This window comes from Copadichromis virginalis, linkage group LG14, assembly GCF_057382275.1.
Source record: "Copadichromis virginalis isolate Kocher_CV1m ecotype Utaka linkage group LG14, C_Virginalis_male_GT1.1, whole genome shotgun sequence".
In the NCBI taxonomy this organism is placed as follows: Eukaryota; Metazoa; Chordata; class Actinopteri; order Cichliformes; family Cichlidae; genus Copadichromis; species Copadichromis virginalis.
Window position 1 is genome coordinate 71095 of NC_140631.1, and position 66826 is coordinate 137920.

A 66826-nucleotide genomic window follows, 5' to 3' on the forward strand; every position below is an offset into this window, starting at 1 on the left:
ATAAACCCTCTCACACTGAGACTGATATACGTTCTCCACCTTACCCATTGTAAATTTCCACACAGTTTTCGTTTTGCACCCTATCCGGTGCATTCTTGTTCAAAGCCTCTCATTTTACTCCACAGGATTTGATTGACAGACTGATTGCCGTGAATTCGGATGGGAAGATTCATTCTCTCTTCCACTACGAAGAGAGTCACACATTCGGCCTAAGGTGGGATTCATTTTTTTTTTCATATTACTTAACATCAGTGGGGAAGTAGACGATATCAGATTATCACCTGGTGACTGCACACACACTTCAGCCTCTGGCAATAGGAGACTGGCATGGTGACGTAATCGGCCTTAAAATGCGGCCTTTAAGGCTGCAGACCCTGAATTGGGATACAGCCTCTGAATCGCTGCATCTTGTAGCTGTGTCGTCTTAAATTGGTCATGTGATTTTGACGCGCCGGCGCGTCCGGCAACCCCAGAGGTTTAACTTAATATTTAAGTGTCTCTTGGTTTTAGACTAGTTGTTTAGTCTAATTTGATGTTTTAAACCAGAAAAGGAAGAAGAGGGCTTAGAATTACAGGTAAGAACTGCTCAGTGGTATGTGATAAACTGTAAATGTAAAGCTTACAGGTCAGTCCTCATGTTTTTAAATTAGATTTTGAGTCTATACATGGCACATTATGCTTTTGCATGTTGTGAAATGTGCTGCAAAACAAACTGAGGTAAACTAACTGGTTTACTGTGATGGATTTAAAGTGTGTGTGACTGGTGCGCAGTGGCTGTGGTGCTCACGGTCAGAGTTCAGTCACAAAGAGGGTAACAGAGATGAATTTAAAGTTAAGGTGATGGTGCTTAGATTCATTCACAGACTGAAACCTTCACACCAACTTTATCCTGTGTCTCTTAGTTTTAGACTAGTTGTTTAGTCTATTTTGATGTTTTAAACCATATCACAGGGTTTTTACTTCACCATTTACGGGGTTTTAACAAGCAAACAAAAGACAGATCGTGATGTTTGAAAATGTTTTGGAAATATTCTTTAAAGATTAGATGTAAAATACGCAGAGGATAAATTCAATTGGTTTATTAGTTTATTACATAAGTTGAAAAAAAGTTAAACAAGTAAATAAAGAAACAACATAAAAGAAAAGTAAACAAAACAAATCGGTAAATAAAGGAAAATGGTAATAAGAAGGGAAAAAAAAAGAAAAGAGAAAACCCCAACAATCCCCTCTGAGCAAGCACTAGGCGACAGTGGGGAAGAAAAACTGCCTTTAAACGGGCAGAAACTTCCGGCAGAACCAGGCTCACGAGGGGCAGTCAACTGCCGGGACTGGTTGGGGTGAAAAAAGATGAAGGAGAGAGGGAAGAAGTGTTAGGAGAGAAGGGGAGAGGAGAGGTGAAAATTAAGATGGAACAGAGGTGGAGGGAGACGAGGTGACGTCAGCAGTAGAAAAAATAGAAAAAGTAGAAAAAGCAGGAGTGTCCCTCCTCCAGAAGAAGCGGAAACGTTTTTTCTTCTTTTCCATGAGCTTTTCCACGACCACTTTTTTCTCTAGGATGAGGGTTCTCAACTGATCGGTTGTTTCTTCAACTTCCTTCTCAAGTTTCTGGCATCTTTGCTCCATTTCTTTTAATAGATTGCACTTGTCTGTATTTTGCTGTTGTTTTTCCTTGTGCATCTTTTCTAACTGCTCATTTCTTCTTGTGATTTCTTGAAGCTTACGCTGCAGGTCTTCATTTATTTTCTCTTGTTGCTGCTTTTGTGCAAGCATTTCAGCGTTTTCACACTTCAAGTTGTCTGAGTCCTGGAGAATACGTTTTTTTTCTTCTTCCTGTTGCTCTTTCTCTTGAAGAAGCTCTTTTTTTTTGCACTCTGTTTCATCCAGCCTGACTTTCAGCACTTCGTATTTTTTCTTTATGCCTTTGAGTTGGTCCTGCATTTGTGTGACCCCTTCCTTTTTCTGTCCGAGGATTTGTGCAGTTTGTTCCATAGCTTCATCAAGCGTTCCTTGGAGCGCCTGATTCTTTTGCTCCATGTTTTGGAGATCCCTTTGCATCTCCCCAATAGTAGCATTCGCGCGTTGAAGCTGGGCAGACGTTTCTTTTAATTCAGCACTCTTTGTCTTGTTTTCCTTCATCAGGAACAAAATCTTCTGTCGTGCTTCACCAAACTTTCCTTCCCAGGCCTCACTAATAATTTTTGTGTAAGGCTGGCGTTGCTGTTGTTTTTCCAGCTCTTGATTTCGTGCTTCCAATTGTCTGCACTTCTCCTCCAGTTGAAGCTTCTCTTCTTCAATTTGTTTAATTTTTGCATGTAGGTCGGAGTTTTCCTGTAATGTCCTTTGGACTGATGAGGCACCAATGGATCGTGTCATATCAGGCTTCCCTCTTGAAGTGAGTGGCCGGCCAGACCTCGAAGGAGAGGCAGCAAGATTGTTTATTCTTTGTTGGCATTTTCGTGGATACATTTTTAATCCTGTGCACAGTGACTCTGAAGAGGTTTACAAATACTTTCAAATATAGCTCTGGTCGAACGTTTGAAGGCTGCGAACAAACTGACTAAAACTTGCTGCTCCTGACCCCTATTTATAGAAAAGGCTCAAAGGCATGTGCTTGTGACATCATCACATGTCCTTGTGACATCATCACATGTCCTTGTGACATCATCACTCTTCATGAATCAGATTGTCACATGACATTTTAGAATGCGCCCCCTGCCGCCATCACAGTAGGCCAGACAAAGGATACAGCTTCAGCTATGGTGGTACGTGTGTAGTCGGTTGCAATGTTAGATCTCACGATCGTGAAGGCAAGAAACTGGATTAATCTTTTAATCGTTTTCCATCCTGGCGGCAACGTGAGGGATCCCATGTATCCGATATCACCAAACAAAGACGCCAGGCATGGATTGCAGCGGTGAGACGAGCGGATATCGAGTTCCGTGCAATCCCCAGCTTTTTGTTGGTTTGCTCGCGGCATTTTCTCTCCGGTGAGTTCTAAAGTAATTCATATCACTATCCGATTGTTCAGTCTGACGTCACTAGCCGTGTCTGGGCCTAAACTCTGCTGCAGGTCCATATATCAAATGATCACTGTGGCATTACTGAGAGTTAAAACACTGTCTTAAGTCTTTCATCTTTAATAAAATTATCAGCGTTCTGCTCTACCAGGTGTAACAACTGAGTTAAACATCCAGGCATCCATGACAATGGAATTTATGACATATGAGTTAGAAGTTAGCAGCAAGTTAGCTCGCTAGCTTCTATCTAAATACAATATAGCATGTCCTGACTGCGGGGTTTTGGAAACAAATTAAAACGTACAGCTTTCTTATCACTTCCAACATAAATGAAGACAGAAAACTAAACAGCAGTGACAGTGGCTGCAAATTTTACCAGGGTTTTAGTCAAATGCCCCCCTGTGATTTTACCTGCACCCTGCGATTTGATTTTTAGTTATTTTAACAGCAAACTGAAGAAAAGCCTTGACTCCGTTGCTCCACTCACCACCAAAAAGATTAACGTAAAACATGCATCACCCTGGAGAAACGAAGAAGTCAAAAAACTCAAAAGAAATTGCAGGGCAGCAGAAAGGAGATGGAGGAAAAATAAAAATAATATCAACCATCAAATATTTTCCGAGCAATTTAAAATGTACAATAATACATTAAGGAAGTCAAGAAATTCATACTTCGCCAAAATAATCAGTATTAACAAAAATAATCCCAAGGTCCTCTTTTCCACCATAGATCATTTATTTAACCCTGATTTTAACAGCTCCCAAAGAACCCCCACAGACTCGCTCTGTGAGCAGTTTGCAGACCACTTCAGGGGAAAGATCAGCGCCATCAGATCTGATATTTTATCTAATCGCGATATGATTGTAAACACATCTGAGGGCTCGATTGTACCTGAGGAGACACTGGACAGCTTTGTCCTGGTTAATGCTGAGAACTTTCAGAAGGTTTTCTCCACAGTGAGACCCACCACATGTCTTTTAGATCCAATCCCCTCTTCACTCTTTAAAACACTTTATGGATTTTTTGAGGCTGAGCTTTTATACATGATGAATTGCTCTCTTCAGTTGGGTGTCTTCCCTGCTGCCTTTAAAACGGCGGTGGTGAGGCCCCTTCTGAAGAAGAGCAATTTGGATTGTAATGATTTTAATAACTACAGACCTGTATCCAACTTACCATTTTTAAGTAAAGTCTTAGAAAAACTTGTTTTTACTCAGATTACTGATTTTCTCAATGATAGACAGATCCTGGAGATATTCCAGTCTGGATTTAGGGTGAACCACAGCACAGAGACGGCTCTCCTAAAGGTTTTAAATGATCTTAGATGTAACTGGGACGCCCAAAAGCTCTCAGTCCTGGTGCTGCTGGATCTAAGCGCAGCCTTTGATACAGTAGACCACGCTATTCTTTTAAACAGACTAAAACACATGGTGGGCCTCTCTGGTGCTGTACACAACTGGTTCACTTCCTATCTCTCTGACAGATCTTTTATGGTGAGTATGGATACATGCTCCTCTAAGATCCATAAAATGACATGTGGTGTGCCTCAAGGGTCGGTTCTAGGCCCTGTACTTTTTAATTTGTATATGTTGCCTCTCGGCAGTGTCATCAGGAGGCATGGAGTGAACTTCCACAGTTACGCTGATGACACGCAGCTGTACATCTCCGTGTCTCCTGATGACACCAGACCAATGGATGCCCTTTTTAACTGTATCTTGGATATAAGATCTTGGATGGCAGAAAACTTTTTACAGCTTAACCAGGACAAAACTGAAGTTTTAATTGTCGGTCCTGAAGCTCAGAGAGAGAAACTCTTGTCTAAATTAGAGGCATTTTCACTATGTCCTTCGCTACAAGTGAAAAACCTGGGTGTTATTTTTGACTCTGAGCTTGGTTTTATCCCACATGTTAAACATGTAACCAAAATTGGATTTTATCATCTAAAAAATATAGCCAGAGTCCGCCCTATTCTCTCTCGGGCCAACACGGAGATGCTGATGCATGCTTTTATTGCCAGTCGCATTGATTACTGTAATGCCCTGCTCTCTGGTCTTCCTAAGAAGAATATTTCAACTTTACAACTCTTGCAAAACTCGGCAGCTCGTGTGCTGACGAAGACCAGAGGGCGGGCCCACATTACACCGGTTTTAGAATCGCTGCATTGGCTCCCCGTGTGTTTCAGGATCGATTTTAAAGTTCTTTTATTGGTTTTTAAATGTCTTAATGGTCTTGGGCCTTCTTATCTCTCAGATCTGCTTTTACCATACGAACCCTCGCGGACCCTGAGGTCCTCTGGTACTGGCCTTTTGATTGTCCCTAAAGTCAGGACACATACTCACGGAGAGGCAGCTTTTCAGTGGTATGGTCCTCGTCTGTGGAACAGCCTGCCGGAGGAGCTCAGGGCCGCAGAGAACGTACATGTTTTTAAGAACAGGCTCAAGACCCACCTTTTTAATTTAGCTTTTACTTAGCGTTTATTTATTTTTTATGCTTATTTATTCTATCCTGTTATTCTATTATTAATTTAGGATTTACCTAATATTTTTTGATTTTATTCTTATTCATTTTTTAATCTTCTTACTCTATTTATATTTATATTTATATTGTATCCTGTTCTTATTTATTTTATCATTTTACCCTGTATATATCGTATTGCGTCATATCTCCAGTGTTTCCTCGGAGGGCGCTCTCTGCACCGGGGCTGTTATTGACCGTGGCTGCTGGTCTCTGGGGTCCTCTCAGCCTGGTTGGGGGGCTCCTTGGCCTCCCTCCGGCTGTGTGCCCAGCCCGGAGGCTGCGGTCTGTGACCGGCTCCCGGTGCAGACGGCTCTCTGTTATAATGTTTCCTCACTTGGCTCATGCGAGCCCAGCCCAATTTTTACTCTTTAAGTGTGCGCGTGTGTGTATGTGTGTGTGTGGGTGGGGGTGGGGGGATATATGTGTATTGAGAGTGTGGGGAGTGAGTTGGAGGGTGGGGTGGGCTGCTTTTAACTATGTAAAGCACTTTGTGCTACATTTTTTCTGTATGAAAAGTGCTTTATAAATAAAGCTTGATTGATTGATTTGTAGGGTTACTGAAGTTGGGCTAGCTGGTATATAATGATGTGCTACGTGACCGCTAGTAACACAGCTATGTTAGCACAATATAAACACGCTAACTTTTTTTCCACTCGATAAAAGTTAACGTGAGTGTTCTCGGTGGTCAGGAACAAATGTAATCGCATGGCAGGATGCTGTAAAAGGACCAAACCAAAAGGCTTTTAGTGGGGTTTTTTTCAATGCGCTGCGGTCATAGATAATGAGATAAAACATGCTAATGTGTGATGCTGCAGAACCACGTCATGTCGACTGAGTAGCTTTTGATTTGGCATTATTGCAGGCAAACCAGCATATGAAATGGATGTAACAAATCCAGACTGGGCACCAACACTGCACATGGGGCACGACGACAAACCTGTGTCAGACTCGGACCGGCACGCAAGGCGTATGCAACGGAAGCGAAAAAGAGCACCCATTGCAGGTAAACACCCCCCTCTGAAAACATACTAAATTGCTCTTATGGTACACTAATCCGCACATAACTTAAAGATGAATCACACACCTGTCATTGGAATATTGGTGTACATTAACCTTAAGTCTATGCACTATTTTTTATCTTACAGGCTTGATGATCGATGAAGGTCTGACAGAAGAACAACAACCATGTCATGGAGGCAGTGGACAGCAGTTGTGTTGGACAAGTGGAGGTTGACGTACCAGCTGCAAATGTGGACAGTGGTGATGGGAGTGACAGCGTCACGGAAGCTGAAGGGCAGACGAAGGACTGTGTGTGCAGTCAACAGGGCAGAGCAGAAATAAACCGGCTGTTGGAGGAGAACAGACTGCTTCGAGCACAGTTGCAAAAGACAGAGCTGAATGAAACTTTCTTAAAGGACGATACCGAAAAAGTAAGATATTACACTGGACTATATTGTTATGCAGTCTTAATGTCCCTCTTCAACACTGTCAAAGATTTCCTGCCAATACCGAAGAAACTGACAGGTTTCCAAATGCTCTTACTCACACTAATGCGTCTGAGACTTGATCTTCCAGTCCAGCATCTTTGTCATCTATTCCATGTGTCGCACAAAACACTGTCTTCTGTCTTCACCGATACCATTGATGTTTTGTATGCCCACTTAGGAGCACTGGTGCACTGGCCTGAGAGGCACTGTCTGCAGGCGACAATGCCTCCACAGTTTACTGAAACTTTTGGAAAACGAGTAGCAATCATTGTTGACTGTTTTGAGATTCGAACAGAAAGACCATCTAATTTAAAGGCACGCGCACAAACATACTCTCATTACAAGGGTACACAGACCATAAAATACCTCATCGGGATTACACCCCATGGAGCTATTTCTTTCATTTCCAGGGGATGGGGGGTCGTGCATAGAGCAGGGCGATATGGCCAAAAATATTTATCACGATATATATTTGAAAATTTGCGATAACGATATAACCGACGATATAATTGATGCGAGACAAAATACAACTCCACAACATTACTAGCGCAAAAAGACAACCTTCCATTTATTTTCACCTAAACAAGAAGCTGGTTTTTATGTACATTAAAGCTTTATAAAAATGTAACAGTGCAAATGCAAATTCCTTGCTGAAAGTTTAACCAAAAGGCATTTCCAGTAGAAATGGGCTGACATATCCTGAGCATAACCATGTATAATATCCACTGAAGTTAAAAAGAGGTGCTTTGCAACATTAAACTGCAGTGTGCAGTACGCATTTTTCGGACCATAAGGTGCACGGGATTATAAGGCACATTAAGCGAAACAAAGCAGTCAGATAAATCAAACTTTATTAAACTCATTCTTCTTGCTTCCTCCACTTCTGTACCATTGATTCATTAATGTTGAATTCTCTGGCAGCTGCTCTATTCCCATGTTGTTGCAGTATATTAATGACTAACCTGGTATTGTGGATAGATTATCTCAGTTGTTCTCCTGACTGAAGTTTGGTCCGTTTACAGCATCCTGCCATGCGATTGCATTTGTCTCTAACCATGAAGAACCTTCACGTTAACTTTTATAAGTGGAAAAGTGTTAGTGTTCGTCCTCCAGCTTCACTGTTTATGTTATGCTAACATAGCTGTGTCGCTAGCGATCACGTAGCACATCATTATATACCAGCTAGCCCAACTTCAGTAACCCTACAAACGTCACTGCTGTTTAGTTTCCTGTCTTCATTTATGTTGGAAGTGATAGCAGAGCTGTACGTTTGATTTTTTTCAGAAATCTCTCAGTCAGAACATGCTAAATCATGCTTAGGTAACTAGCGAAACTAGCGAGCTAACTTCCGCTAGCTTCCTGCTAACTTCTAACTCCATTAAATGTAATAACTTTTTGTTTTCATGGAAGTTAAACTTTATAGTTACACCTGGTAAAGCAGCAATGCTGATCGTTTTACTAAAGATGAAAGAATTTAGACAGTTTTTAACTCTCAGTGATGCTGCAGTGTTGTTTGACCTGAAGCATACGGAGTTTAGGACCCAGATTACTCCCAGATTTAAGAGCATCTTAGTCCGACAAATACGACAATAACGACGACCGCTTGCATGTTCTGCAAAAAAATGTGCTTTGTCGTGTATCTGACAGACAAACACCAAACCAGTTCCACATCACGGAAGTTGCACCATTTTTACAAACCAATTCTGGTTCATCTGTTTCACTCAACAATCGGCCATGTGCGTATGAAAACAAAGGCACTGCGCATGCGCGTTTTACTCCCATTCTATCGCGATATTTCATTTTCCTATCGTTGCCTAACATTATACCGGTATTACCGTGAATGGTATAATATGGCCCAGCCCTAGTCGTGCATCAGATAAACACATCATAGAGAGATGTGGCATTCTTCAAAAGCTGTTACCAGGGGACGTAGTATTGGCTGACAGAGGCTTTGACATCAGAGATGCTGTAGGAATGATGTGTGCGGAGGTCAAGATTCCAGCTTTCACAAAAGGCTACTGTCAACTTGATGCAAGGGACGTTGAACAAACGAGAGCAATTGCCCACCTGAGAATTCATGTTGAGCGAGTAATAGGTAGTTTGCGCAACAAGTTCAAAATGTTACACACAGTCTGATTACTCTTATCATGTGAGGCTGAAGACACAACACTTCTTGATAAGATCGTTAAGGTTTGCTGTGTTTTTGTTAATATGTGCCCCAGTGTTGTTGTCAAACCAGGGCCAAATGACACTTGCTCCTGTTGAGTATTCTTAAAGCTGTTCTTTTGGATGTACTGTACATTGTAAATAGTTGTACTTTGTGTGAAGTTGTTTTAATAAAACAAAAAAGAATAGTATATTTGTTTGTTTTTCTTTATTATAGATCTATTCACATGTACACAGCAATCACATAAAAATGAAATGCAAACTATTTACATCGCACCACACAGCTGTCATCAATCTTTAACCACAACATGAAACATTACAGGCTATTTAGAGCAGCACGTTGTTTCGAGAAGTATTTCCCAACAAGTTCAGGAAGGCACATTTTACGAAAGAAGTCTTGTGCTTTCTTTAAGCGCGGTTTCCAGAAATCCACAGCAGGGAAGACGCGAGTCACAGCAAGGTCTCTCTGTGTCCACACAACGAGGCCACAGTGGCTGGCGCCCGTAACAAAGACTCAGCGTCTCTGTTGTGTAAACACGCCAGTGATTGGGGTAATGTGGGTGACTGTGTAGTGTAGTTGGTGTAATAGTTTTCGACTCCACACAGTCACTGCTTTGCTGTGCTTCTGCAGCGTATCCAGTAATGGTGACAAATCCTCCAGCGTTGCAATAGGAAGCTGCTCTTAAGCGCAGAAAGAATTGTTTCCAGGGATTTCTATTTGTATCCAGCTTGGCGTGCAGGATCCTTTGTGTAATCTATGCTTACATATGTATTTTACACACAGACAATGTGAAAAATACAACACATTGCTATGGATTGATGCTGAAAGTGCTAATTGCACTAAAAAATTTAGCTGAAAAAAATAACACCAACTAAATAGATAAGCATGTCTGTTAACAAAAACCCCCAAACGCTTTACCCAACTGGGGTTTTTCAACTACCTCACTGACAGAATGAGCCCAGGTATTGCCAGTGCCACTGATGGAAATGAGCCACAGCAGCTCTTCAGCACCTACAAATGAGACCTGCCCACACCAACAAGCAAGAAGGGAGACCAGGTGGCGAGCATCGCCACACTTTCCAATCCAATAAACTACCATTGCAGTTAGTAGTAAGTGGTTGATTAGTGCAGCAACAACAAAAACACACTGAATGTCATTTTAAAATACACAAAATGTTTTATTTTACATTCTATCGAAGTTCCTGCTGGAAAGTGCTGTACTGTACAAGATGCTTCCCTCACCGCAAACTCAGGTTTACTGCTGGATAAATTTTATTTCCACATTAGTCAACTCAACAACCAAGACAGAGCACAATAGAGACAATAAGGGGGTGGCTGTAGCTCAGGCGGTAGAGCAGGTCATCTGCTGATCGGAAGATTGGTGGTTCGATTCCTGGCTTCCCCCAGTCTGCATGCCAAATATCCTTGGGCAAGATATTAACCCCAAATTGCTCTCCGATGCATCCATCGGAGTATGAATGTGTGTGAATGTTACTTAGAAAGCACCTAGAACAATGTGCTTGTGCGAATGGGTGTGAATGGGTGAATGCACAAGTTGTGTAAAGCGCTTTGAGTGCTCAGAAGAGTAGAAAAGCGCTATATAAGAACCAGTCCATTTACCAATATGTGCACTGGTCTAATGATGTTTATGGCTCCCAAAGTATCGAGTATTGAGGTCTATTGCACTGTTGACTATTTACAAAAGTATTGCACAAAAGGTATTGCACAGTGAGGTGAAGAGGCACTACAGCTTAGTTGTTCCCCCCTCCTTTGTCCTCCTGTTTCCCCTCCCTCTCCCCTCCAGAGAGGAGTTAAACAGTCTGATGGCGTGTGGGACAAAGGAGTTTTTAAGTCTGTTAGTTCTTGTCTTGGGGAGAAGCAACCTGTCACTGAACAGACTCTTCTGGTTGTTAATGGCCGTGTGCAGAGGATGCCTGGCATTGTCCATAATGTCCATCAGTTTCTTTAGTGTCCTTTTCTCTGCCACTGTCACCAGGGTGTCCAGCTTCATGCCGACCACAGAGCTAGCCTTCCTGATCAGTTTTTCCAGCCTGGATGAGTCCTTCTTTGCTGTGCTGCTCCCCCAGCACACCACAGCATAGCACTTTAAGAATCTAAAAGATAACAAAATCTGATAGGTAAAAATAACATTTTGAACCAACTAGGTGGTTCCCAAAAATCTGGCGTGCTGTGAGTCCTTAAAAAAATTGAGGAAACCGGAAAAGTAGCAGGACTAAATAACTCTGTACAGCAGATGAACTGTATCTGGAAATCATGTCCTTAAGATGTAGAAAAATATAAAGAAAAGCAAAGACTTGAAGTACCTGAGAGATGCACTGGCCCTTTAATGGATCCATCTGCTGTTTGCTGAAGCCTCATCAGAAACGGTCTCAGTGGAAGGCTGTCAGGAAGCCATTTTTAGTGAAGAGAAACAGGGAGAAAAGGCTGAGGTATGGTAAATTACACGAGAACTGGACTATATCAGTGGCAACAGGTCTTACAGCATTATGAATTCATATTTGACATTTTTGGTTCAAATAATTGTTGATATGACTCCAACAGAGGGTGTTTACATCCATCTGTAAAACACGATGAAGGCTCTGCCAGTGGTGTTGGGAATCTTGAGAAAGCTGATGGAAATATGAACCAGATATTAAGATTTTCATTAATCATGCAGTCCCAGCTGAAAAGCATCTAGTTGGAAAAGGCATATTTTTATTCATTACGACAATGATCCCAAACACACGGTGAATGCAGTAAACGTATACCTAGATCAGTCATGGATTGGCCTCCCCAGAGCCCAGACCTCAACATTTATTAAAGCAGTGTGTTCCGGAAAGAGAGAGTCCAGGCTATGTTCGATAGTAAAGGTGGCCATACCAAATATTGACTTTCAAGTACATTTTTGCCTTATGTACTGTATTTCCATTTATGTTTGCACGTTTCAGTGAATTGCTCTGCCTATTTCCCATTTTCCCAGCAGAATATAACGAAATGAGGATGCCTCAAGACTTTTGCAATATTGTATCAGAAGGAGAAAAAAGGTGACAAATGTCCCAGTTCTTCGTGGTTAATCTTGTTAATGTTGCCTTCTGTTTTCTAATGGTTTCCTGCCAAAAACCCTAAAAAAGTGTTCTCCAACCTCGTGAATTGAAAACACTGGATTTGTTATAGAATAACTTCTAATTAGCTATTATTTCACAGAGGAAATAAGATAATCGATAAAAGAAAAAAAGACGTGAAAAGGAGACAATAAAAGAAGCCCCTTCCTTTCCCACATGTGCTAAACTTAGAGCCAAAGCCTCACCCTGCCGCTTTCCGCTTCATTAGAGCTGTTTAAACAAAACAAGTTTAAAATAGGGTTTCTATCTGAAACAGCACATGCAGTTAAAAGGCCAATGTGGAAAATAAATCCTTGTGATTATAGTTGAACAGGAAGCAGCACTTGCTCTGCCTTTCAGCCCCATTGAACAAGACGTCAGCAGCTCTATGGAGGTAGTTTAGTCTTTTTTACAAATTCAAAATTAAATATGCGAGCACTCAAAAATTAAGGTTCACTGAGAAATGTCCTCATTTTTTAAAAAGAAAGGCATATTCCTTGTTATTTAATACAACATTCAATTGATCAGAAATGTTAGAAATCATGGTAAATGGGCTCATCAATACAAAATCATGATTGTCTTTTTAATTGTATAACTTTGTAGACTACTTTTCCCAAACCATCACTCTAGTGCTCCACTGGCACCTCGTATTACTTAATGCAAGTAGTTTACAGGTGTTGTGTCGTGTCTTTCTACAGATGTAGAAAGGTCAGCTACTCAAGAGACCTTCCCCAAATCTCCCTCATCTTCATCTTCGTCAACGAGGCTCTGTCGGTGATCCTGCGCTCAGTCCACTCAGCTGTCAATCACACACTTGCTCAAGGAGGTCATCCTGGTGGACGACAACAGCGATGACGGTCAGTATAGATTAAATATTTTCTTCAGCTAATACCAAATAAGAAGAGTGGCTTTTTCGCCCTCTGATTAGAAGATGGTTTATAGTGAGTGAAACACAGAATTTCCATCTAAAATCCACTGAGTCATCAGCAGGATTTCTACTGAAAGCAACAAAATACACATCAAATTGTCATTCAGCATCCCAGAAATAATTATCTTATACAATAAGTGTCATGTAACCTGAATATAATTATATAATTAAGTTTTATATTATTATAAAACTGAAACTAGTGAATAACCTTTGCACTGTCCTCTTCCTGCTGTGACAAAACAAATTTCCCACGTGTGGGACTAATAAAGGTTATCTTATCTTATCTTATCTTATCTTATCTTATCTTATCTTATCTTATCTTATCTTATCTTATCTTAAAAAGGTGGCGCGGTCGTTGATGCTCAGGAAGCAGTAGACCCCCGTTGGTGTTGTTTAGAGTGAGTTGGAGCTTAAAACAGCACCGCAGGGAGCTGAGTGAGAACTTTTATGTCATCTCTCTATTTGCATGTGTGCTTCTGTATTTCTTTATTTATCAACTGTGTTGTTGTGGTGATGAATTTGTATGTTTTTTATGTTTGTTTTCAGCTTTTGATAGTGTAGCAGTGACAATAGTTGGCATACATTAGTGGTTATTTAGGATAGGATGAGCTAATAAGCCATCATGTCTTTGTATTTTGCTAGGAAAATGGGAAATAGATGCAGCAGTTTACTGAAACTTGCAAACATAAGATGCCAGATGCATCGCTCAGGTTGTGTGTCAGTTTTGTGTTATTTCTTAAGGACACAACTTTCAAATTCTGTTCGTCTGCTGTAGATGTTTTTATTTAAGCTGCCAGTTCTTTTGTCCTCTACTTGTTTAGTTTCTTGACATATGTCAAGTTTTTGGCTAATAGCTCTTTGGTAATCACCTTGCTGGTGTGTTATCGTTGTCATTTTTTGTGCAGGAAACAAATTGTGTATTTGTGACAAGCTGCTGGTAATGTGCCAGTAACGAATTTGTCCCTTGAGTTAGGTGCCTTTATTATGTGTGAATGATTCATAGGAACAAACAAATAAAGGACTGCACTGAAAATTATAATAAAATGATGTCCAAAGAAAAATTTGAAGGACCTTCAGAAAGCCTGAAGAACGTGAAATAAATTACAGAATTAAAAGACAGTTCGGTTCCTTGGAAGCAAAATGTAAAGACAAAATGTTCACACATGGCTCTATGCAACTAAATAAGAGCTTTAGGATTGTCTGAAAGTATTTGTTTGGGTTTTTGCTCGTAATTATCTGCTCCACTCTATGTTCACCTGTTCCTTATTACCCGGCTGCTCTAAAGTGATTTCTGCCAATCTTTGTCAGCTCATCTGTGAGCTTGTTTCACTCATGCGCTCTGCAACAGTCCCTCATGTTATTCTCTGCTTCACAGGTTTTTTACTCATTTTCCACCCCTTGGGCTTTGTTCTCCCAATATCAGCTTTATTTAAATAAGCTTTCTTTATGGTGGTTTTGCTGATTTTCTGTATTCATTTGGAAAAGCTTACAAACCTAACACAAATAATTGGGGTATAACCCTCAATCTCATTGGGCCTGTTTGAGTGCACATATGTCAATGAACTTAAAAAGGGCTAGTATGTGCACTTTGCTAAAGAAATGCTTTGATTATATATATATATACAGTGAGTATATTTTCATAGGTACAGTGGGGCAAAAAAGTATTTAGTCAACCACCGATTGTGCAAGTTCCTCCACCTAAAATGATGACAGAGGTCAGTAATTTGCACCAGAGGTACACTTCAACTGTGAGAGACAGAATGTGAAAAAAAAATCCATGAATTCACATGGTTGGATTTGTAAAGAATTTATTCGTAAATTAGGGTGGAAAATAAGTATTTGGTCACCTCAAACAAGGAAAATCTCTGGCTCTCACAGACCTGTAACGTCTTCTGTAAGAAGCTTTTCTGTCCCCCACTCGTTACCTGTATGAATGGCACCTGTTTGAACTCATCATCTGTATAAAAGACACCTGTCCACAGCCTCAAACAGTCAGACTCCAAACTCCGCCATGGCCAAGACCAAAGAGCTTTCGAAGGACACCAGGAAAAGTATTGTAGACCTGCGCCAGACTGGGAAGAGTGAATCTACAACAGGCAAGCAGCTTGGTGTGCAAAAATCAACTGTGGGAGCAATCATCAGAAAATGGAAGATATACAAGACCACTGATAATCTCCCTCGATCTGGGGCTCCACGCAAGATCTCATCCCGTGGGGTCAAAATGATCATGAGAACGGTGAGCAAAGATCCCAGAACCACACGGGGGGACCTGGTGAATGACCTGCAGAGAGCTGGGACCACAGTAACAAAGGTCACCATCAGTAACACACTACAACGGCAGGGAATCAAATCCCGCAGTGCCAGACGTGTTCCGCTGCTGAAGCCAGTGCATGTCCAGGCCCGTCTGAAGTTTGCCAGAGAGCACATGGATGATACAGCAGAGGATTGGGAGAATGTCATGTGGTCAGATGAAACCAAAGTAGAACTTTTTGGTATAAACTCAACTCGTCGTGTTTGGAGGAAGAAGAATACTGAGTTGCATCCCAAGAACACCATACCTACTGTGAAGCATGGGGGTGGAAACATCATGCTATGGGGCTGTTTTTCTGCCAAGGGGACAGGACGACTGATCCGTGTTAAGGACAGAATGAATGGGGCCATGTATCGTGAGATTTTGAGCCAAAACCTCCTTCCATCAGTGAGAACTTTGAAGATGAAACGAGGCTGGGTCTTCCAACACGACAATGATCCAAAACACACCACCCGGGCAACAAAGGAGTGGCTCCGTAAGAAGCATTTGAAAGTCCTGGAGTGGCCTAGCCAGTCTCCAGACCTCAACCCCATAGAAAATCTGTGGCGGGAGTTGAAAGTCCGTGTTGCTCGGCGACAGCCCCAAAACATCACTGCTCTCGAGAAGATCTGCATGGAGGAATGGGCCAAAATACCAGCTACTGTGTGTGCAAACCTGGTAAAGACCTATAGTAAACGTTTGACCTCTGTTATTGCCAACAAAGGTTATGTTACAAAGTATTGAGTTGTATTTTTGTTATTGACCAAATACTTATTTTCCACCCTGATTTACGAATAAATTCTTTACAAATCCTACCATGTGGATTCATGGATTTTTTTTTCACATTCTGTCTCTCACAGTTGAAGTGTACCTCTGGTGCAAATTACTGACCTCTGTCATCATTTTAGGTGGGGGAACTTGCACAATCAGTGGCTGACTAAATACTTTTTTGCCCCACTGTATATTAAATATTTTTTAGTTCTTTGTCTCTGGACAGCCTAAAATAAAAATCAAAAACACTGCTTAGTGGGGTGGCTGTAGCTTAGGTGGCAGAGCAGGTCAGCCACTAATCAGAAGGTCGGTGGTTCGATCCCAGGCTGCCTCCTGGCTGCATGCCAAATATCCTTGGGCAAGATACTAACCCCGTGTTTGCCTACTGGTGGTGGTCAGAGGGCCCGGTGGCGCCAGTGTCCGGCAGCCTCGCCTCTGTCAGTGCGCCCCAGGGCAGCTGTGGCTACAATGTAGCTTGCAGCTGCCCTGGGGCATTCACACACACATTCACAGTGTGTGAATGTGTGTGTGAATGGGTGAATGACTGAATGTAGTGTGAAGCGCTTTGGGGTCCTTAGGGACTAGAAAAGCGCTATACAAATGCAGGCCATTTACCATTTAGTGCTTAGTGGGTTGCCCTTTGTGTTCTTATCATGTTGTTTCACACAACCAATACTAAGGCTTGATGTGCGGTTTATAAAGGAGTGCAGGCTGCCAGTGAGAGAAGTGAGACAAAAGAGTTGTCATACTGGGAATGGTTGCTTAAGCTCACTCTGCTGTCCTTTCATATTTATCGACATGAATTCCAATTATTGTGATTGCATGAAAATAATTATGCAAGCTAGGCATAATGTGTCAGGCTTTGATTGTTGCTGCCAGAGGGGACTCTGGAACAGCATTTTTCTTTTTTTCCTCCTTTCTTCAGTAAAGAGGGCTGCAATGGATCTGATGTTAGAGAAGCTAAGAAAAAAATACAAGCACTTTCTTTAGCATGTAGGGATTCTTCTTAAACTCGCCAACTTAGCTGCAATGGTGATATATTCTTTTCAGGCTTTATTAGTCCTGACATCAGATCAAATACTGGAAAACTCCAGCTGGCAGACTGTTCAAGGATAGATGTGCAGATTATAAGCTAAACGGCAGATTCAAAGATCAACTAAAGATCAGTCTTTATAAGCATTTCTGACTTGTTTTGTTTGATGTGTTATCTTCATTTTCTGAACTGTAGAGCAACTGAAAGGTCCACTGGAGGAGTATGTGAACAAACGCTATCCCGGCCTGGTGAAGATTGTAAGGAACCAAAAGAGAGAGGGATTGATCAGGGCCAGGATCGAGGGTTGGAAGGTAGCCACTGCTGAGGTGACAGGATTTTTTGATGCCCATGTGGAGTTCACCCCATCATGGTGAGTGGGTCCTATCATCTAGCGGGAAGCACGGTGTTATTAACAGTCAGGAGTGAATTTTTGGTATTTGGAAAAAGGCTTATTTTAGTGTAAATTAAAGTGAAACACAGCATTCAAAAACAAAAATGACATGTACTCAAAATTAAATCTGGAAAAAAACATATCTTTGCCAAATGTATGAACATTGGAATAACTTATTCATGATAACAACAATGACAATAATAGAGCTTTGGGTATCAGTGTTAAAAGAGTGCTACAAAGTGCAAAGAAACCATGGAAAGAGAAGACAAAGGATAGCTGAAGCTGCATAAAAGGAAGAGCCAAGCTATTTCACGCCTGAGAAGTTTTAAAATGAGACACTTGAGGCTGTGGGATCAGGTTGAACGGATTTTATTTAAAAAAAAACATCACAAGCACACATAAAACACACACCAAAACAGGACCCCTCTTGGAGAACTTGTCGTAAAAGTAAATTTTTAGTAACCATAAAAAATGAAGGTTTTGTACTAATTCAAAAAAGCTGAGCGCTTGGTGGTGAACTGAATCAAAGGCTAAATACTGTCAAGAAATTAGCATGCAATGAGGGACCTTATTAACCCCGCTAAGACAACTGCCACATCCTGTTGATGTCTTTTTGTGGATCTCATTTTCGAGCTCAGTGCATAACTTAAGGTATACCGTGCAGTTCTCTCACTGCCCCCTGCAGAGCTCAACTCGGCTGAATCAAACAGAATTAGTGATAAAACTGGGACGACACAAGGAACTTTCTATTTGACTGAAGTGGATGAAAAAAGTGGTGCTCTTAAAAGATGTTATAAACTTTGTTTCTGCACAAAGTAAAGTCAACTAAATGTGTGAGTGTGTGTGTGTTTGCACTTTTTTCAGGTCAGAACCAGTTCTAGCTAGAATAAAAGAAAACCACAAGAGGATTATCTTGCCGTCAATCGACAACATCAAGCACGATACCTTTGAGGTGGAGCGCTATGAGAACTCTGGCCATGGCTACAACTGGGAACTGTGGTGCATGTACATTAATCCACCCAAAGAGTGGTGGGAGGAGGGAGACATGTCTGCACCAATAAGGTATGCCAGCTTCTCCCATTTAAACGTGAACACAGATCTCACACTTCTGAGATGTATTTTTTTCCACTTCTTTAAGATTTTCAATAAAACTGCCACCAAGTTCTTTTTTTAGTTTTGGGGAAGATTAGGGGAAAACAAGAAAAAAAGCTCCTGATGGGAAACCAGACTTCATTAAAGCAATAAAAAAATTACAGCCTAAATTAGAGAGTGGTGAAAATAGGATTTTAATTATCTGATTATCACCCATATATTTGTGTTAAATTGGATTTCCTTCCATTCTTTAATTAAAAATAAGAATAAATTGCATGAGTATGCACAAAAATGTTTAGATTTACCCTCCACATAATAGGCTGAAATATAAAGTGTGAAACTTTGCATAGTGGAGATTTGGGTTGTAGAAAAGTACTCCAAAATAAACATCAGATAAAGCCACAAAAAAACACATTCTGGTGTTTGCAAACGCTCAGTGTCACATGATAGTGTGTTTTCCTGGCTGCAGGACGCCTGCCATGATTGGATGCTCCTTTGTGGCCAATCGGGACTACTTTGGAGAACTCGGTCTACTCGACTCAGGCATGGACGTCTACGGAGGGGAGAACATCGAACTAGGCATCAGGGTTTGTGTGTCACCCAGTTTCCTCTTGTTCCTGCTCCCTCTTTACCCCTGTAGGTTTTAAGTGGAGCAGTGGCCACCGTAGCGTGGCACCACTGATGAGGCCCCATTAAGAGTCCTGGAGGACCAGTCCTGTGTGAGCAGCTCACAGCAGGGCAATGGAGATAAATAGGTCACGTAGAGCAGAGCAGGAAGGTTGGAGTTTGTTTCTGTACATTTTGAGAGATTGGAGAGTCTTTTGTTTTTCTGCAAGGTTATTAGATTTTTCCTGAAAAAATAACGTCAAACATTTTCACAACCCGAGTGTGTTGGCTTTTATCCAGCAAGCTAAACAATCAAATATTTTTAGAAAGACAAAAACGGTTGCCTTGTCTTTGAGTTGACTTGGTCATAACTTGAATCTGAAATGGAAAGTTCTTATATCTTGTCATCAAAAATATCAAGATTCCCCCCAAAATTAAGTCTAGATAAGTAAACGTGTACAGATGCAATAAAACAGCTAAAATTCAGCTTCAACGCACCTATAAATATATTACAACTGCTGGAGATGAAGTATTAGCAAAGACATGAATCTAGCCCACAATGTCACATCTCAAGAACCACATTTCTTTCTGTTCCTCTTTTACTACAAAGCAGTGGGACACATATCCAGAGTTGCCCTGCGACAACAACATTTCTACATTTCACTACAACCCTTACAAGAGGATTGTTTGGATGTGTCCAGGGAGAAGGCCCTCATTCAGAGAAACTCTTTCATAACAAGCACTTGAATCAATGACTGTTTGGGTTTTAACAGGATTCTTGGGATAATGAATGTTAAGCGGTAGATATCAGCACCTCTATGGGGCAATTTTGCATGGTTGTTGTCCAACATCTTTTACATGAAATCATAGTACTGCTTATTTATCTTAGAGTGTGGCAGAGAGCAGTAAAATGTTTTTTTTTGGCATACCCTCTGTTGGTTAGCACCCGTGTCCTTGGGTAACAGAAACACATAGGTTATCTTTAAAACCTATGTGCCCATTTTCTGTTTGTAGTGCTCCTTATCTGTGGATGGAACATGTTTCATATTGTTCCCAGTGTGAAGAAAGACTGACGGACCTACTTTTTATCCAGTAGGAATGTTTGTCAGGAGTGAAATAGGTTGCATCTGTGCAATTGTTTGGCGACCTGTCAGTTTGAAGTTTCTGTTACGCTCACATCACTTTGACGTGGGTTCAGATAGCTTGGATATCCATGTCTTCATTATGTTCACAGCAGAAGGCTCGTGGGTTGGACACACTCAGCAGATACTTTATTAGATACACCTTGTCAGTATTAGGTTGGACACTCTTTTGCCTTCAGAGCTGTTTTAATTCTTCATGGCATAGATTCAACAAAGTACTGGAAACATTCCTCAAAGATTGATCGTGGCATGATGGCCTCATGCAGTTGATGCAGATTTGTCAGCTGTGCATTCACGATGGGAATCTCCCATTGCGTCATATACCAAAGGTGATCTATCTGATTGAGATCCCCTGACTGTGGAGACTTTCCTGTTAGCTCACAAGAGTAGCACCTGATATGGTCCTCTGCTGCTCTAGCCCAAATTCTTCAAGGTTCACGGTTCAAAGTAATGCAAAAGTGGTTTTTAAGAAGAAGTTATCTGTTTTACTGTTGCCTTCTTGTCAGCTCAAAGCAGTCTCTGGTCGGGTCTGGTATCAACAAGATATTTTCACCCAGAGAACTGTCTCTCATTGGATATTTCCTCTTTTTTGGACCATCCCTTGGGATAACCCTAGAGATGGTAATACAGAAATATCCTAGTAGATCAGGAGTTTCCAAAATACTCAGACCAGTCCTTCTGTCAACAACAACCATGCCTAACGTGTCTTAAATCTTCTTTCTTTTCCATTTTGATGCTCAGTTCTTCTGTGAGTACCCTGCCGAGATCCACTTTCTGGGTAAATTATTCATTATGAGAGCAGTTAATCTCCTTTTGAAGCTTGTGGATGTGCACAACAATTCTACCTAACAGTGAGAGGTCAATTCAGGGTCCAGTGGTTTGATCTCACTCACAGTCCTGCATGAATGAATTCACAGCACCATGTCCTGTTCTCATCTGTTCTTCAAGGGGTTTTCCTCTGAAGCCTCTGTGTTTGTTTAAGGGCTGTGTTTTTCTGTGGCTGGGATAGTTCCTAATTGGTCAGTTGCTGGCTTTGCACATTTGTTCTCCAAACCTGCAGAGGATACCTCAGTCTTGACCTGCTGATTTTGATGGCTATCATTGTGAATGAAGTAAGGATTACAGCTAGGTCATTGGATTCCACCACTGATCAACTTAGAGATTGTAGCTACATGATGCCCTTATTTGGGCATGTCCATTTTTCCTGAGGTTGTGTAGAAGCTTTTGGAAAAAGGGATGAGTACCACTGGCTGTTTCCAGAGAGGATCCTGGGAGGAAGTTATCTTGTTCAGCTTCCTATTTCTTCAATAGCAAGTCTGCTAGGTCAAAAAGCTCTTTTTTAAAGTTTTGCATTAAGAGCTGTTTCAGTAGCTCTAGATGCACCATAACATTGTTCTAGCCATTCTGATATCATTTTCAGCTCAGCTGCTGGGTGGTTTGTATGAGGAGATAATTGATTCAACCTTCATGCTCTGAGGTTTCTTTTCTAAACCACTTCACAAGCAGGTGAAGCTCTTCTGCTGCAGTTAATTCTTAAACCTTTAGCACCAAAAATGAATGATGTCCAGTAGTTCTCCACTTTATCATTATACTTTCTTTGACCTCTGTTAATGAGAAGCAACAAAAGGAACGAATCTTGGTCAGGAAGAAGAAATACTCTTGTACACATTTAAGGCTATTCATCATCTCTCTCCTCCATATCTCTCTGATCTGGTTCAGATCACTGCCCCATCTCGATGTCTTAGATCTTCTTCTTCCCTTTCTCTCTCCGTCCCTTCCCCCCGTCTTGCCACCATGGGGAGCAGGGCTTTCAGCTGCTCTGCTCCACGACTCTGGAATTCCCTACCTCCTGATTTAAGAAATATCTCTTCCATCTCTCTCTTTAAGTCCCAACTCAAAACTCACTTGTTGTCTTATGCTTTTATGATTGTGTAAACTGCTTGCTTTTATGCTTCTTTTTTTATTCTGTTGTTGTGTAGCTCTTGGGGCTATGCTAGCATTCATGTCTTATTGTTCTGGCCCGCTGTCCTACATCAAAGCTGGGAAATAGCATGGTGAACTGTAGAAGATGTTTTGGCCACATCTTCAAGCATGACTTGTGCTTCTGACCGTCTCTTCTTGTTGATCTTTAATGACATGCCTGGAATCATCATGGTGTATTCGCTGACTGGGAGAGTGCTCTGGATGATACGTTGTCACAGCAAACAATATAAGTAAAAAAACATGCATTTATGTATGTATACTCACAGTTGGAGCTTAAAAGTTAACCCAGTGCTGAAGTGCCGAAAACCTCAGCTCCTCTTGATGCCCCTTAAGGTTGGCTAGAAAAAAATGAATAAAAGCAACAATTAGATATTTTTTATATAACAGAAAACAAGAAGAAAAACCGAGAAGGACTTCTAAATGTACAGATTTAGCTTTCATTAGTTCCAGCACAAAGAAAACACGTCCTTCCAGGTGCTCTATGCTCCAGCTGTTAGCTGTAATTGACTTTATAAATCAGGACATCGCGGCGACTGTGCATCTGCCTATTTATATTTCCTGCTGCCCAGCAGCCAGCAGTATATTATTGTGAGCTTTAATTCATACTCCTACTACCCACAGGTGTGGCTGTGTGGAGGCAGTATGGAGGTGCTGCCTTGCTCCAGAGTGGCTCATATTGCACGAATGAAGAAACCTTACCACAGTAACATAGCTTTCCACACACGCCTTAATGCCCTGCGTGTGGCAGAGGTCTGGATGGATGAGTACAAGTCCAATGTCTACCTGGCCTGGAACATCCCCATGGAGGTGAGAACGGCATTTTTCTGCACCAAGACCTCTCTTAGAGAGGATGCTGTCAGTCATGCTTGTCTGTTTGTGACTATCAGATGTCCATGTTCAGAGCCAAACAGTTTTTCTTTTGGTTCCACAATTTATGTAGAGACTTTAGGCATAATAACTTCCTTTGCTCTTGCAGAACCACGGTATTGATTACGGAGACATATCACAGAGGGTTGCACTGAGGAAGAGTCTGCAATGTAAGAGCTTTCACTGGTACCTAGACAACGTTTACCCAGAGATGAGGAGGTACAACGATACGCTGTTCTACGGTGAGGTGAGCCATGAAGGACAAAGACACAGGAAAAAGTAAGTTTGTAGATGTAAGATCTGATGTACAAATTAAACCACTGAAATTAAATAAATGATACTTACACAAAGTCCTAAGAAACTTGTATCTCCTCCACAGACCAAAATATAACAAGAAAGCAGGGACTCAGACAGCATGTACATCCACATCTTCTCAGCTGTTAATAGAAAATAAATGAGATTTAGAACTTTGTCTGATCCACACTGACACATCCTTGTTTTTAGCCTTTATACATTTTTAATCGGTAATTATTTTGGGGAATATTCATATTTTATGAATTAAGTCTGACTCTTTTTTTTTGTGTATTTAAGGTCCGCAATTCTAAAGCAAGCCACCTGTGTATGGATCAGGGTGTGAAGGAGAACCACACAGCCACCCTGCACCCATGCCATGGGTGGGGTCCTCAGGTACAACACTCTTCCTCACCACCATACTAAAGAGTATACTCCATCTTTTTCCAGTTGCTTTGCTTTCTCATGAAAACATACAGTGAGCTTCTCCGGTGATGTGATTTGCAGCTGTGTCTCAATCACAGGCTCAGCTGAAATCCTCCAAGGAGCGAGTTCTGCTGTCAGAATAAAATTGTGTCTTGCACTTTTTGTGTTGAAGCCCTGAGTCAGCCAGTGTCAGCTCTTCATCCCTTCAGCCCTAAGGGCCTCTCTTTTTAGCTCACAGTGGTAAACAGGTGCTTTAGGCAGAAAGTCAAGGCTTCAGTGGTAAAATGCTAAAGGAGCTAAAATTTCAATTCAATTCTGGAAAAATGAGTGCCGCTGATAGGTTTGTAGCTTGAACCCATCCGCTGGAACGTTAAAGGCAATATAATTACACTGCAAAGCAAGACACGAAGTAGGCAAGCTTCATGTTACTCGTGCACGGGAGAGAACCGGACAATCGCCGTTCCTTCGCTTGGCCCCAGTTGCTCTCGTCCGTCCTCCCGTACCACTGTCCTTTTATTGAGGTTACATGAATATGCATAAGTTCGTTAACATATGACGTCTACATACACACAAAGAGTAATAAATTCAAATTCAAATTTTATTTGTCACATACACAGTCATACACAGTACGATATGTAGTGAAATGCTTGGACAACTGCTCGTGACCTAAAGAAAACAAAAAAGGAAAGGCTATGAATAAGGTAGGAAATAAATATGAAAAATTAAAAAGGGGTAAATTTAACTAGGAAGGAATAAAATATAAATTAAGGTTAAAAATGAAATAACTGTACAACACAAATTAGAATGAAGGGTAAATTTAACTGGGAAGAATAAGATAAAATATATAAATTAAAGTTGAAAATAAAATAACTGTACAACAAAATACACCAATACACAGTATAGAACTATATAAGAATGTATGAAGAAATCTAAATATAAATAAATATATACACAATAACAGCAGCTGTACAAGTATTAACCGGAAATGAAGAATATAGTGACCAGTGTTGTGCAAAAACAAAGTCCAGAAAGTCCAGTGTGTGTGTAAGAACTGTATGTGTGGGTCAGTACTGTGTGGTGGTGTGATTGAGAGACCGTATCGCCTGCGGGAAGAAGCTCCTCCTCAGTCTCTCTGTGTTGGTCTTCAGGGAGCGGAATCGCTTTCCTGACCTCAACAGAGAGAACAGTCTGTTGTTGGGATGGCTGAGGTCCTTCACGATCTTCCTGGCCTTGGTCCAGCACCGCCTGCTGTAGATTGAGTGCAGGTCAGGGAGCTCGGAGCGGATGGTGCGCTCAGCTGACCGCACAACCCTCTGTAGAGCTCGTCTGTCCTGCATGGTGCTGTTCCCGAACCAGGTTAAGATGTTTCCCGCCAGGATGCTCTCTATGGTGCACGAGTAAAAGTTCCTGAGCACTTTGGAGGGCAGTTGGAAGTCTCTCAAGCGTCTGAGGTGGTAGAGACGCTGACGGGCCTTTTTCACCACGGTGTTGATGTGACAGGACCATGACAGGTCCTGCGTGATGTGAACTCCGAGGTATTTGAAGCTGTCCACTCTCTCCACTGGGCACTCGTTGATGACGGGGGTCTGGTAGTTCCTCTCCTGCTTAGTGCTGAAGTCCACTATCAGCTCCTTTGTCTTACTGACGTTTAGAAGGAGGTTGTTCCTCTGGCACCAGTTCTCCAGATTCCTAATCTCCTTCAGGTAGGCCGTCTCGTTGTTATCAGAGATCAGGCCCACCACGACGGTGTCGTCAGCAAACTTGATGATGGTGGTGGAGCTGGTAGTGGCCACACAGTCATATGTGTACAAAGAGTACAGCAGGGGGCTCAGAACACACCCCTGGGGGGCTCCAGTGCTGAGAGTGGTGGAGGCTGAGACATGTCCGCCCATCCTTACTGCGTGCGTGTGTGTGTGTGTGTGTGTGTGTGTGTGTGTGTGTGTGTGTGTGTGTGTGTGTGTGTGTGTGTCTGTGTGTGTGTGTGTGTGTGTGTGGACTGCTGATCAAAGGGTCAAACATCCTTGGTCAGGAAGAGGGTAGCCTCCCCCTCACCCTAGATGGTTCATCCTAGATAACACGGTGAGGAAGTCCTGCAGTTCATCTAAACAAAGACTAGACTAGAACAGACGCAACTACGTTAATCCTACCATAAAACAATAAAACACGGTATGACCTCTCATGCTCCCAAAGTGCTGTCTAATACACACACAGTTTGCAGACTATCAAGGATCAAAACCTCTACCAATCTACAATTAATTACAAAACTCTAAGCATATATAAGTAAATATTTCTAAGCATAAATGACAATCAACAATACAAATCGAACAGCCGCATCACACTTTCTTCACAAGACATGCTTCAGTTGCATTTTTTAAAGTTATCCTTTTGATGGAACAAAAAGTCTTCAGTTTTTATTAGACCACCAGTTTTTCACACTTGCACTTCCACGGAGATAAAAGCGACCCCATGGTGTCTTAGCGTGGGTTCTCTCCAGGTAGTCCGGCTTCCTCCCACAGTCCGATGACATGCACGTTAGGTTAAATGGTGACTGGCTGTAGGTGTGTATGCAAAACAGATAAAGCACATAAGTGCATAAAATAAAGTGCGATATGAATATCTGTGAAAAGATGAATGTAACTTGTAGTGGTCAAAGATACTAGAAAAACATTTTAATAAATACTCTGTTCTTAAGAAGAAGCAGTGACATCTAGGGACCACAAGTGGGATTTTTTAAGATTTTGAGTCCAAACGCTGTTAAATCACCTAACTTTTGTATGATGTACTGCAAACAGGATGCAGTTACTCTGCAAAAAGACCCAAACTGGGCTGACTGGGTGGTTGATGGAAAGCTTTATCTTTATATCTTTTGCAAGGCATTGCAACCACTATTCATGCTTTGTTAGGAACAGAATGCGATATAAACAATTTCCCAATCAGTCTTTATCGTCAGCACACTCAAAGCCTCAGAGCTAGATGCAACCAAAGGAACTGTTTTATCTGCACTGCTAAAGTGGAAATTACTATTAATCTGAACGAAAAAGCTGAAGTGAAAGACACAAAGGTTAGAAAACAGAGCGGGAAGAATCTGACTCACTTCTGCTTTTTCTTTCTGTCAAGTTGAGAAAACTGCAGAATTTGGTGTATATAAAATGTTAGGGCTATATGTGGGTTAGAACTCTGCTGAAACAACACTGTGATTAGCAGTGATGTACAGGAAAATCTTTGTGTTTAGCACTCAGTGAAGAACAAAGACATGTTTTGCCTCTCAGCAGTATTGGGAACAACACCATCCTCTTGTTCAAAGCAGCAAAAAAAAAAACCCAACAGCTTGCATAATCAAGGAAAATTCCTGCCAGGTTACCTTCAACTTGTACATCATCACATACTTATTTCATCGTTAGCTAATAAAGAGAAGAGTATTCACTCAGCCAGTTCAGTAACTTTCCGTTTACTGTATGTGTGACGTATCTGTTTTCCTCTTAGTTAGGACGCTACACTAAAGAAGGTCAGCTGTTTCTGGGACCCCTAGGCAGCACTGGTGAGGACACTCGTTGTGTGGTGTACGATCAGATGAGCAACTTTCCTCAGCTCCTCAATTGTGAAAAGGTGACCAACGTGAAACAGAAGACATGGCATTTCTCTCAGGTCAGAAGTGTAAAGAAATCTCTTTTTCAATGATATAACTGAGTGTTTATAAGAGAAACTAAAATTTACTGGCATAGAGTTGAGAGGAAAAGTATCTATATGTCAGATTTTAAAAGGGACCTATTGAGCTCATGTCTGGGTCCATTCTTTTTTCTCTTGGACTCTAATATGAGAGTAGCTTTGCATGAATCTTCATTTCTCTCATACTCAGCATTGCTGCAGCCCCGTAGTTCATGCTTTATCTGACAGAACCGCCTTTATATTCCGAATACCTCCGTTGAAGCCACCTTTCTTTGTGTTAAAACCCTCACAAACAGAAGGTTTTAACACCGGGGCCAGTAGGACTTCACAGATAGATCTGTCTGTTTGTGATGACTATATTAGGATATCATCTCTGCTATTACTGAAATCAAAGCAGTCTGGTTAACGGGGATTATTTGCACATAAATTGAGACTTTGGCTATGATTAATATGAACAATAACTGTTGTAAAATTATATTTATGCTAGAAAATAAGGGGTCCTCTTAAGACAACTAAACCCAGACTGCTTAAAGGGTAACAAGCGACTCAATATACCTTTTACTTTGGCATTGATTCTCTTTTTCTTTTAATGTGAAAAACCTTTTGTAAGTCAATTTTCTGTTGGTCTTTTAGTTCTGTTTGGGTAACCTTTAAAAACTAAAGAGTTACAGCCTGTAGCACGGGAAGAGGAGAGCTTGAACAGTGATGCTGCAGACCTTCTGCCACATCGATTCTTTGTCACACAGCAGGACAAGCAGTGAAGAGTCCTGCAGACGTAGAAGTCTTAGGGAAATAGGGAGACCTTACTTATTTTATATAGATGTAAGGTAAAAAGTTAGTGCCATTTGTTTAAGAAAGAGGTTGCAACAGTTCACATAAGGCCCGGTCTGGTTACATACTGTTCTGTCACCATCACGCATTGTTCACAGACCATCTGTGAAATCTGTTAAAACCAAAGTATTGTATCTCCTTCTGCCTTGCAGAACGAATCGATCATAAATCGGGCTACTGGACGCTGTCTGGAGGTGGTGCCGGCTAATGTTTACTCCGGCCACCTGCTGGTCCTGCAGCCCTGCTCGGGGCAGAGGTGGACCATCAAGAACACTATGAAGCAGTGATCGCCTGGCCAGTTTCATTGGGACCAATTACAAAGGCTATTTCCAAGAGCTGTCACCTGACGTTACCTTGGCCAGTGGACAATCAATGATGCGGGGGCTCCTTAGCTTTTGAAATAAGACTCAAAAATAGATGGCTTTAAGGAGACGAGTGATGAGGTGGTTTGGAAACAATTGATGTTTTTTTGTTTTTGTTAGTTTTTTTTTAAAAACATGGACATTCAACGTGGTGAAAGTTTAGCATGAGGACCATTTCTCTATATGAATTTTACAAACTTTCAATGTGATGTTGCCATAATTCCTGTGTGCCACTTCTTTACAGTGTTTAAGTTTTAGTAGACATTTAATCGACCAAAAGCGTGTTCTTTCTTATGTGAAGGGGAAAAAAAGTTTCCATCTTCCATCAGTCTTTCTGCAATATTTCATTCATTTTGTGCCACGGACCGGCCCTAAATAACTAAAATGTGTTCATAACACACGGGAAAAGACACAGGGGAACTGAGGTAACGATAAAAACAATAAATATGAACGATAAAACGAAGAAAAAAACCCCCGGTAAACCATAAATTGCACACCTGAACCTCAACACTCGCGGCCCGGTACCAAACGACTCACGGACCGGTACCAGTGCATGGCTCGGGGGTTGGGGACCGCTGGTCTATGGTACTTAGAAATTAAGGAATGGCTACTCGTGACAGGAGAAAATTTTACACAGTTTAGCAAAAATGCCTGAAAAGTGATTCTTATGTTTTTCAGAAAATTCAAATCCTTGTAAATATTTATAATTTGAAGAAAAATATGCTAAAAATATTACTTGGTGTACTTTTTTTTTCAAATCACCCCAACAAGGACTCTGGGCTAAATCTCACTTCTATGTTTTATGGATTCTGACTTTTATTGCTATTTTTCCACCAAGCATTCTGTAGCATCAGATGCAATATATCTCGTAGCATGAAGTACTGTAAGCAGTTGGGTACAAAGTTTCTTTGCGCTAAGTTAATTTATTTGGTTAACTGCTGTGTGCCATAACTACTGAAAACCTAGTCAAACATAGGAAGCACTTTTTTGGACAAAGGGTTGGAACATGAACGAGAGAGGAGGATTGAATCAGGAATGCACAAAAGTACCAATAGTGGAAATGCAGGAGGCCTTAAAGGCTGAAATTATTAACGTACTGAGATGTATATGATGTCATATATTAAATTGCATAAGTGTGATCAGCTGGATTTTTGCTCCCAAGATTGTCTTCCAATAAACAACTGGTTTCCTGGGTTGTGCTTTGTTACTGTGTTTTAGGATACATCTGCAGTCTTTAAATTTGTCATACTTTAATTAGTATGCTTATTTTTTTCAGTTTAATTTTATTTTCAAGCTTGTTTGTAATTTTTTGCTGCTAAACTCATGCTTTATTTTGCTTTTCTGGACTATAAATAAGGTAGAGACAGCAAAGATGAGCTACCATGCTGGCCTGCTCTCCTTTTAACTGCTCCATCCATTTTCATGGTTGTGGTCAAAATATTTTCGGCATGCTGTGAGATTAGTCCTCAAAATCATCCCCCAAAATAGACTACTTCAAAAGAGATTTCACCCTCAGCTTCCAGCTGCATGGCATCTGCTGTAACTTACACCAACTCGACTTAAGAGTACTTTCATCACATTTTTTATAAAAGCGCTTCTACACAATATTACCCAGCCACAAATAAAGCAGCCAGGTGGCCGAACATTAAAGGGACTGTTCTATAAATGACAAGTTATGGGTTCAATCCTGAAGCAACCATATGTCCTGTAAATAGTGTCCTTGAATCAGACACTGACCTCCTACTGCTTACTCTCGCTAAACTGCTCTGGATGAAGCATCAGCTTAAATGCTTAAGATGTAAATAAAACAGGAGGAGACTGCTGGGAGCACAAGGGCCTGTTTCTAGCAGAGAGGGGGAGAGAGGAGTGAGGCGGCTCTGAGGGACAGAGCCTGCATGCTAACATAACACTGAATGCTGATCAGACTCTTAACGAAGAGACTGCTCATCGTTCTCTGGCGTGAAATAGGATTACCATATGTTGGTTAAAGTCCTGCTAAATGTAAGCCAGCAGTAAATGCTAACAAGGACAAACTGATCAAATAAACTCACTGCGTTACTTAGATAAGGTTGTATTTATGGGGATGGAAATTTGTATAATTTGTAGATTTTAGCATGTAAAAAAATGGAGCTATTTTTAAAGGATGACAAAAAATCTAGAAAATGAATGTAATTCATTGACATTATTGTATCATAGTTTGCATTGTTCTGACCAGCAGTGTCCTGCAGCTCCCTGTGAGCACTTAATGAAAGAGGTTATGGTTTAATGTCAGAGCAGAGAACTCACAGTTGTCAAATATGATTTTGCTCTAATATGCACCATGTGGCGCTGTATGTTTTCTGTGATTGGAGGGTAGTGTCACTGCAGCTGTCACCCCAGCCTGCTCTCTGCTCTGCCTCGGGAAAAAAGCAGCAGAGATACAGATGTAATTACTTGACAGAACAGCAACACTGTATGAAAATGTGACAATTTCATAAAACCCACTGCAGCAAGGGTAACAGATGATACAACACACAATACTGTGCACAACTCTTTAGGCACAGATGTTGGCAGCGAAGCATGGTGAAGCATCCCGCTGTTTTAGTTTTTGTTGTTTTGGGGGTTTTTTTGCAGAGAGCATGTCAAAACTAGAGACTAGAACTACAATTAGATCTTTTATCATGCAAAATAATCAGATCGCTTAAGTTCATTCTGTAGCGTGACAATGACCCCAAACAGAGCCAGAGTAATAGCTTCAGAACATGTACTGAATGTGCTTTATTAAAGGGTTTTTATCAGACTGTGATTTACGTTTACTTCACCTTATGTGTTCATTGTTGAGTAAAAGCTATTGATACCAATTATTTTTATACTATATCCTCACTTCACAGTGAGAATCAAAATCTGTTTCTTCTTTCTTTTGTACTAAACATGTTCTCACACTCTGGAGCCATTTTGGTAACATCTCCAGGCACTTATTTGTCCAATTATTTTTAAGCTATATCTATATTAACTTTAATTTCAGTGATCATAAAAGTTATATACTAGAATAAAAACAGTTTTAAAGTTTTAGAATAGAATAGGATAAACCTTTAATACTGCACAGATGAGAAATTTGGGTGTTACCCAGCTCTTATGGCAAGGGGAATATAAAATATAAAATTGAAAAATTTATAAATTATAAAATTTGCTGACTTTGCACCAAAATGGCTCCAGAGTGTGAGAACATGTTTAGTACAAAAGAAAGAAGAAACAGATTTTGGTTCTCACTGTGAAGTGAGGATATAGTATAAAAATAATTGGTATCAATAGCTTTTACTTTTACTTTTACTGTTAGCGCCGGTGTCCTTCTATTATAGTGATACTAAACAAGGCAGGAAATTATATTTTTATTCTACAAAATGAAATGAATGTATCTACTCTGCAGAAGTGTTTGTGAATTTCAACAGATCGATTAGCTTGCTGCATTATATGTATGAACTGCATTTTTATCAGTTGCAGTTTCACCATCTCAGTGCCTAATGCTTCCCTCTTGTGGTGTCATGGTGGTTAGAAATAAATATGATATGTTATATGAAGTATATAATAAAAGCAAAGGCTTCACGTAAAGAGGGATTGGGACAGCTTTTAAGCAGGGTGACCTGCAGTATCCCACTGATTAACAGCCTCAACTGACACGTTCATGATGACTTTTGCTTTGTTCCCATTCCTCAGATCGATTTTCCCTTTATAAGGTTTGCTAAACCAGATGCTATATTTATGCTAAAAGTGGCCATAAAGAGTAAGGTCAGAAGGAGGAAAGGTAATACAGCAATGAAGAATAAAGGCAAAGTCAAAGACCGATTCCAGCTTTAAAAGCTATCTATGTATTTTTTTGTACATAGATTTATATGAAAAAGATGATCTGATTTCTAGCAGCAAAGGGCACATGCAAAAAAGCATTGGCAGGATAAATTCAGTTAAAGCAGTTAAATCAGTGCAAAGGTACAGAAAAATACTTATATTAGTTTGGAAATCAACAAGCAAAGAAATCCAGATAGATGTGATTTTTCCCATTCAATAGTACTTTTAATGTTCATAATTAAAAATGCTTTTGATTAATTTTGTCAGTAGGAGTAAAAGTTTGATGATTTTTTTCTCAGTTTTACTGCTCCATTAATAATAAGTGTTTAATAATTAATAATAAGTGAATCCAAGTTTTACCCCAATGTTTCCACCATTCCTCTCACCTAACCCTCATTTCCTCTTCAGGCCTTGCCTTTCAACCACACACACCCTCTACAGCAAATTAACAATATCTGAAAGTCATGTCCTTAAGAAATAAGAGGGGAAAATCGAGTTAAGACCCAACACAGGACCTGAAAGGTGCATCTAGCCCTTCAGCTGATTCATCTACCGTTTGCTGAACCCTTGTCAGAAATTGTTAGAAGAAGAAGAAGCTATTCTTAAGGATGGGAAACTCTTGATTGATGGAATCTTGAATATAGAAAAGTAACAATGGATTTTAATCCACAATGTAATGCCATTGGGAAAGCATGTGATTGGCAAATGCATCATTTTTCAGGATAGCAATGATCCCCAAAATACTGTCAGTACAGTAAAAGCATACCTGGATAGAAAAACATACAATAGAACAGCATCAGTCATGGCTTGGCCTCCCCAGAGCCCAGACCTCAATATTACTGAAGCAGTGTGGGATCATTGTGACACGAGAACGGAACAAAAGGCGGACAACACCCAAAGACGTGCTCTGAATATCCTTCAAGAAGCCTGGAAAACTGTTCCTGTGGAAATGACAAGAAAACTAGAACTGAAGAATAACAGTTACAATGCCAAATATTGACTTTCAAGCTTGTTATATTGTTATAAACTCTATTTTACGTATATTTCCATTTATGTTTGCACATGTTCAATAAAATCATTGCTCCTGAGGCAACGAGGAATGGCTAAAGATTTCTGCCACTACTCCATAACAAACATCAACTAAAAGTGTTTGATAAATGCATTCTATTTGCTTTTTTAAAAATCACAAAGTGAGAGATTTTTTTTCAATTTAAGTGAGCATTATGTTAATGTTTTAAATGTCATGGCATAGGATCAGATCGCTTCAAAGTAAATTATATTTTGAAATGTACAATCCCTTAAACACTGTGTCCTGATCTTGAACTAATAACTACTGAGATCTCAAGTCTACTGCATAATAAGACAAACAGCACCATTTAGAAAATTTCTTTTTATTGCAAGTATTCTTAATGCTTTGATGTTTTGTACAGATTTTCATATTTACAGTGATAATTAGTATTCGTCTAATAAATAATACAACTGAAAGTCATTCTCTAGCCTACATGTTTAAATATTGCACGTGCAAAGTATGTATAATATGTGCTTGTCCAATAGATATGCTGTCTTAGCAGCTATTTACAATGTTACATAAGAAACAAATGTGGGATCCAACCACCATGCTACTAAAGAGACACTGTGCGTTTCCCCTCCAAAACAAACCCTCCACTTCAGTGATGGAGTCATGCAATTATTCTACTGGGGTGAAGACAGTTTAATTACAGCATCACTGCAATAACAGTATCCATCCAAAAAAAAAAAAAACATCAAATAAAATTTTAATTATTTCTAAATAAGAAATTCGTGATAAAACAGTTTTCCAATTAACCACTACATAACAGTAGTGTCTAGTTCTTATTTGGTAGGAAATGTCCACCAGTGCTGTAACGTTTTCAAAAATAATAGTAAAAGAAAAAAAGCATTTTGATGAAAAACTAAACCAGCGTGACCTACTGTACAAGTTTGTTTAGGCTGCTTTTGCAGCAGTGCTCTTTATAAAGTCTCCAGGGTGTGATAGTAATAAATCATCTGTGAATGAAACCTTTTACACGTTTAAAATCACTTTGTCTGCCATAGGCAAGAAATCTGTTCCTATAAATACACCGTTTAATTATGTGTTCGCATTGCAACTGCTGCTCTGCCAGAAGTGTAGGTAGAGCAAAGTCAACCTATACATTATACATATCCTCATATTTGAACATTCAATATCAATATATTTTCCACATATTGTGAATATAACGCTGAGTGTGCAGAGAGGGAGAAACACGCAAACACCGTGACGAGACAAGAGCACGGGCAGTGTGATGTTACTTCACCTCTAGATGGCACTATTGCACAACCTACAACCTTCTGCATCGTTTCACTGGAATGGATGACAAGTACAGTGCAAAAACAATAACAGGAACAAACTGAGTCCGATATGATATACATATTTATGCCAAAAAAAAATGCCCGTTTGATCTTGTGTTTCCATGTAGGAACAGGGAAAAATGTCTATATTGTGTTGTCTGGTTCACCTCGGCAGAGTTCTATGGCTTTGGCAGGAGGGTTGAGAGGAAACAGAAAGGGCCTTTACCGCCTGCACCTGGCATGTTTGTGATGAAGCAGCTGCCTCTACTCCTGCTGAGCCTCCTCCCTGTACCTCTGAACCCGAGTGAGCAGAGAGCACCGACGGTCATGCACACACACAGATACTGTACACTTCAACAGACACTGGAGATACAAATGATGGGCCATTTGCTAAACCTGCAGCACACACTGCTTTCTATGTGAAAGAACCATTCTGTGAGAAAAACTCTACTGCTCATTTGATCTATGACCTCTGAAAAACAGTTCATGATTTCCATTACTATTCAATTATAAAAAAAAAAAAAGTACATTCCCTGGGTTATACAGCACTGATATGCAAAGCTTAATTGTATATCTGTAACTCTAGAACTGCAGTATTTATAGTTTTCTTAGTTTAATATTTCAATTTCATATTCTTCTTCTAAGTATAAAATCCCTTTTGTTATATTTGTCTCGTTAATTTAACTGAAATACACTGAAAATTGCTCACAAATTAAGGTTTATGTGTCAATACAAATGCAGGTTTTATTGCTGGGAGCTTCCCGTGATGCACTGACTATTTCTTCTTCCATGACACTAATGTTTTGTCTTTGCTTCATCATTTATGTACTGTACTGTATCCCCAGTTTTCCAGCGAGGGCTGCGTACATTTTGATTGCATTAACGTTTTTATCCAGCCTTTATGTGCAAGCTTGAGCTGCAAAATTCAAATGTAGTTACTGACAGGCCAAAGTGCAACAGGGAAGAGATTAAATGGGATCAAAGGGAGTGGCATTATAAATTCCTTCCTTCCTGAGATTCAAATCCTCCAATCAAAACGGTGCCAGCAATGCAAAGACAGATTTCTTTAAAGGATTGCACACAATAACAAAGTCAGTCGTTTATTTATTAAAGCACTGTTAATAATTTTAGTTGCTGCTATTTCAAATAAATGTTTGGTACAACAAATTTCTCCGTGTTCTGTCTCAGGCTTTATTCGGGCCCTGGTACTAGAGCTATGGTCTGTTCTTGAGTGCAGCAGTGACGACATCAGAGTGGTCCGTCCCAAACCAACTCCCATTGACCCCACAGATAGGAGTTGCATTAAGGTATTGTATGTATGTGCGTGCGTGTGTGTGTGAGAGAGAGGGAGAAGGAGAAACTTCCTGGAGCCCACAATGCCCCAATTTTTAGATATCTACATAATAGTACAGACACAGATCTCTTAGAAGTTTTGCTTTTCCATCATGTTTTTAGCTCACTGGTTACAAAGGTGTTTAAATTGATTAAAATTAAATTGATTCCAATTATTATTAACCCAGGACTCAGAATAGTGGTCCATGTGTTGCTGTGATACCAGCAGCCATGTAGAAAATTCACTTGTGAATATTCATATTTAAGAAACTGGCAATAGTGATTTTGTTAACAAGAAAGGCTTTTTGCTGATTGGTTTATGGGTGTCTGGGCAAATAAGCCTTACTTTCATAAGACTGCATTTTTAGTTATGTTTTTGGCAGAATTTCTCTCAGGAAAGCTTCAACAAGCTCCAGCGTGAGCCTGTCTGTGTGTGTCTGATGCTTGGCCTCTGACAGCAGCCAAGTCATCTCTCTCAGAGAGACTAGCCAAGTGAATACGGACAGCCAGTGATGTGTAAACTGTGTCCTGCCACAGGCGACTTTAAAGTCTGCCTTATCAGTGGGTTATACATATATGCTGAGGTCAAAGGAAAACTAAATATACACACACCAGCACTTTGGTGAATTAACTCGAGTCTTTGCTTTAATCTGTGCTAAGTACAGTAGGAGGTTTGGTAGTACATATGAAGATAAGTTCACACATGCACAGAAACATCAGAAGACACATGAAAGTATAGATATTTCTATTTTAGAAAAAAAAATCCATCGTATCTTGTTTTTTTCTTTACGTTTCTTTGAAGCTGTTTAATATAATCTAAGTTGTAGCTCGTTTGTGCAAGTGTCTCTCTTTTTTTCCTTTGATGCTTTTGATGATATATTTTCCCTGTTCTACCAGACCCAGTGAAAAATGCAGGGAGCTTTCCTGTAGTTTAATATTCTTCAGGCTGCAATAGGTTTCTGCTCAACCACTCTGCTCAGAATATATGTCTTATTCAGTTTTGAGAGTGTGGTAAACCATGTTTTATCTTTGCAATCATAAATTCTTTTTACATTTTGTTTTGCTTTGAATACTACAGATATTATTTGTCATATTATCGGTAGTGTTTGTAGTTGAATAGTGTTATATTATTATTATGTGTTAGGATTTGATCAATCCATGACGTGCACAAATGCATTCACAATGGTCTTTAAAAGCAAATACATTTTTTCTCTCTAACAGCTGCTGTATTTACTTTCCTCTTCAGTCCTTCCTGTACTTGGTCAACCTCCTCTCCTCTTCCCAGTCGGTGTGGCAACTGCTGGGCCGACAGTCTTTGGCCAACAAAAGCGAATACACCCTGAGGGAGATGCCAACCTCCATACCTGTAAGTGTTTTTCTTCTTCTTCTTTTCCACACACTGCAGGTTTTTTTTGTCATCCATCTGAGGGCATGTTTGCACTTTTTATTTGGCCTCCAAACACCACCCACCCATTTGTTTTACTTCAAACGCATTCAAATAAACCCTCTCACACTGAGACTGATATACGTTCTCCACCTTACCCATTGTAAATTTCCACACAGTTTTCGTTTTGCACCCTATCCGGTGCATTCTTGTTCAAAGCCTCTCATTTTACTCCACAGGATTTGATTGACAGACTGATTGCCGTGAATTCGGATGGGAAGATTCATTCTCTCTTCCACTACGAAGAGAGTCACACATTCGGCCTAAGGTGGGATTCATTATTTTTTTCATATTACTTAACATCAGTGGGGAAGTAGACGATATCAGATTATCACCTGGTGACTGCACACACACTTCAGCCTCTGGCAATAGGAGACTGGCATGGTGACGTAATCGGCCTTAAAATGCGGCCTTTAAGGCTGCAGACCCTGAATTGGGATACAGCCTCTGAATCGCTGCATCTTGTAGCTGTGTCGTCTTAAATTGGTCATGTGATTTTGACGCGCCGGCGCGTCCGGCAACCCCAGAGGTTTAACTTAATATTTAAGTGTCTCTTGGTTTTAGACTAGTTGTTTAGTCTAATTTGATGTTTTAAACCAGAAAAGGAAGAAGAGGGCTTAGAATTACAGGTAAGAACCTCAGTGGTATGTGATAAACTGTAAATGTAAAGCTTACAGGTCAGTCCTCATGTTTTTAAATCAGATTTTGAGTCTGTACATGGCACATTATGCTTTTGCATGTTGTGAAATGTGCTGCAAAACAAACTGAGGTAAACTAACTGGTTTACTGTGATGGATTTAAAGTGCGTGTGACTGGTGCGCAGTGGCTGTGGTGCTCACGGTCAGAGTTCAGTCACAAAGAGGGTAACAGAGATGAATTTAAAGTTAAGGTGATGGTGCTTAGATTCATTCACAGACTGAAACCTTCACACCAACTTTATCCTGTGTCTCTTAGTTTTAGACTAGTTGTTTAGTCTATTTTGATGTTTTAAACCATATCACAGGGTTTTTACTTCACCATTTACGGGGTTTTAACAAGCAAACAAAAGACAGATCGTGATGTTTGAAAATGTTTTGGAAATATTCTTTAAAGATTAGATGTAAAATACGCAGAGGATAAATTCAATTGGTTTATTAGTTTATTACATAAGTTGAAAAAAAGTTAAACAAGTAAATAAAGAAACAACGTAAAAGAAAAGTAAACAAAACAAATCGGTAAATAAAGGAAAATGGTAATAAGAAGGGGAAAAAAAAGAAAAGAGAAAACCCCAACAATCCCCTCTGAGCAAGCACTAGGCGACAGTGGGGAAGAAAAACTGCCTTTAAACGGGCAGAAACTTCCGGCAGAACCAGGCTCACGAGGGGCAGTCAACTGCCGGGACTGGTTGGGGTGAAAAAAGATGAAGGAGAGAGGGAAGAAGTGTTAGGAGAGAAGGGGAGAGGAGAGGTGAAAATTAAGATGGAACAGAGGTGGAGGGAGACGAGGTGACGTCAGCAGTAGAAAAAATAGAAAGAGTAGAAAAAGCAGGAGTGTCCCTCCTCCAGAAGAAGCGGAAACGTTTTTTCTTCTTTTCCATGAGCTTTTCCACGACCACTTTTTTCTCTAGGATGAGGGTTCTCAACTGATCGGTTGTTTCTTCAACTTCCTTCTCAAGTTTCTGGCATCTTTGCTCCATTTCTTTTAATAGATTGCACTTGTCTGTATTTTGCTGTTGTTTTTCCTTGTGCATCTTTTCTAACTGCTCATTTCTTCTTGTGATTTCTTGAAGCTTACGCTGCAGGTCTTCATTTATTTTCTCTTGTTGCTGCTTTTGTGCAAGCATTTCAGCGTTTTCACACTTCAAGTTGTCTGAGTTCAACAACATCTCATTAATGACCTCTGAGTGTTTTTTCGCCATTTCATTGATCCTACGCTGCATCTTTGAACATCGTTTTTCCAATACTTCTCCTTCCAGTTCAGGTGTTCTGTCCTTCATTGTATTAATTTGTTCAGTTGTAGATTTCTTCTCTCCAAGTCCTGGAGAATACGTTTTTTTTCTTTTTCCTGTTGCTCTTTCTCTTGAAGAAGCTCTTTATTTTTGCACTCTGTTTCATCCAGCCTGACTGGATTTGGATTTATTGAAGAAGGACCACCAAAATCTTTGTTCTATTTGGTGTACATGTTAAGAGTTGCTGGACTAACAGTTGGTTTGATTTGCTTCAGAGAATCCTCAAAGTCTTTTATCTTAATGTTGCGCACCTCAGCAGCAGCTATAACACGGACTTGTTCTGGTGCCAACTCTCTTATTGGGCCAAGTGCAGCATCTTTGGCTAATGCTGTCAAATCGCTCCCTGAATATCCTTCAGTCACTTTTGCAAGACAGGACAGTTCGTCTTGGCTCAGTGGACTCCCGTGCGTTCCCAAAAGATTTTTCAGCAGCGTAAATCTTGTCTTCTCATCGGGTAAGGTCACATATACTCTTTTTGCAAAGCGCCTTAATATTGCTTCATCGAGCTCCTGGGGCCTGTTCGTTGCTCCCATTACAAGTACTCTGTCATCCTTTCCTGACTGCAACCCGTCAAACTCAATGAGGAACTCAGTTTTTAAACGGCGAGAGGCGTCGTGCTCCCCCTCCCTCCTTTGACAGAGCAAGCCGTCCACTTCATCGATGAAGATTACTGAGGGCTGTCTCTCTCTTGCAACTGCAAAGAGTGCTCGTACGAGCTTCTCGCCTTCTCCCACATATTTGGAGGTCAAACTAGCAGCACTGATGTTGAAGAATGTTGCATTAGACTCTGCAGCAACTGCTTTGGCGAGCATGGTCTTCCCATTTCCTGGTGGGCCAAATAAAAGCAAGCCACGTGCAGGAGCTCTCAGACCAGTAAAGAGATCAGGTCTTAAGGCAGGAAGGATGACAATTTCTTGAAGTGCTTGCTTTGCCAGATCCTGCCCTGCGATGTCATCAAATGACACAGTCGCTCCACTGTATACAATTTCATTTGTAATTAAGCTGACCAGTTTACTGTCCACATTCTTTTTCATATCCCTCTTCGGGGGCTGTTTCACAGCTGCCGGTCTTCCATTCTGAGTTTTTCCCACCCGAGCGGTTTTCTTTGCATCAGTTATTCTTAATGGAGGTCTTACAGAAGTGGAGGGTCTGATGGTGGTGGAAACACCTGCGGGTTGACTTTTAGGAACTGACTTTGGCTTACTTGCAATTGTTTTGGTCGACATTTCTCTTGCGCGACTTCCCCCCTGTTCACAGTCATAACACGGTAAACTAGTCATAAACGAAAACGTTTAGGCTATTTATCGCATTTAAAGGTCTTTCTTTGGGACAACGTCACAGAACACAGAAACGTCACAGGGCTTTGGAGCGTGATGTTACAGAGGTTTACAAATACTTTCAAATATAGCTCTGGTCGAACGTTTGAAGGCTGCGAACAAACTGACTAAAACTTGCTGCTCCTGACCCCTATTTATAGAAAAACTTCAAAGGCTCAAAGGCATGTGCTTGTGACATCATCACATGTCCTTGTGACATCATCACATGTCCTTGTGACATCATCACTCTTCATGAATCAGATTGTCACATGACATTTTAGAATGGGGATGTTTTTTTTTAAACCGTTTTCAAATTTAACCCTCTGTGGTCCAGGGTATAATTGGCCGTTCTTGACTATTTTTGATTTTACCTCTATATTTCACCTTTAAAATATGTTTTTCTTGCCTTATTTGGCACCATTATTTTCAGCACAACCTCAAATATCTGAAATTTGAGTTATTGTTTTCATTTTGGTATACTATATTAGCACAGTTGATCTAAATTAATAACACAATAAATTGTGTGTGCATCTCCTGTTTTGTCATGGTTGTATGTCCCGGTTCGTGACAGGCTGCATGAGCTCATCTGGTGGGAGTGTAGTACTGTAGTATTTCAGGCATAAAAACGTGGTTTTCACAGACCTTGTCACAGGGTCTGAGTCTAAGATTCAAATTGTAAACACACAAACACTCAGGCTTGCTGCAAACCTTAGCTGATCCCCCGTGGGCTTAATTTACTGCCATTGTTTACGCACCATTGTAATTGCTTCTCTAGTTTGGCATTACACTTTAATTATGGAATGTAATTATATTTTGTCTATTTTTAGTTGTGGCATTGTGTTGTAATTAATGAAGGGCCTGCACACTCCAATATCAATTTACAATTTAAATTCTCCACAGCATGTTTAACTACATTATGTTGTGCCTTTCCAGAATCCCAGATTTACTTACACATCTCCCTTTATGATACATTAGTACTACATTTGACCTAAACCTTTTCCATCCTTTTTCCAAACTCTCATTCATTTTTTACCTGATAACCAAAAACTGTGATAGTGAAAGGCTGAAATATTTCTAGGGGTATGAGATTTCTGTGTGTTTTCTGTAGGTGAGCAGCTGCGAGAAGTTTGGCTACGGGGTGATGGTGACACAGGTGGCAGCAACTGCTCCGGGAGTTGTGGCTCTGCACAGTTCAGGTACTATTGCAGTTATTTGGACACAACAAACACTTGTCAGCTGTGATGCTTAAGGCTTATATTATAAGTTGTTGTTGTTGTTTTTGTGTTGTCGGTATAAAGGAGACTTAAGGCAGCTTAGGGAGAAATGTATTTGTCAAACCGTTTTTGTTTGGGTAAGAAAGAGTAAGAAGAGGCGTTCTTTTTTGATAAATGGATTCACATATCAGTTGTATACTGATACTAGGTTTATCCATATGCAAAAGGCTCCAGGAAATACCGTACTCTTGTCAAAAGAGGTCAAAAAATGAAGCTAGTGAACAAATATTTTAATCCTGCATTCTTTCTATTGGCTAGAAGGGGCGACTCAACTGGTTATGGGAAAAGAAGTCTGATTACTTATCAGCCCTTCGCTTATAACAGCACCGCTGCGTTCTGAAACCTATTCTCTCCTATGACTTTACCCACGCAAGAACAGTTCCCTGCTGTGTTGAGCAGCGCTGGCTGTGGAGCACTCATGTGTTCCATGATGTGACATATGTTTGTGCCATCGATAAAAAGGCAGACTGACAGAAAGAAGGATGACCTCAAAAAGTGATATAGTCCAGACAGAGCTTACAAATGATGGGCCATTTGCTAAACCTGCAGCACACACTGCTTTCTATGTGAAAGAACCATTCTGTGAGAAAAACTCTACTGCTCATTTGATCTATGACCTCTGAAAAACAGTTCATGATTTCCATTACTATTCAATTATAAAAAAAAAAAAAGTACATTCCCTGGGTTATACAGCACTGATATGCAAAGCTTAATTGTATATCTGTAACTCTAGAACTGCAGTATTTATAGTTTTCTTAGTTTAATATTTCAATTTCATATTCTTCTTCTAAGTATAAAATCCCTTTTGTTATATTTGTCTCGTTAATTTAACTGAAATACACTGAAAATTGCTCACAAATTAAGGTTTATGTGTCAATACAAATGCAGGTTTTATTGCTGGGAGCTTCCCGTGATGCACTGACTATTTCTTCTTCCATGACACTAATGTTTTGTCTTTGCTTCATCATTTATGTACTGTACTGTATCCCCAGTTTTCCAGCGAGGGCTGCGTACATTTTGATTGCATTAACGTTTTTATCCAGCCTTTATGTGCAAGCTTGAGCTGCAAAATTCAAATGTAGTTACTGACAGGCCAAAGTGCAACAGGGAAGAGATTAAATGGGATCAAAGGGAGTGGCATTATAAATTCCTTCCTTCCTGAGATTCAAATCCTCCAATCAAAACGGTGCCAGCAATGCAAAGACAGATTTCTTTAAAAGATTGCACACAATAACAAAGTCAGTCGTTTATTTATTAAAGCACTGTTAATAATTTTAGTTGCTGCTATTTCAAATAAATGTTTGGTACAACAAATTTCTCCGTGTTCTGTCTCAGGCTTTATTCGGGCCCTGGTACTAGAGCTATGGTCTGTTCTTGAGTGCAGCAGTGACGACATCAGAGTGGTCCGTCCCAAACCAACTCCCATTGACCCCACAGATAGGAGTTGCATTAAGGTATTGTATGTATGTGCGTGCGTGTGTGTGTGAGAGAGAGAGGGAGAAGGAGAAACTTCCTGGAGCCCACAATGCCCCAATTTTTAGATATCTACATAATAGTACAGACACAGATCTCTTAGAAGTTTTGCTTTTCCATCATGTTTTTAGCTCACTGGTTACAAAGGTGTTTAAATTGATTAAAATTAAATTGATTCCAATTATTATTAACCCAGGACTCAGAATAGTGGTCCATGTGTTGCTGTGATACCAGCAGCCATGTAGAAAATTCACTTGTGAATATTCATATTTAAGAAACTGGCAATAGTGATTTTGTTAACAAGAAAGGCTTTTTGCTGATTGGTTTATGGGTGTCTGGGCAAATAAGCCTTACTTTCATAAGACTGCATTTTTAGTTATGTTTTTGGCAGAATTTCTCTCAGGAAAGCTTCAACAAGCTCCAGCGTGAGCCTGTCTGTGTGTGTCTGATGCTTGGCCTCTGACAGCAGCCAAGTCATCTCTCTCAGAGAGACTAGCCAAGTGAATACGGACAGCCAGTGATGTGTAAACTGTGTCCTGCCACAGGCGACTTTAAAGTCTGCCTTATCAGTGGGTTATACATATATGCTGAGGTCAAAGGAAAACTAAATATACACACACCAGCACTTTGGTGAATTAACTCGAGTCTTTGCTTTAATCTGTGCTAAGTACAGTAGGAGGTTTGGTAGTACATATGAAGATAAGTTCACACATGCACAGAAACATCAGAAGACACATGAAAGTATAGATATTTCTATTTTAGAAAAAAAAATCCATCGTATCTTGTTTTTTTCTTTACGTTTCTTTGAAGCTGTTTAATATAATCTAAGTTGTAGCTCGTTTGTGCAAGTGTCTCTCTTTTTTTCCTTTGATGCTTTTGATGATATGTTTTCCCTGTTCTACCAGACCCAGTGAAAAATGCAGGGAGCTTTCCTGTAGTTTAATATTCTTCAGGCTGCAATAGGTTTCTGCTCAACCACTCTGCTCAGAATATATGTCTTATTCAGTTTTGAGAGTGTGGTAAACCATGTTTTATCTTTGCAATCATAAATTCTTTTTACATTTTGTTTTGCTTTGAATACTACAGATATTATTTGTCATATTATCGGTAGTGTTTGTAGTTGAATAGTGTTATATTATTATTATGTGTTAGGATTTGATCAATCCATGACGTGCACAAATGCATTCACAATGGTCTTTAAAAGCAAATACATTTTTTCTCTCTAACAGCTGCTGTATTTACTTTCCTCTTCAGTCCTTCCTGTACTTGGTCAACCTCCTCTCCTCTTCCCAGTCGGTGTGGCAACTGCTGGGCCGACAGTCTTTGGCCAACAAAAGCGAATACACCCTGAGGGAGATGCCAACCTCCATACCTGTAAGTGTTTTTCTTCTTCTTCTTTTCCACACACTGCAGTTTTTTTTTGTCATCCATCTGAGGGCATGTTTGCACTTTTTATTTGGCCTCCAAACACCACCCACCCATTTGTTTTACTTCAAACGCATTCAAATAAACCCTCTCACACTGAGACTGATATACGTTCTCCACCTTACCCATTGTAAATTTCCACACAGTTTTCGTTTTGCACCCTATCCGGTGCATTCTTGTTCAAAGCCTCTCATTTTACTCCACAGGATTTGATTGACAGACTGATTGCCGTGAATTCGGATGGGAAGATTCATTCTCTCTTCCACTACGAAGAGAGTCACACATTCGGCCTAAGGTGGGATTCATTATTTTTTTCATATTACTTAACATCAGTGGGGAAGTAGACGATATCAGATTATCACCTGGTGACTGCACACACACTTCAGCCTCTGGCAATAGGAGACTGGCATGGTGACGTAATCGGCCTTAAAATGCGGCCTTTAAGGCTGCAGACCCTGAATTGGGATACAGCCTCTGAATCGCTGCATCTTGTAGCTGTGTCGTCTTAAATTGGTCATGTGATTTTGACGCGCCGGCGCGTCCGGCAACCCCAGAGGTTTAACTTAATATTTAAGTGTCTCTTGGTTTTAGACTAGTTGTTTAGTCTAATTTGATGTTTTAAACCAGAAAAGGAAGAAGAGGGCTTAGAATTACAGGTAAGAACCTCAGTGGTATGTGATAAACTGTAAATGTAAAGCTTACAGGTCAGTCCTCATGTTTTTAAATCAGATTTTGAGTCTGTACATGGCACATTATGCTTTTGCATGTTGTGAAATGTGCTGCAAAACAAACTGAGGTAAACTAACTGGTTTACTGTGATGGATTTAAAGTGTGTGTGACTGGTGCGCAGTGGCTGTGGTGCTCACGGTCAGAGTTCAGTCACAAAGAGGGTAACAGAGATGAATTTAAAGTTAAGGTGATGGTGCTTAGATTCATTCACAGACTGAAACCTTCACACCAACTTTATCCTGTGTCTCTTAGTTTTAGACTAGTTGTTTAGTCTATTTTGATGTTTTAAACCATATCACAGGGTTTTTACTTCACCATTTACGGGGTTTTAACAAGCAAACAAAAGACAGATCGTGATGTTTGAAAATGTTTTGGAAATATTCTTTAAAGATTAGATGTAAAATACGCAGAGGATAAATTCAATTGGTTTATTAGTTTATTACATAAGTTGAAAAAAAGTTAAACAAGTAAATAAAGAAACAACGTAAAAGAAAAGTAAACAAAACAAATCGGTAAATAAAGGAAAATGGTAATAAGAAGGGGAAAAAAAAGAAAAGAGAAAACCCCAACAATCCCCTCTGAGCAAGCACTAGGCGACAGTGGGGAAGAAAAACTGCCTTTAAACGGGCAGAAACTTCCGGCAGAACCAGGCTCACGAGGGGCAGTCAACTGCCGGGACTGGTTGGGGTGAAAAAAGATGAAGGAGAGAGGGAAGAAGTGTTAGGAGAGAAGGGGAGAGGAGAGGTGAAAATTAAGATGGAACAGAGGTGGAGGGAGACGAGGTGACGTCAGCAGTAGAAAAAATAGAAAGAGTAGAAAAAGCAGGAGTGTCCCTCCTCCAGAAGAAGCGGAAACGTTTTTTCTTCTTTTCCATGAGCTTTTCCACGACCACTTTTTTCTCTAGGATGAGGGTTCTCAACTGATCGGTTGTTTCTTCAACTTCCTTCTCAAGTTTCTGGCATCTTTGCTCCATTTCTTTTAATAGATTGCACTTGTCTGTATTTTGCTGTTGTTTTTCCTTGTGCATCTTTTCTAACTGCTCATTTCTTCTTGTGATTTCTTGAAGCTTACGCTGCAGGTCTTCATTTATTTTCTCTTGTTGCTGCTTTTGTGCAAGCATTTCAGCGTTTTCACACTTCAAGTTGTCTGAGTTCAACAACATCTCATTAATGACCTCTGAGTGTTTTTTCGCCATTTCATTGATCCTACGCTGCATCTTTGAACATCGTTTTTCCAATACTTCTCCTTCCAGTTCAGGTGTTCTGTCCTTCATTGTATTAATTTGTTCAGTTGTAGATTTCTTCTCTCCAAGTCCTGGAGAATACGTTTTTTTTCTTTTTCCTGTTGCTCTTTCTCTTGAAGAAGCTCTTTATTTTTGCACTCTGTTTCATCCAGCCTGACTGGATTTGGATTTATTGAAGAAGGACCACCAAAATCTTTGTTCTATTTGGTGTACATGTTAAGAGTTGCTGGACTAACAGTTGGTTTGATTTGCTTCAGAGAATCCTCAAAGTCTTTCATCTTAATGTTGCGCACCTCAGCAGCAGCTATAACACGGACTTGTTCTGGTGCCAACTCTCTTATTGGGCCAAGTGCAGCATCTTTGGCTAATGCTGTCAAATCGCTCCCTGAATATCCTTCAGTCACTTTTGCAAGACAGGACAGTTCGTCTTGGCTCAGTGGACTCCCGTGCGTTCCCAAAAGATTTTTCAGCAGCGTAAATCTTGTCTTCTCATCGGGTAAGGTCACATATACTCTTTTTGCAAAGCGCCTTAATATTGCTTCATCGAGCTCCTGGGGCCTGTTCGTTGCTCCCATTACAAGTACTCTGTCATCCTTTCCTGACTGCAACCCGTCAAACTCAATGAGGAACTCAGTTTTTAAACGGCGAGAGGCGTCGTGCTCCCCCTCCCTCCTTTGACAGAGCAAGCCGTCCACTTCATCGATGAAGATTACTGAGGGCTGTCTCTCTCTTGCAACTGCAAAGAGTGCTCGTACGAGCTTCTCGCCTTCTCCCACATATTTGGAGGTCAAACTAGCAGCACTGATGTTGAAGAATGTTGCATTAGACTCTGCAGCAACTGCTTTGGCGAGCATGGTCTTCCCATTTCCTGGTGGGCCAAATAAAAGCAAGCCACGTGCAGGAGCTCTCAGACCAGTAAAGAGATCAGGTCTTAAGGCAGGAAGGATGACAATTTCTTGAAGTGCTTGCTTTGCCAGATCCTGCCCTGCGATGTCATCAAATGACACAGTCGCTCCACTGTATACAATTTCATTTGTAATTAAGCTGACCAGTTTACTGTCCACATTCTTTTTCATATCCCTCTTCGGGGGCTGTTTCACAGCTGCCGGTCTTCCATTCTGAGTTTTTCCCACCCGAGCGGTTTTCTTTGCATCAGTTATTCTTAATGGAGGTCTTACAGAAGTGGAGGGTCTGATGGTGGTGGAAACACCTGCGGGTTGACTTTTAGGAACTGACTTTGGCTTACTTGCAATTGTTTTGGTCGACATTTCTCTTGCGCGACTTCCCCCCTGTTCACAGTCATAACACGGTAAACTAGTCATAAACGAAAACGTTTAGGCTATTTATCGCATTTAAAGGTCTTTCTTTGGGACAACGTCACAGAACACAGAAACGTCACAGGGCTTTGGAGCGTGATGTTACAGAGGTTTACAAATACTTTCAAATATAGCTCTGGTCGAACGTTTGAAGGCTGCGAACAAACTGACTAAAACTTGCTGCTCCTGACCCCTATTTATAGAAAAACTTCAAAGGCTCAAAGGCATGTGCTTGTGACATCATCACATGTCCTTGTGACATCATCACTCTTCATGAATCAGATTGTCACATGACATTTTAGAATGGGGATGTTTTTTTTTAAACCGTTTTCAAATTTAACCCTCTGTGGTCCAGGGTATAATTGGCCGTTCTTGACTATTTTTGATTTTACCTCTATATTTCACCTTTAAAATATGTTTTTCTTGCCTTATTTGGCACCATTATTTTCAGCACAACCTCAAATATCTGAAATTTGAGTTATTGTTTTCATTTTGGTATACTATATTAGCACAGTTGATCTAAATTAATAACACAATAAATTGTGTGTGCATCTCCTGTTTTGTCATGGTTGTATGTCCCGGTTCGTGACAGGCTGCATGAGCTCATCTGGTGGGAGTGTAGTACTGTAGTATTTCAGGCATAAAAACGTGGTTTTCACAGACCTTGTCACAGGGTCTGAGTCTAAGATTTTTTTTTCACATTCTGTCTCTCACAGTTGAAGTGTACCTCTGGTGCAAATTACTGACCTCTGTCATCATTTTAGGTGGGGGAACTTGCACAATCGGTGGTTGACTAAATACTTTTTTGCCCCACTGTACCTATGAAAATATACTCACTGTATATATATATAATCAAAGCATTTCTTTAGCAAAGTGCACATACTAGCCCTTTTTAAGTTCATTGACATATGTGCACTCAAACAGGCCCAATGAGATTGAGGGTTATACCCCAATTATTTGTGTTAGGTTTGTAAGCTTTTCCAAATGAATACAGAAAATCAGCAAAACCACCATAAAGAAAGCTTATTTAAATAAAGCTGATATTGGGAGAACAAAGCCCAAGGGGTGGAAAATGAGTAAAAAACCTGTGAAGCAGAGAATAACATGAGGGACTGTTGCAGAGCGCATGAGTGAAACAAGCTCACAGATGAGCTGACAAAGATTGGCAGAAATCACTTTAGAGCAGCCGGGTAATAAGGAACAGGTGAACATAGAGTGGAGCAGATAATTACGAGCAAAAACCCAAACAAATACTTTCAGACAATCCTAAAGCTCTTATTTAGTTGCATAGAGCCATGTGTGAACATTTTGTCTTTACATTTTGCTTCCAAGGAACCGAACTGTCTTTTAATTCTGTAATTTATTTCACGTTCTTCAGGCTTTCTGAAGCTCCTTCAAATTTTTCTTTGGACATCATTTTATTATAATTTTCAGTGCAGTCCTTTATTTGTTTGTTCCTATGAATCATTCACACATAATAAAGGCACCTAACTCAAGGGACAAATTCGTTACTGGCACATTACCAGCAGCTTGTCACAAATACACAATTTGTTTCCTGCACAAAAAATGACAACGATAACACACCAGCAAGGTGATTACCAAAGAGCTATTAGCCAAAAACTTGACATATGTCAAGAAACTAAACAAGTAGAGGACAAAAGAACTGGCAGCTTAAATAAAAACATCTACAGCAGACGAACAGAATTTGAAAGTTGTGTCCTTAAGAAATAACACAAAACTGACACACAACCTGAGAGATGCATCTGGCATCTTATGTTTGCAAGTTTCAGTAAACTGCTGCATCTATTTCCCATTTTCCTAGCAAAATACAAAGACATGATGGCTTATTAGCTCATCCTATCCTAAATAACCACTAATGTATGCCAACTATTGTCACTGCTACACTATCAAAAGCTGAAAACAAACATAAAAAACATACAAATTCATCACCACAACAACACAGTTGATAAATAAAGAAATACAGAAGCACACATGCAAATAGAGAGATGACATAAAAGTTCTCACTCAGCTCCCTGCGGTGCTGTTTTAAGCTCCAACTCACTCTAAACAACACCAACGGGGGTCTACTGCTTCCTGAGCATCAACGACCGCGCCACCTAAGATAAGATAAGATAAGATAAGATAAGATAAGATAAGATAAGATAAGATAAGATAAGATAAGATAAGATAAGATAAGATAAGATAACCTTTATTAGTCCCACACGTGGGAAATTTGTTTTGTCACAGCAGGAAGAGGACAGTGCAAAGGTTATTCACTAGTTTCAGTTTTATAATAATATAAAACTTAATTATATAATTATATTCAGGTTACATGACACTTATTGTATAAGATAATTATTTCTGGGATGCTGAATGACAATTTGATGTGTATTTTGTTGCTTTCAGTAGAAATCCTGCTGATGACTCAGTGGATTTTAGATGGAAATTCTGTGTTTCACTCACTATAAACCATCTTCTAATCAGAGGGCGAAAAAGCCACTCTTCTTATTTGGTATTAGCTGAAGAAAATATTTAATCTATACTGACCGTCATCGCTGTTGTCGTCCACCAGGATGACCTCCTTGAGCAAGTGTGTGATTGACAGCTGAGTGGACTGAGCGCAGGATCACCGACAGAGCCTCGTTGACGAAGATGAAGATGAGGGAGATTTGGGGAAGGTCTCTTGAGTAGCTGACCTTTCTACATCTGTAGAAAGACACGACACAACACCTGTAAACTACTTGCATTAAGTAATACGAGGTGCCAGTGGAGCACTAGAGTGATGGTTTGGGAAAAGTAGTCTACAAAGTTATACAATTAAAAAGACAATCATGATTTTGTATTGATGAGCCCATTTACCATGATTTCTAACATTTCTGATCAATTGAATGTTGTATTAAATAACAAGGAATATGCCTTTCTTTTTAAAAAATGAGGACATTTCTCAGTGAACCTTAATTTTTGAGTGCTCGCATATTTAATTTTGAATTTGTAAAAAAGACTAAACTACCTCCATAGAGCTGCTGACGTCTTGTTCAATGGGGCTGAAAGGCAGAGCAAGTGCTGCTTCCTGTTCAACTATAATCACAAGGATTTATTTTCCACATTGGCCTTTTAACTGCATGTGCTGTTTCAGATAGAAACCCTATTTTAAACTTGTTTTGTTTAAACAGCTCTAATGAAGCGGAAAGCGGCAGGGTGAGGCTTTGGCTCTAAGTTTAGCACATGTGGGAAAGGAAGGGGCTTCTTTTATTGTCTCCTTTTCACGTCTTTTTTTCTTTTATCGATTATCTTATTTCCTCTGTGAAATAATAGCTAATTAGAAGTTATTCTATAACAAATCCAGTGTTTTCAATTCACGAGGTTGGAGAACACTTTTTTAGGGTTTTTGGCAGGAAACCATTAGAAAACAGAAGGCAACATTAACAAGATTAACCACGAAGAACTGGGACATTTGTCACCTTTTTTCTCCTTCTGATACAATATTGCAAAAGTCTTGAGGCATCCTCATTTCGTTATATTCTGCTGGGAAAATGGGAAATAGGCAGAGCAATTCACTGAAACGTGCAAACATAAATGGAAATACAGTACATAAGGCAAAAATGTACTTGAAAGTCAATATTTGGTATGGCCACCTTTACTATCGAACATAGCCTGGACTCTCTCTTTCCGGAACACACTGCTTTAATAAATGTTGAGGTCTGGGCTCTGGGGAGGCCAATCCATGACTGATCTAGGTATACGTTTATTGTATTCACCGTGTGTTTGGGATCATTGTCGTAATGAATAAAAATATGCCTTTTCCAACTAGATGCTTTTCAGCTGGGACTGCATGATTAATGAAAATCTTAATATCTGGTTCATATTTCCATCAGCTTTCTCAAGATTCCCAACACCACTGGCAGAGCCTTCATCGTGTTTTACAGATGGATGTAAACACCCTCTGTTGGAGTCATATCAACAATTATTTGAACCAAAAATGTCAAATATGAATTCATAATGCTGTAAGACCTGTTGCCACTGATATAGTCCAGTTCTCGTGTAATTTACCATACCTCAGCCTTTTCTCCCTGTTTCTCTTCACTAAAAATGGCTTCCTGACAGCCTTCCACTGAGACCGTTTCTGATGAGGCTTCAGCAAACAGCAGATGGATCCATTAAAGGGCCAGTGCATCTCTCAGGTACTTCAAGTCTTTGCTTTTCTTTATATTTTTCTACATCTTAAGGACATGATTTCCAGATACAGTTCATCTGCTGTACAGAGTTATTTAGTCCTGCTACTTTTCCGGTTTCCTCAATTTTTTTAAGGACTCACAGCACGCCAGATTTTTGGGAACCACCTAGTTGGTTCAAAATGTTATTTTTACCTATCAGATTTTGTTATCTTTTAGATTCTTAAAGTGCTATGCTGTGGTGTGCTGGGGGAGCAGCACAGCAAAGAAGGACTCATCCAGGCTGGAAAAACTGATCAGGAAGGCTAGCTCTGTGGTCGGCATGAAGCTGGACACCCTGGTGACAGTGGCAGAGAAAAGGACACTAAAGAAACTGATGGACATTATGGACAATGCCAGGCATCCTCTGCACACGGCCATTAACAACCAGAAGAGTCTGTTCAGTGACAGGTTGCTTCTCCCCAAGACAAGAACTAACAGACTTAAAAACTCCTTTGTCCCACACGCCATCAGACTGTTTAACTCCTCTCTGGAGGGGAGAGGGAGGGGAAACAGGAGGACAAAGGAGGGGGGAACAACTAAGCTGTAGTGCCTCTTCACCTCACTGTGCAATACCTTTTGTGCAATACTTTTGTAAATAGTCAACAGTGCAATAGACCTCAATACTCGATACTTTGGGAGCCATAAACATCATTAGACCAGTGCACATATTGGTAAATGGACTGGTTCTTATATAGCGCTTTTCTACTCTTCTGAGCACTCAAAGCGCTTTACACAACTTGTGCATTCACCCATTCACACCCATTCGCACAAGCACATTGTTCTAGGTGCTTTCTAAGTAACATTCACACACATTCATACTCCGATGGATGCATCGGAGAGCAATTTGGGGTTAATATCTTGCCCAAGGATATTTGGCATGCAGACTGGGGGAAGCCAGGAATCGAACCACCAATCTTCCGATCAGCAGATGACCTGCTCTACCGCCTGAGCTACAGCCACCCCCTTATTGTCTCTATTGTGCTCTGTCTTGGTTGTTGAGTTGACTAATGTGGAAATAAAATTTATCCAGCAGTAAACCTGAGTTTGCGGTGAGGGAAGCATCTTGTACAGTACAGCACTTTCCAGCAGGAACTTCGATAGAATGTAAAATAAAACATTTTGTGTATTTTAAAATGACATTCAGTGTGTTTTTGTTGTTGCTGCACTAATCAACCACTTACTACTAACTGCAATGGTAGTTTATTGGATTGGAAAGTGTGGCGATGCTCGCCACCTGGTCTCCCTTCTTGCTTGTTGGTGTGGGCAGGTCTCATTTGTAGGTGCTGAAGAGCTGCTGTGGCTCATTTCCATCAGTGGCACTGGCAATACCTGGGCTCATTCTGTCAGTGAGGTAGTTGAAAAACCCCAGTTGGGTAAAGCGTTTGGGGGTTTTTGTTAACAGACATGCTTATCTATTTAGTTGGTGTTATTTTTTTCAGCTAAATTTTTTAGTGCAATTAGCACTTTCAGCATCAATCCATAGCAATGTGTTGTATTTTTCACATTGTCTGTGTGTAAAATACATATGTAAGCATAGATTACACAAAGGATCCTGCACGCCAAGCTGGATACAAATAGAAATCCCTGGAAACAATTCTTTCTGCGCTTAAGAGCAGCTTCCTATTGCAACGCTGGAGGATTTGTCACCATTACTGGATACGCTGCAGAAGCACAGCAAAGCAGTGACTGTGTGGAGTCGAAAACTATTACACCAACTACACTACACAGTCACCCACATTACCCCAATCACTGGCGTGTTTACACAACAGAGACGCTGAGTCTTTGTTACGGGCGCCAGCCACTGTGGCCTCGTTGTGTGGACACAGAGAGACCTTGCTGTGACTCGCGTCTTCCCTGCTGTGGATTTCTGGAAACCGCGCTTAAAGAAAGCACAAGACTTCTTTCGTAAAATGTGCCTTCCTGAACTTGTTGGGAAATACTTCTCGAAACAACGTGCTGCTCTAAATAGCCTGTAATGTTTCATGTTGTGGTTAAAGATTGATGACAGCTGTGTGGTGCGATGTAAATAGTTTGCATTTCATTTTTATGTGATTGCTGTGTACATGTGAATAGATCTATAATAAAGAAAAACAAACAAATATACTATTCTTTTTTGTTTTATTAAAACAACTTCACACAAAGTACAACTATTTACAATGTACAGTACATCCAAAAGAACAGCTTTAAGAATACTCAACAGGAGCAAGTGTCATTTGGCCCTGGTTTGACAACAACACTGGGGCACATATTAACAAAAACACAGCAAACCTTAACGATCTTATCAAGAAGTGTTGTGTCTTCAGCCTCACATGATAAGAGTAATCAGACTGTGTGTAACATTTTGAACTTGTTGCGCAAACTACCTATTACTCGCTCAACATGAATTCTCAGGTGGGCAATTGCTCTCGTTTGTTCAACGTCCCTTGCATCAAGTTGACAGTAGCCTTTTGTGAAAGCTGGAATCTTGACCTCCGCACACATCATTCCTACAGCATCTCTGATGTCAAAGCCTCTGTCAGCCAATACTACGTCCCCTGGTAACAGCTTTTGAAGAATGCCACATCTCTCTATGATGTGTTTATCTGATGCACGACTAGGGCTGGGCCATATTATACCATTCACGGTAATACCGGTATAATGTTAGGCAACGATAGGAAAATGAAATATCGCGATAGAATGGGAGTAAAACGCGCATGCGCAGTGCCTTTGTTTTCATACGCACATGGCCGATTGTTGAGTGAAACAGATGAACCAGAATTGGTTTGTAAAAATGGTGCAACTTCCGTGATGTGGAACTGGTTTGGTGTTTGTCTGTCAGATACACGACAAAGCACATTTTTTTGCAGAACATGCAAGCGGTCGTCGTTATTGTCGTATTTGTCGGACTAAGATGCTCTTAAATCTGGGAGTAATCTGGGTCCTAAACTCCGTATGCTTCAGGTCAAACAACACTGCAGCATCACTGAGAGTTAAAAACTGTCTAAATTCTTTCATCTTTAGTAAAACGATCAGCATTGCTGCTTTACCAGGTGTAACTATAAAGTTTAACTTCCATGAAAACAAAAAGTTATTACATTTAATGGAGTTAGAAGTTAGCAGGAAGCTAGCGGAAGTTAGCTCGCTAGTTTCGCTAGTTACCTAAGCATGATATAGCATGTTCTGACTGAGAGATTTCTGAAAAAAATCAAACGTACAGCTCTGCTATCACTTCCAACATAAATGAAGACAGGAAACTAAACAGCAGTGACGTTTGTAGGGTTACTGAAGTTGGGCTAGCTGGTATATAATGATGTGCTACGTGATCGCTAGCGACACAGCTATGTTAGCATAACATAAACAGTGAAGCTGGAGGACGAACACTAACACTTTTCCACTTATAAAAGTTAACGTGAAGGTTCTTCATGGTTAGAGACAAATGCAATCGCATGGCAGGATGCTGTAAACGGACCAAACTTCAGTCAGGAGAACAACTGAGATAATCTATCCACAATACCAGGTTAGTCATTAATATACTGCAACAACATGGGAATAGAGCAGCTGCCAGAGAATTCAACATTAATGAATCAATGGTACAGAAGTGGAGGAAGCAAGAAGAATGAGTTTAATAAAGTTTGATTTATCTGACTGCTTTGTTTCGCTTAATGTGCCTTATAATCCCGTGCACCTTATGGTCCGAAAAATGCGTACTGCACACTGCAGTTTAATGTTGCAAAGCACCTCTTTTTAACTTCAGTGGATATTATACATGGTTATGCTCAGGATATGTCAGCCCATTTCTACTGGAAATGCCTTTTGGTTAAACTTTCAGCAAGGAATTTGCATTTGCACTGTTACATTTTTATAAAGCTTTAATGTACATAAAAACCAGCTTCTTGTTTAAGTGAAAATAAATGGAAGGTTGTCTTTTTGCGCTAGTAATGTTGTGGAGTTGTATTTTGTCTCGCATCAATTATATCGTCGGTTATATCGTTATCGCAAATTTTCAAATATATATCGTGATAAATATTTTTGGCCATATCGCCCTGCTCTATGCACGACCCCCCATCCCCTGGAAATGAAAGAAATAGCTCCATGGGGTGTAATCCCGATGAGGTATTTTATGGTCTGTGTACCCTTGTAATGAGAGTATGTTTGTGCGCGTGCCTTTAAATTAGATGGTCTTTCTGTTCGAATCTCAAAACAGTCAACAATGATTGCTACTCGTTTTCCAAAAGTTTCAGTAAACTGTGGAGGCATTGTCGCCTGCAGACAGTGCCTCTCAGGCCAGTGCACCAGTGCTCCTAAGTGGGCATACAAAACATCAATGGTATCGGTGAAGACAGAAGACAGTGTTTTGTGCGACACATGGAATAGATGACAAAGATGCTGGACTGGAAGATCAAGTCTCAGACGCATTAGTGTGAGTAAGAGCATTTGGAAACCTGTCAGTTTCTTCGGTATTGGCAGGAAATCTTTGACAGTGTTGAAGAGGGACATTAAGACAGCATAACAATATAGTCCAGTGTAATATCTTACTTTTTCGGTATCGTCCTTTAAGAAAGTTTCATTCAGCTCTGTCTTTTGCAACTGTGCTCGAAGCAGTCTGTTCTCCTCCAACAGCCGGTTTATTTCTGCTCTGCCCTGTTGACTGCACACACAGTCCTTCGTCTGCCCTTCAGCTTCCGTGACGCTGTCACTCCCATCACCACTGTCCACATTTGCAGCTGGTACGTCAACCTCCACTTGTCCAACACAACTGCTGTCCACTGCCTCCATGACATGGTTGTTGTTCTTCTGTCAGACCTTCATCGATCATCAAGCCTGTAAGATAAAAAATAGTGCATAGACTTAAGGTTAATGTACACCAATATTCCAATGACAGGTGTGTGATTCATCTTTAAGTTATGTGCGGATTAGTGTACCATAAGAGCAATTTAGTATGTTTTCAGAGGGGGGTGTTTACCTGCAATGGGTGCTCTTTTTCGCTTCCGTTGCATACGCCTTGCGTGCCGGTCCGAGTCTGACACAGGTTTGTCGTCGTGCCCCATGTGCAGTGTTGGTGCCCAGTCTGGATTTGTTACATCCATTTCATATGCTGGTTTGCCTGCAATAATGCCAAATCAAAAGCTACTCAGTCGACATGACGTGGTTCTGCAGCATCACACATTAGCATGTTTTATCTCATTATCTATGACCGCAGCGCATTGAAAAAAAAACCCACTAAAAGCCTTTTGGTTTGGTCCTTTTACAGCATCCTGCCATGCGATTACATTTGTTCCTGACCACCGAGAACACTCACGTTAACTTTTATCGAGTGGAAAAAAAGTTAGCGTGTTTATATTGTGCTAACATAGCTGTGTTACTAGCGGTCACGTAGCACATCATTATATACCAGCTAGCCCAACTTCAGTAACCCTACAAATCAATCAATCAAGCTTTATTTATAAAGCACTTTTCATACAGAAAAAATGTAGCACAAAGTGCTTTACATAGTTAAAAGCAGCCCACCCCACCCTCCAACTCACTCCCCACACTCTCAATACACATATATCCCCCCACCCCCACCCACACACACACATACACACACGCGCACACTTAAAGAGTAAAAATTGGGCTGGGCTCGCATGAGCCAAGTGAGGAAACATTATAACAGAGAGCCGTCTGCACCGGGAGCCGGTCACAGACCGCAGCCTCCGGGCTGGGCACACAGCCGGAGGGAGGCCAAGGAGCCCCCCAACCAGGCTGAGAGGACCCCAGAGACCAGCAGCCACGGTCAATAACAGCCCCGGTGCAGAGAGCGCCCTCCGAGGAAACACTGGAGATATGACGCAATACGATATATACAGGGTAAAATGATAAAATAAATAAGAACAGGATACAATATAAATATAAATATAAATAGAGTAAGAAGATTAAAAAATGAATAAGAATAAAATCAAAAAATATTAGGTAAATCCTAAATTAATAATAGAATAACAGGATAGAATAAATAAGCATAAAAAATAAATAAACGCTAAGTAAAAGCTAAATTAAAAAGGTGGGTCTTGAGCCTGTTCTTAAAAACATGTACGTTCTCTGCGGCCCTGAGCTCCTCCGGCAGGCTGTTCCACAGACGAGGACCATACCACTGAAAAGCTGCCTCTCCATGAGTATGTGTCCTGACTTTAGGGACAATCAAAAGGCCAGTACCAGAGGACCTCAGGGTCCGCGAGGGTTCGTATGGTAAAAGCAGATCTGAGAGATAAGAAGGCCCAAGACCATTAAGACATTTAAAAACCAATAAAAGAACTTTAAAATCGATCCTGAAACACACGGGGAGCCAATGCAGCGATTCTAAAACCGGTGTAATGTGGGCCCGCCCTCTGGTCTTCGTCAGCACACGAGCTGCCGAGTTTTGCAAGAGTTGTAAAGTTGAAATATTCTTCTTAGGAAGACCAGAGAGCAGGGCATTACAGTAATCAATGCGACTGGCAATAAAAGCATGCATCAGCATCTCCGTGTTGGCCCGAGAGAGAATAGGGCGGACTCTGGCTATATTTTTTAGATGATAAAATCCAATTTTGGTTACATGTTTAACATGTGGGATAAAACCAAGCTCAGAGTCAAAAATAACACCCAGGTTTTTCACTTGTAGCGAAGGACATAGTGAAAATGCCTCTAATTTAGACAAGAGTTTCTCTCTCTGAGCTTCAGGACCGACAATTAAAACTTCAGTTTTGTCCTGGTTAAGCTGTAAAAAGTTTTCTGCCATCCAAGATCTTATATCCAAGATACAGTTAAAAAGGGCATCCATTGGTCTGGTGTCATCAGGAGACACGGAGATGTACAGCTGCGTGTCATCAGCGTAACTGTGGAAGTTCACTCCATGCCTCCTGATGACACTGCCGAGAGGCAACATATACAAATTAAAAAGTACAGGGCCTAGAACCGACCCTTGAGGCACACCACATGTCATTTTATGGATCTTAGAGGAGCATGTATCCATACTCACCATAAAAGATCTGTCAGAGAGATAGGAAGTGAACCAGTTGTGTACAGCACCAGAGAGGCCCACCATGTGTTTTAGTCTGTTTAAAAGAATAGCGTGGTCTACTGTATCAAAGGCTGCGCTTAGATCCAGCAGCACCAGGACTGAGAGCTTTTGGGCGTCCCAGTTACATCTAAGATCATTTAAAACCTTTAGGAGAGCCGTCTCTGTGCTGTGGTTCACCCTAAATCCAGACTGGAATATCTCCAGGATCTGTCTATCATTGAGAAAATCAGTAATCTGAGTAAAAACAAGTTTTTCTAAGACTTTACTTAAAAATGGTAAGTTGGATACAGGTCTGTAGTTATTAAAATCATTACAATCCAAATTGCTCTTCTTCAGAAGGGGCCTCACCACCGCCGTTTTAAAGGCAGCAGGGAAGACACCCAACTGAAGAGAGCAATTCATCATGTATAAAAGCTCAGCCTCAAAAAATCCATAAAGTGTTTTAAAGAGTGAAGAGGGGATTGGATCTAAAAGACATGTGGTGGGTCTCACTGTGGAGAAAACCTTCTGAAAGTTCTCAGCATTAACCAGGACAAAGCTGTCCAGTGTCTCCTCAGGTACAATCGAGCCCTCAGATGTGTTTACAATCATATCGCGATTAGATAAAATATCAGATCTGATGGCGCTGATCTTTCCCCTGAAGTGGTCTGCAAACTGCTCACAGAGCGAGTCTGTGGGGGTTCTTTGGGAGCTGTTAAAATCAGGGTTAAATAAATGATCTATGGTGGAAAAGAGGACCTTGGGATTATTTTTGTTAATACTGATTATTTTGGCGAAGTATGAATTTCTTGACTTCCTTAATGTATTATTGTACATTTTAAATTGCTCGGAAAATATTTGATGGTTGATATTATTTTTATTTTTCCTCCATCTCCTTTCTGCTGCCCTGCAATTTCTTTTGAGTTTTTTGACTTCTTCGTTTCTCCAGGGTGATGCATGTTTTACGTTAATCTTTTTGGTGGTGAGTGGAGCAACGGAGTCAAGGCTTTTCTTCAGTTTGCTGTTAAAATAACTAAAAATCAAATCGCAGGGTGCAGGTAAAATCACAGGGGGGCATTTGACTAAAACCCTGGTAAAATTTGCAGCCACTGTCACTGCTGTTTAGTTTTCTGTCTTCATTTATGTTGGAAGTGATAAGAAAGCTGTACGTTTTAATTTGTTTCCAAAACCCCGCAGTCAGGACATGCTATATTGTATTTAGATAGAAGCTAGCGAGCTAACTTGCTGCTAACTTCTAACTCATATGTCATAAATTCCATTGTCATGGATGCCTGGATGTTTAACTCAGTTGTTACACCTGGTAGAGCAGAACGCTGATAATTTTATTAAAGATGAAAGACTTAAGACAGTGTTTTAACTCTCAGTAATGCCACAGTGATCATTTGATATATGGACCTGCAGCAGAGTTTAGGCCCAGACACGGCTAGTGACGTCAGACTCAACAATCGGATAGTGATATGAATTACTTTAGAACTCACCGGAGAGAAAATGCCGCGAGCAAACCAACAAAAAGCTGGGGATTGCACGGAACTCGATATCCGCTCGTCTCACCGCTGCAATCCATGCCTGGCGTCTTTGTTTGGTGATATCGGATACATGGGATCCCTCACGTTGCCGCCAGGATGGAAAACGATTAAAAGATTAATCCAGTTTCTTGCCTTCACGATCGTGAGATCTAACATTGCAACCGACTACACACGTACCACCATAGCTGAAGCTGTATCCTTTGTCTGGCCTACTGTGATGGCGGCAGGGGGCGCATTCTAAAATGTCATGTGACAATCTGATTCATGAAGAGTGATGATGTCACAAGGACATGTGATGATGTCACAAGGACATGTGATGATGTCACAAGCACATGCCTTTGAGCCTTTTCTATAAATAGGGGTCAGGAGCAGCAAGTTTTAGTCAGTTTGTTCGCAGCCTTCAAACGTTCGACCAGAGCTATATTTGAAAGTATTTGTAAACCTCTTCAGAGTCACTGTGCACAGGATTAAAAATGTATCCACGAAAATGCCAACAAAGAATAAACAATCTTGCTGCCTCTCCTTCGAGGTCTGGCCAGCCACTCACTTCAAGAGGGAAGCCTGATATGACACGATCCATTGGTGCCTCATCAGTCCAAAGGACATTACAGGAAAACTCCGACCTACATGCAAAAATTAAACAAATTGAAGAAGAGAAGCTTCAACTGGAGGAGAAGTGCAGACAATTGGAAGCACGAAATCAAGAGCTGGAAAAACAACAGCAACGCCAGCCTTACACAAAAATTATTAGTGAGGCCTGGGAAGGAAAGTTTGGTGAAGCACGACAGAAGATTTTGTTCCTGATGAAGGAAAACAAGACAAAGAGTGCTGAATTAAAAGAAACGTCTGCCCAGCTTCAACGCGCGAATGCTACTATTGGGGAGATGCAAAGGGATCTCCAAAACATGGAGCAAAAGAATCAGGCGCTCCAAGGAACGCTTGATGAAGCTATGGAACAAACTGCACAAATCCTCGGACAGAAAAAGGAAGGGGTCACACAAATGCAGGACCAACTCAAAGGCATAAAGAAAAAATACGAAGTGCTGAAAGTCAGGCTGGATGAAACAGAGTGCAAAAAAAAAGAGCTTCTTCAAGAGAAAGAGCAACAGGAAGAAGAAAAAAAACGTATTCTCCAGGACTTGGAGAGAAGAAATCTACAACTGAACAAATTAATACAATGAAGGACAGAACACCTGAACTGGAAGGAGAAGTATTGGAAAAACGACGTTCAAAGATGCAGCGTAGGATCAATGAAATGGCGAAAAAACACTCAGAGGTCATTAATGAGATGTTGTTGAACTCAGACAACTTGAAGTGTGAAAACGCTGAAATGCTTGCACAAAAGCAGCAACAAGAGAAAATAAATGAAGACCTGCAGCGTAAGCTTCAAGAAATCACAAGAAGAAATGAGCAGTTAGAAAAGATGCACAAGGAAAAACAACAGCAAAATACAGACAAGTGCAATCTATTAAAAGAAATGGAGCAAAGATGCCAGAAACTTGAGAAGGAAGTTGAAGAAACAACCGATCAGTTGAGAACCCTCATCCTAGAGAAAAAAGTGGTCGTGGAAAAGCTCATGGAAAAGAAGAAAAAACGTTTCCGCTTCTTCTGGAGGAGGGACACTCCTGCTTTTTCTACTTTTTCTATTTTTTCTACTGCTGACGTCACCTCGTCTCCCTCCACCTCTGTTCCATCTTAATTTTCACCTCTCCTCTCCCCTTCTCTCCTAACACTTCTTCCCTCTCTCCTTCATCTTTTTTCACCCCAACCAGTCCCGGCAGTTGACTGCCCCTCGTGAGCCTGGTTCTGCCGGAAGTTTCTGCCCGTTTAAAGGCAGTTTTTCTTCCCCACTGTCGCCTAGTGCTTGCTCAGAGGGGATTGTTGGGGTTTTCTCTTTTCTTTTTTTTTCCCTTCTTATTACCATTTTCCTTTATTTACCGATTTGTTTTGTTTACTTTTCTTTTATGTTGTTTCTTTATTTACTTGTTTAACTTTTTTTCAACTTATGTAATAAACTAATAAACCAATTGAATTTATCCTCTGCGTATTTTACATCTAATCTTTAAAGAATATTTCCAAAACATTTTCAAACATCACGATCTGTCTTTTGTTTGCTTGTTAAAACCCCGTAAATGGTGGAGTAAAAACCCTGTGATATGGTTTAAAACATCAAAATAGACTAAACAACTAGTCTAAAACTAAGAGACACAGGATAAAGTTGGTGTGAAGGTTTCAGTCTGTGAATGAATCTAAGCACCATCACCTTAACTTTAAATTCATCTCTGTTACCCTCTTTGTGACTGAACTCTGACCGTGAGCACCACAGCCACTGCGCACCAGTCACACACACTTTAAATCCATCACAGTAAACCAGTTAGTTTACCTCAGTTTGTTTTGCAGCACATTTCACAACATGCAAAAGCATAATGTGCCATGTACAGACTCAAAATCTGATTTAAAAACATGAGGACTGACCTGTAAGCTTTACATTTACAGTTTATCACATACCACTGAGGTTCTTACCTGTAATTCTAAGCCCTCTTCTTCCTTTTCTGGTTTAAAACATCAAATTAGACTAAACAACTAGTCTAAAACCAAGAGACACTTAAATATTAAGTTAAACCTCTGGGGTTGCCGGACGCGCCGGCGCGTCAAAATCACATGACCAATTTAAGACGACACAGCTACAAGATGCAGCGATTCAGAGGCTGTATCCCAATTCAGGGTCTGCAGCCTTAAAGGCCGCATTTTAAGGCCGATTACGTCACCATGCCAGTCTCCTATTGCCAGAGGCTGAAGTGTGTGTGCAGTCACCAGGTGATAATCTGATATCGTCTACTTCCCCACTGATGTTAAGTAATATGAAAAAAAAAATGAATCCCACCTTAGGCCGAATGTGTGACTCTCTTCGTAGTGGAAGAGAGAATGAATCTTCCCATCCGAATTCACGGCAATCAGTCTGTCAATCAAATCCTGTGGAGTAAAATGAGAGGCTTTGAACAAGAATGCACCGGATAGGGTGCAAAACGAAAACTGTGTGGAAATTTACAATGGGTAAGGTGGAGAACGTATATCAGTCTCAGTGTGAGAGGGTTTATTTGAATGCGTTTGAAGTAAAACAAATGGGTGGGTGGTGTTTGGAGGCCAAATAAAAAGTGCAAACATGCCCTCAGATGGATGACAAAAAAAACCTGCAGTGTGTGGAAAAGAAGAAGAAGAAAAACACTTACAGGTATGGAGGTTGGCATCTCCCTCAGGGTGTATTCGCTTTTGTTGGCCAAAGACTGTCGGCCCAGCAGTTGCCACACCGACTGGGAAGAGGAGAGGAGGTTGACCAAGTACAGGAAGGACTGAAGAGGAAAGTAAATACAGCAGCTGTTAGAGAGAAAAAATGTATTTGCTTTTAAAGACCATTGTGAATGCATTTGTGCACGTCATGGATTGATCAAATCCTAACACATAATAATAATATAACACTATTCAACTACAAACACTACCGATAATATGACAAATAATATCTGTAGTATTCAAAGCAAAACAAAATGTAAAAAGAATTTATGATTGCAAAGGTAAAACATGGTTTACCACACTCTCAAAACTGAATAAGACATATATTCTGAGCAGAGTGGTTGAGCAGAAACCTATTGCAGCCTGAAGAATATTAAACTACAGGAAAGCTCCCTGCATTTTTCACTGGGTCTGGTAGAACAGGGAAAACATATCATCAAAAGCATCAAAGGAAAAAAAGAGAGACACTTGCACAAACGAGCTACAACTTAGATTATATTAAACAGCTTCAAAGAAACGTAAAGAAAAAAACAAGATACGATGGATTTTTTTTTCTAAAATAGAAATATCTATACTTTCATGTGTCTTCTGATGTTTCTGTGCATGTGTGAACTTATCTTCATATGTACTACCAAACCTCCTACTGTACTTAGCACAGATTAAAGCAAAGACTCGAGTTAATTCACCAAAGTGCTGGTGTGTGTATATTTAGTTTTCCTTTGACCTCAGCATATATGTATAACCCACTGATAAGGCAGACTTTAAAGTCGCCTGTGGCAGGACACAGTTTACACATCACTGGCTGTCCGTATTCACTTGGCTAGTCTCTCTGAGAGAGATGACTTGGCTGCTGTCAGAGGCCAAGCATCAGACACACACAGACAGGCTCACGCTGGAGCTTGTTGAAGCTTTCCTGAGAGAAATTCTGCCAAAAACATAACTAAAAATGCAGTCTTATGAAAGTAAGGCTTATTTGCCCAGACACCCATAAACCAATCAGCAAAAAGCCTTTCTTGTTAACAAAATCACTATTGCCAGTTTCTTAAATATGAATATTCACAAGTGAATTTTCTACATGGCTGCTGGTATCACAGCAACACATGGACCACTATTCTGAGTCCTGGGTTAATAATAATTGGAATCAATTTAATTTTAATCAATTTAAACACCTTTGTAACCAGTGAGCTAAAAACATGATGGAAAAGCAAAACTTCTAAGAGATCTGTGTCTGTACTATTATGTAGATATCTAAAAATTGGGGCATTGTGGGCTCCAGGAAGTTTCTCCTTCTCCCTCTCTCTCACACACACACGCACGCACATACATACAATACCTTAATGCAACTCCTATCTGTGGGGTCAATGGGAGTTGGTTTGGGACGGACCACTCTGATGTCGTCACTGCTGCACTCAAGAACAGACCATAGCTCTAGTACCAGGGCCCGAATAAAGCCTGAGACAGAACACGGAGAAATTTGTTGTACCAAACATTTATTTGAAATAGCAGCAACTAAAATTATTAACAGTGCTTTAATAAATAAACGACTGACTTTGTTATTGTGTCCAATCTTTTAAAGAAATCTGTCTTTGCATTGCTGGCACCGTTTTGATTGGAGGATTTGAATCTCAGGAAGGAAGGAATTTATAATGCCACTCCCTTTGATCCCATTTAATCTCTTCCCTGTTGCACTTTGGCCTGTCAGTAACTACATTTGAATTTTGCAGCTCAAGCTTGCACATAAAGGCTGGATAAAAACGTTAATGCAATCAAAATGTACGCAGCCCTCGCTGGAAAACTGGGGATACAGTACAGTACATAAATGATGAAGCAAAGACAAAACATTAGTGTCATGGAAGAAGAAATAGTCAGTGCATCACGGGAAGCTCCCAGCAATAAAACCTGCATTTGTATTGACACATAAACCTTAATTTGTGAGCAATTTTCAGTGTATTTCAGTTAAATTAATGAGACAAATATAACAAAAGGGATTTTATACTTAGAAGAAGAATATGAAATTGAAATATTAAACTAAGAAAACTATAAATACTGCAGTTCTAGAGTTACAGATATACAATTAAGCTTTGCATATCAGTGCTGTATAACCCAGGGAATGT

At 40.4% G+C, this 66826-nt stretch overlaps 1 protein-coding gene and 4 pseudogenes across 1 annotated transcript; 2 read left to right on the top strand and 3 right to left on the bottom strand.

Moving 5' to 3' along the window:
• Positions 1-2830: 2830 nt before the first annotated feature.
• On the top strand, positions 2831-9375 carry LOC146693124 (uncharacterized; annotated as a pseudogene).
• A 2804-nt stretch (positions 9376-12179) lies between these two features.
• Positions 12180-30158, top strand: LOC146693125 (polypeptide N-acetylgalactosaminyltransferase 17-like; annotated as a pseudogene).
• An 8908-nt stretch (positions 30159-39066) lies between these two features.
• LOC146693126 (spastin pseudogene) lies at positions 39067-41384 on the bottom strand (annotated as a pseudogene).
• A 5184-nt stretch (positions 41385-46568) lies between these two features.
• LOC146693127 (spastin pseudogene) lies at positions 46569-48868 on the bottom strand (annotated as a pseudogene).
• A 6119-nt stretch (positions 48869-54987) lies between these two features.
• Positions 54988-58342, bottom strand: LOC146693128 (uncharacterized). Its single transcript, XM_085478911.1, has 2 exons — positions 57829-58342; positions 54988-57686 (listed from the first exon to the last, which is right to left on the bottom strand). The coding sequence occupies exon 2, from the start codon at positions 57639-57641 to the stop codon at positions 56856-56858; it is 786 nt and encodes a 261-aa protein (XP_085335037.1). The 5' UTR covers positions 57642-57686; positions 57829-58342; the 3' UTR covers positions 54988-56855.
• Positions 58343-66826: the final 8484 nt, after the last annotated feature.

What these genes read in the sequence shown, in the direction of transcription:
- LOC146693128 (XM_085478911.1), bottom strand. Translation starts at nt 57,641, where the DNA reads ATGGAGGCAGTGGACAGCAGTTGTGTTGGACAAGTGGAGGTTGACGTA.